The sequence below is a fragment of the Gossypium hirsutum genome, chromosome A09 (genome assembly GCF_007990345.1).
Source record: "Gossypium hirsutum isolate 1008001.06 chromosome A09, Gossypium_hirsutum_v2.1, whole genome shotgun sequence".
Taxonomy (NCBI): Eukaryota; Viridiplantae; Streptophyta; class Magnoliopsida; order Malvales; family Malvaceae; genus Gossypium; species Gossypium hirsutum.
Window position 1 is genome coordinate 59,877,954 of NC_053432.1, and position 72,089 is coordinate 59,950,042.

At 32.1% G+C, this 72,089-nt stretch overlaps 4 protein-coding genes, 1 long non-coding RNA gene and 1 other non-coding gene across 8 annotated transcripts; 4 read left to right on the forward strand and 2 right to left on the reverse strand.

Moving 5' to 3' along the window:
• The first annotated feature begins 13,225 nt into the window (after positions 1-13,225).
• On the forward strand, positions 13,226-16,179 carry LOC107888986 (putative receptor-like protein kinase At4g00960). Its single transcript, XM_016813267.2, has 7 exons — positions 13,226-14,069; positions 14,275-14,409; positions 14,540-14,670; positions 14,770-14,980; positions 15,135-15,372; positions 15,457-15,607; positions 15,700-16,179. Exons 1-7 carry the CDS (start codon positions 13,265-13,267, stop codon positions 16,030-16,032), a joined length of 2,004 nt encoding a protein of 667 aa, XP_016668756.2. The 5' UTR covers positions 13,226-13,264; the 3' UTR covers positions 16,033-16,179.
• A 1,742-nt stretch (positions 16,180-17,921) lies between these two features.
• On the forward strand, positions 17,922-21,323 carry LOC107888987 (uncharacterized). Of its 2 annotated transcripts, none has more exons than XM_016813268.2 (6): positions 17,922-18,385; positions 18,605-19,619; positions 19,696-19,886; positions 20,214-20,250; positions 20,379-20,437; positions 20,552-21,323. In XM_016813268.2, the coding sequence occupies exons 1-6, from the start codon at positions 18,285-18,287 to the stop codon at positions 21,018-21,020; spliced, it is 1,872 nt and encodes a 623-aa protein (XP_016668757.2). In that variant the 5' UTR covers positions 17,922-18,284; the 3' UTR covers positions 21,021-21,323. The 2 variants fall into 2 exon arrangements, with proteins under 2 accessions (XP_016668757.2, XP_040932196.1); XM_041076262.1 differs by having other exon boundaries at positions 17,927-18,385; positions 20,358-20,437.
• A 20,057-nt stretch (positions 21,324-41,380) lies between these two features.
• LOC107888988 (uncharacterized) lies at positions 41,381-42,384 on the forward strand. The gene is made up of 2 exons (XR_001681611.2): positions 41,381-41,717; positions 42,038-42,384. It is a non-coding gene; the product is annotated as an uncharacterized lncRNA (long non-coding RNA).
• A 7,654-nt stretch (positions 42,385-50,038) lies between these two features.
• On the forward strand, positions 50,039-53,389 carry LOC107890255 (transcription factor bHLH112). Of its 2 annotated transcripts, none has more exons than XM_016814732.2 (7): positions 50,039-50,388; positions 50,478-50,784; positions 51,156-51,266; positions 51,454-51,519; positions 51,637-51,702; positions 52,791-52,838; positions 52,952-53,389. In XM_016814732.2, the coding sequence occupies exons 1-7, from the start codon at positions 50,096-50,098 to the stop codon at positions 53,102-53,104; spliced, it is 1,044 nt and encodes a 347-aa protein (XP_016670221.1). In that variant the 5' UTR covers positions 50,039-50,095; the 3' UTR covers positions 53,105-53,389. The 2 variants fall into 2 exon arrangements, with proteins under 2 accessions (XP_016670221.1, XP_016670222.1); XM_016814733.2 differs by having other exon boundaries at positions 50,490-50,784.
• Positions 53,390-62,122: 8,733 nt separating this feature from the next.
• LOC121206921 (small nucleolar RNA R71) lies at positions 62,123-62,229 on the reverse strand. Its single transcript, XR_005902093.1, has one exon. It is a non-coding gene; the product is annotated as a small nucleolar RNA R71 (small nucleolar RNA).
• A 1,804-nt stretch (positions 62,230-64,033) lies between these two features.
• LOC107888989 (G-type lectin S-receptor-like serine/threonine-protein kinase B120) lies at positions 64,034-67,629 on the reverse strand. The gene is made up of 7 exons (XM_016813269.2): positions 66,117-67,629; positions 65,764-65,874; positions 65,445-65,689; positions 65,137-65,347; positions 64,800-65,037; positions 64,555-64,702; positions 64,034-64,456 (listed from the first exon to the last, which is right to left on the reverse strand). The coding sequence occupies exons 1-7, from the start codon at positions 67,432-67,434 to the stop codon at positions 64,148-64,150; spliced, it is 2,580 nt and encodes an 859-aa protein (XP_016668758.2). The 5' UTR covers positions 67,435-67,629; the 3' UTR covers positions 64,034-64,147.
• Between the last annotated feature and the right edge of the window lie 4,460 nt (positions 67,630-72,089).

The window sequence follows — 72,089 nt, forward strand, 5'->3', positions numbered from 1 at the left end:
AGGTAGCAAGAAAGCAGACTAAAGATTGAAGATCTTATCTCCCTAAGCAGTAGTGGAGTAGATCACAGATGGTAAATCTTATCTCCATGTATCAGCAATGGAGCAAATTTAAGCCACCCAGCCTTATCTCTCTGAGGTAGCAAGAGAACAGGTTGAAGATTGAGTCTTATCTTTCTGAGGTAGCAAGAAAGCAGACTGAAGATTGAAGATCTTATCTCCCTAAGCAGTAGTAGAGCAGATCGCAGATGGTGAATCTTATCTCCATGTATCGGGAATGGAGCAGATTTAAGCCACCCAGTCTTATCTCTTTGAGGTAGCAAGAGAGCAGGTTGAAGATTGAGTCTTATCTTTCTGAGGTAGCAAGGAAGCATGAAGATTAAAGATCTTATCTCCCTAAGCAGTAGCGGAGCAGATCGAAAATGGCGAATCTTATCTCCATGTATCAGCAATGGAGCAGATTTTAGCCACTAGTCTTATCTCTCTGAGGTAGCAAGAGAGCAGGTCGGCGATTGTAGTCTTATCTTCTTGAGGTAGCAAGGAAACAGACTGAAGATTGAAGATCTATCTCTCTAAGCAGTAGTGGAGCAGATCGAATATGGTGAATTTTATCTCCATGTATCAGCAATGAAGCAGATGTTAACACTAGCCTTATCTTTTTGAGGAAGCAAGAGAACAGATTGGTGATTGTAGTCTTATATTCCTGAGGTAGCAAGGAAGCAGACTAATGATTGTAGATTTTATCTCCTTGAGAAAACAGTGGAGTAGATCGAAGTTGACAATTTTTAGTGAAGTATATCCTTAAAGACAGTGAGACTGACTGAGATTACTTGAAGAAGAAGCGTGTCAAAGAGGACAAGATTCAGCAAAACCGGGCAAAATTGGCCCTTTTAAAGTCTTTGCTCTATTCTCGTTACACAACAATAAGCAAAGAGGGGCAGTTGTAATAAGCCCAATTCGCCCGACCCATTATAAACCAAAACTAATAAATATAAAAAACCAAAATAAAAAAAAACAATAAATGACCCAAAATTAGTCAAAGTCCAAGTTCTTTTACAAATAATAAAACCTAACCTAACTATTAAGCCCAAACCGCCTAGCCCGATTGTTAAAACTAACCCAATTAACAAATAAACAAATCCCAGCCCCCTTGAAACCCGACCCAGTTATTAAGACTAACCCAATTCAAACAACCCAAATCCCAGCCCAAAACCTAAACCTAATGGCCCAAACCCGAAATGACCCAAAAAGGCCCAACAACAGAAAACACCAGAAACCCCAGAGCCTTCTGGAATACACTAAAACAGCAGCAGATCGGGCTCCCACGAATGGTTCCCACGCACGGCCTCCATGGCCTCCACGGCCTCCCCCTCCGTACAGTAGTCCCACACTTCCATAAAACCTGCGAGAACAAAAATGATAATAGAAATGACAGCCAGAAAATAAGATTTTCATTTTTTTCCTTTTATTTATTTTGTAAATCCGGCTATAAAAGCCATTGATGTAATCTTTTAAACCTTACTCACACTAAATATCAGAAAAAGCACTTCGAAAGTAAATTTTTAAGGTGATTTTTTTGTTTCCTAGTCACTTTAGTTTTCTGTTGAATCATCTCATTTTCTTTTTCAATCATTCGCTGTTGTTTTTAAAAATAAAAAAGCAAGAGAAAGGCGGGGTCTTACCTTGTAAATTTTCCATTGTTTCCTCTTTGCTTCGTTGAAATCGAAGGCGAATAAGGAATCTCAAGGCTGTAAATCATTTTCAAAGAGGTGAATATGCTTGTTGTTGGCTGCAATGGAGTCAAGGCCAAGTGATTAGGGTTAGGTTGGCTGAAAGAAGGGGAAACTAGGGTTGGTGCGGCTGAATGGCCTGATTTTAGCTCTTATAAAGGACTGAATACGGTGCCGTTTTGAGCCTGTTCCAATGGCTCCAAAATAGTGTTGTATAGAGCCTACCCGACCCGATCCGATCCATTACCCCTAGGATAGGCGTGTTCTTGCGGAGAGGGAATAATTTCACAATCAGTCCTTCCTTTTCGTACGAGCATTCAATTGCGCCCTATTTATTTCACTTCGTTTTTAAATTTGGTTTTGTAATTTGCGCATATCTGCAATATGGTCTGCACCTCTACGCAACGTTTTAGGACCTGGATTATTTCCAGTTCTAGTCCCTGTGCATTTACACGCATTGCGCATTGGTCCTTATTTTAGTTTCGAAAGTTTATGTTATTTATAAATTTCCCCTTTCATTTTAATTTTATTTTAATTAAGTTTTTATTTCCTTTTGCATCATTTTTAAAAAAAAAGATCCATTTCACATTCATTTTTTTTAATTCTTGTTTAATTATTTTTTTACTTTGAGCTACTTCGATAATTGTATTTGGTTTTAAAGTCATCATTGTAAAATTTTATAGCATATCCTTTTAATATTTTGTATGATATTTTATATAAATGTTTGTATACATTATTATATATATATAATTCATGATAAAGTTAATTTTATTCTATATATACTATTAACCATATGTTATTTCATACATATAACTTCTTTTGAATCTATTCACATATTTTAATATATATATTTTTGTTATTTAAAGGAAAATTCACATATTTTATGTATTATTTTAATTGTTATTAGACATATACTTGGTACATATATTTGACCTATATACATTATTAAATCCATGATTATTTTATACAACATAGTTTTTTTTAAAAATTTATTTATATACATAATTATGTTTTTAAAATCTATTACATATATAACTTATGATAAAATTAACCTAATCTTATAATTCATATTTTTAATTCCATGTTATTTTTGCATATAAATTGCTTCTAAAATTTATTCACATGTACATATATTTAGTTTCATATTTTATACCCATGCTATTCTTTCATATTTTATGTATTATTTAAATTATCTTTATTGTATAGATATTGTCAATTTTAAATAAATGTTTTATTTCTAAATATTGGGTACATTATTTGATTCAAATATTTTTTTGCAATAGCTATTTTGAAGAAATTTTGTATATATATTCTTAGTTTTTTTTAAAAATTATTTCAAGTTCTAGCATATGTTATTTACTCATCAATCCATCATTTTTAGAAGTTGTTTTTGTATTATATTAGTTTTATGGTTTGGTACCACATGTGTTAATTATTTTTATATTATTTCATGTATATTCGTTACACCACATTCATTCGTTTTTATGTATTATTAAATCAATTGTTGCTCATCCATGCTTGTGAATTTGGGTTATATTTTGGATTAATTATATTTAATTATTTGTTTTGTTAGATAGTTAAATAAGGTCATATTATCTTCATTCACCAAGTATTGAATTTTATGCATGCATATATCCCATGATCATTATTTTTTTCTTTTGGTTTACAAATGTTGCCTGATAATTTCCAAATTTTTTTTAAAAAAATCAATTATTTTATTTTATTTCAAGTAAAACTAATACATTTTGAGCTAATTTACAATCATTTATTAAAAAAATTAAAGGTAATGTTCAATATTTGGGAATTCGAGAAATCGTGCCCTACTGTGCTGGGTTTCGATTTTTCGCTATTATAAATATTTGGACATCCTTATGTAATCTTTGATCTAAGAGCTTTTGGAAGTCAAAAATCAATCGTGTTTTCAAAAGTATAAAGGATCGTGTCCTATCGTGCTGGATGTGATGTTGTATACCTTTGAAACGAGAGGGTTTTGACGACCAACTTGAACCACTCAAATATTTTAAAAGGAACCATATTTCAAGATTTTTCAAAAAAAATCCTAGACATAAGGACAGCACTTAATCAACTTGGTACCAATTTTTGGGCGTACTGAGGGTGCTAACCTTCCCTCATACGTAACTGGCTCCCGAACCCATTTTTAAATTTACGTGGACCAAAGTTGATTTAAATGGAACAAAATGTTTTATTAGGTGATCCAATCACACCTAAACAAAAAGATTGGTGGCGACTCCACACGTTGTTTTAAAAGTTGATCCCCGTTTTTCCCTAAAATAAAAAAAATGGTTTCGACAATATATATATTCAATTCAACTAAGTACATACATTTAAATACTCAATTTGCATACTCAATGCATATTATCATATCGAATCCATGAAACGTATATAACATTTGTAACATTTCATTTTCATTCATGTAAACAGTATTATAATCATATAATCAGTAATTCGAATTTCAATTGGGTTATTCATTCAACTTATACACATTCATTTTAAACAATTACAAGTATTAATAGTTCGATTCTAGCTATACGAACTTACCTTGAGTTGCTCAGATGGAATTTTCGGTTATTCGTCCATTTTTTTTTCTTTTTCCCCGATCTAAGCTCAATCTCAGCTTATCTTGATCTAAATAATATATCAAACTTATCAAATTAAGTTTCCAAAAAATTCAATTTGACACATTACACATATTTTGTCAAAATTATACTTTTTCCCTAATGTTTCATATTTTTACAATTTAGTCCAAATCACATAAAAATACAAATTCATACAATTCAATACCAGCCCATGTTAGCCAAATTTTCTTTATATTCATATCATTCCATTTTTCTCATTAATTCACACATTTACCCATGGATTTTACAAATTCTCTATTAAATCCGTAATTAACATTTTTGTCAAAAATCACTTTATAAAGCTTGTTAATCTAGCTTCAAACTTTCATAATCTATCATTAAACATTTAAGCACTCAAGTATTCAACAATGGCAACATTCAAATATTTTAACAGTTTTGAAATAAGAGATACGGGCTAGCTAGATTAAGCTGCAATGATTTCAAAAACGTAGAAATTATTAAAAACCAAACAAAAACGGACTTACATGCTTAGACAATAGATGACCGAACCTTGAAGCTTATCAATGGCTTTATTTTATTTCTTCATTCCGTGGAAGAAACTAAAAAGGTGATAACCTTATGCATTGTACTATTATTTTGCTATATTATTACAAAAATTACTAATTTAACCTTAAGTAAAAACCATGAATATCATCCATTTAAAGTCCATAATTGTCCACTTACTAACCATATAAATCCCTCAACTAATTAATTCCATGGCTATTTAATACCATTAACATATAGAACTCTAGTTTTGTACCTTATGCGATTTAGTCCTTTTACCAAATTAAGCACTCAAACGGTAAAATTTCTTTACAAAATTTTCACACAAACATTCTATCATAGTGTAAACCTTAATAAAATAATAAAATAAAAATTTTGACTTCGAATTGTGGTGCCGAAACCACTTTTGATTAACCCTAAAAAAACGGGCTGTTATAGTGGTGCTACATATTATGTTTACTTTTAAAGTTATGCATTGAAATGGTAAGTGTCCAAATGGAAATATGCTTATGTTCATGAAAGGTGGTAAGAATCAAAGTTTGTATTTTCTAATAAAATGGTTTATCATGTGGGTGATGTTTATGCTTATGTCTTGTATTATGCAAATGAAACAGGTAAGAAAAGGTAACAAAACGGTAAGTTGAGAGTTGAGATGTAAAATGATGAAAAAGAGATTGATGAGTTGAATGATGTATTTATATGTGAGAAACTTACATATGTTATGGATGAATTTACATAGTTCATGAACAAATATGTACTAATTAGTGAATTGATGTTGTTAATTAGGTTTATACTAAGTAAATGAATGGAAAGTAAGTAAATGGAATGGTAAGAAAATAAATGAAGTAGTTCATAATATTATGAAAAGGTTGATGATTGAGTAATATGTTTTAGAAATCCTATTATGTTAGGAATGAAAAACATATGTGATATTGATGAACTTACTCATTGATGAGTTAATGGTTATAAAGTTTGATAAACTTTGTGGAATTGGTCTAGGTTTATAACTACCCCATAAAGTTCATTATTAAAATGGTATGTTATGTTTAAAGTTTATACGAGCTTACTAAGCATTCATTGCTTATATGGTTATCTTTCTCTTACGTTACAGATTATTGGAAGCTCGATCGAGTTGGAAGCTAGTCGAAGATCTATTACATTATCCATTGATTTTATCAGTAGATTTTGGTGCTTTGGTTGTGGTTATAATGACATGTATAGATGGACTTATGTCGAATATTTAGTTAATGATATTGGCATGTAATGTTGCTTTGAATTTGTGAAACCTATGTAATTTTGATCTTTGATGGTTAGTGTGTTTTTGGTACTTTAATGCTTAATGGTTGGTGTTTATAAGATCAAATTGATGCATGGTTTATGGCCAAAGTGATAAGTGTTGACATGGTTGCAAAGTGTTCATTTAAGGCATGTTTTGATACGGAATTTAGTCAAGTATGTTTGGTTGAACTATGATCATTTGGACATAAATTTGGTATGTATATATGTTGGTTGTTGGAACCATTTAGAAATGGCTAAATTGGTGACATTTAAATAGTTATGATGTATGAGAGATGTGGTTCAAATGGTAAGGTCATTTTGATATGTTTTTATATGGAAACAAGTTAATTGATAAATGGTTAAATATGCACATGTTTAGGTATGTTTAATGTATGTGTTTGAGGTGCCTTTATGGCATATTGGTTGAATGGAATTTGGTCAGTTAAAATTGGTCATTTTATGCATGTTTGAACATGTTTTAATACCTTGGTCATATGTGCAAATGGCTTGTAAGGGTGTGATTGAACTGGGTGAAAGAAATGGTTTGAATTAGCCTATTTCTTGTCCACGCGGCCTAAGACACAGGCGTGTGTCTCAGCCGTGTGTGACACACGGCCATGCGACATGGTTGTGTGTCCCCTATAGGTTTTTAAAGGTTGCATTTCGAGAGTTAAACAGCCTAGCACACAGGCATGCGTGACACAAGTCAGCACAGACACAAGCTGGAACACGGCTGTGTGTCCCTATTTCGAATGTCCACATGGCCTGAGACACGGGCGTGTGTCTCAACCGTGTGACCCATGCAGTTCAAATTTTCTAAAATTTTCCTAAACTTTCTAATTATTTCTGATTTAGTCCCAAATCATTTCTAAAGTGTTTCTAATGGCTCGAGGACTCAAATAAGGGACTATATGCATGTACTTGAATGATTTATGATATAGTTTATCTAATGTTTGGAAATGAATATTTAAAGTTACGATGGTACGGTAATGCTCTGTAACCTTATTCTGGCGACGGATACGGGTTAGGGGTATTATAATTTTTCAACCAAATAATATGAATTCGAATCGAAAATATTTTTAAAAAGAACTAAATTAAAATTTCAAAAATTAAAATTTTTTTGAATATCATGATCGTATGGCTTACTTCAAGCCATTCAAACTTAGAATTTACTTGATATTTCGGCAATATAAAAAACATGAATTTAAACAATAAATTTAATACTAAAACTTAGAAATTTGTTTCATAAAAATCGGTTATTGAAAACTTCAGTTTCGAAAACAAAACATAATAAATCGTCACAAATTACTTAGAATTTTTAGGTTAAACAATTTTGACTAGCCTACTTGGGGCCTCATATCTTTAACACATAAATCATACAACCAATATATCAAATGCCAAATGAAAGTATGCACTTTCATAATACGAAAAAAAAAATCTAAATTCAAAATAAATGAACAAATATAAATGGATTTCTAGTCACTCGAATCTATCAAAACTCATATGACAAAAGCTTCAAAAATTATTCCCCTAAATTACTCGATTGAAAAGAATGCCACACATACTATTTGAAGGATATTGAAGAGACCATTCATTTGATATCAACTATGTCGTCGGAATCTCACCGAAAAGTAAAATTTGAGAAACTTTTAAAACTAACCCAAATAAATAGATTAAAACACAGATTTAAAAAATTTTAATCAAAAACTCACCTTAGAATCCAAAAAACGATTTGCACTTGGCTTCTACCAAATAACCAAAACCATCTACTAAAAAAAATATGGTAAAGTGAAATTTGTTTTTTTTCCATAAAATAGTGATAAAGTTGAGCTTAATAACAAAATGGACATGTAACTAACTGGACATTTAAAACAATACCCATATAAAATTTGTGGGTATTGCACCTCTCTACTTCTACCCTATCGCTGCTTGATGCAATGGTGGAGTTAGAAAAATTGTTTTGAAGGTTGAGATTAAATTATATATTTTTGCGATAGTAAAAATATAATTTTATTATTTTAATAGTATATATTTTTATAATTTTTAAAAGACTCAATCAATTTTTATTATTTTTGGGACTAAAGTATAATTTTACCATTACTAATTTAAAATTTGATAAATTATAAATGACATAAATGAAAAAAATTCTATTTTAGGGGTCAGGGCCCCTGCCAGCCTCTCTTAGCTCTGCCACCGACTTGATGATGTTTACTTTGAGCATAACTGGAATGAAACCAGAAGCAATTACACAAAAAATACAATAAAATCAAACTCGATAGGCTTTGATCTATCCTAATTTAATAAAGGTATGTTCTAAATCGTGTTTTGGGTTGGATGAGTTGGATTCTCCATTAAGATTTTCGGAGTCGAGTAGAGGTTGGGTTTAAGTGAAATTTGCCCTACTTACTTGATATATTTACTAAAAAACCATTATATTAATTTTTTATAACTATTTTTACATTACAATTTTATAATAATTTACAACAAATATTTGTATATATTCCATTATAATTTCTTATTTTTATAAAATTTTATAATATATATTTAATTTAATTTTGTAGATTATAAAACATTATTTAAAATTTTATGGTAGGACGAAATCGGGTAAATCTTTTTGAAATCATATCAGAGTGAAAAATGAAAATATTATATAAATTTCGAGATAAAAAAGTTTAGGTATATAGAAATAAAAGTAAGGTTAGGGGCGAGGCAACCCCAATGGCATAATCCCTCTGTTCTCCACCCTTAAAGAATTCAAATACGACTTCTTCAATCAATCAGTTGGTGAAAGCCCCAAAAAGGTTAAGTCAACTCAATCGCAATTTGCAAGGGTGACATGAACCAAGGTGATCGCAGCACTTGCCTCAACTACACCGCAATCGAGCTCATGCTATTTTGTCCCTCGAACAAGACCTCCATCGCTTGGTCTCAATTTGCTCGCTGCAGTACATCATGTTTAATATACAAGTAGTAGCACAGAACCGGACCACAAACTAGTGTTAGAAACACTTTAAATCAAGCTTTGTGTTCTTTTTGGCAATATTTCTTTTACCGTTTCATTTTCTTATAGAATTGATTTTTTTTTGGTGAAAAATAACTTCGTTAGCTAAATACATAAGGATATTCTGAAAAAAAAAACCATTGACTTATCAGTTTCAAGAAAACTTAGAATCACCGTAAGAGGAAGATCAAAAGTTTATAACTTTTCTTTTTTAACCAAAACTAGTTTAGCTAGGCAATTTGCAATTTGATTTTGTTCTTTAGGAATGTAATGCAAGATCTACTGTTCTTATTGAGACAAAATATTCTAGATTCATCTAATCAAAGTCGTGTTCAAAGTGGTGGAGATACTTCATTTGATTGCTTTAACAACTTCCAAACAGTCAGATTAGATTATAATATTATCATCTCCCCGACGTTGACTTAGCTTAAGCCCCTCGAAAATGCTCCAAAGTTCAGCATTGAAAATCAAACACTTTCCAAAATAACGATTGTCTCCAACAATCCAATTTCCATTTTCATCACGAAGTACACCTCCAGAAATTGCATTTTCAAAATCCAATTGCATATCCGCTTTCCAATTACCCTCTCTTCAAAGAATAGGTTGTCACTATCAATCATATCCACATTAGAGAACGAAAAAAAATTGTATTGCTCAACTATACACATTAGAGACATTAATACACATATTTTCCTTTTTTTAGATTAGTTGGATTTCACAAGGTTGATTGAACGGCTTCATCATTGACTTTTCAATCTTACTTACTCATAAACAAGCTTATTAGCCAATTTATTAATATCTCACTTGCCTTTAAGAATAATAACAAAAATTTTATTACTTTTGTTTTAATTAGTAAATTTCAAATATTTATATAATAAGTAAGTTTATATTTCATATATTTTTTTTCTTTACTAATAAATAATTACCATTTAAGATACTAAGTCATTTATACTTAAAAGAAAAAAATTACCCACTAAGATTATGTTTTTTGGTAAAGTATAGAAATGGCATTGCCTGCATTCTATTTTTATCTCAAATTTTAATTTATTTTTTTCTATTTTGATTATTAAATCAATTTTTTTGGTTACCGAATGTTAGCAACAGTTAAAATTTTGACAGAAATGTTAACGTATTTTTTTTATTGGTCTAATAATAAATTTAACTCTTTAATGTTTATATCTTTTAGCAATTTGATTCTAAATATAAAAAAAATTAATAAATTTAACTCTTAATATTTACAAAATTTATCATTTTAATTCAAATTCTAAAAAAATCAATAAATTTAACTCTCAACATTTATAAAGTAAAAAATTTTGTAATTTTTTACAAAATTTACAGCCATGGAATATCACCTACGAGCATCAGTCAGCATCCTTATCTTTATGGGTTAGCACATAATCAGAACGGTTGAGAAGCTCCATCAAATTGCTGTCATTCATGAAGTTTATCATTCTTTGAGATCCGTAATTACCTTTAAAACAGTCATGCGTATATGTCAATTTTATTTGTTTCATATAAATAAATAAAAAAACAGCACCATGAAGATATATCATTATGATTTACATAAACAAATTATCTTCCTGCATTCTTCACAGTTTCTTTCAGCCTAAATCTGTGCTTGTCGTCAGTAATTGGAAAAGATAACAGTAACCAGGAGGTTTTTCTTTTTAAATTTTGTAAAAATTTACAACATTTTTAAAAATAAAAATTTGTCCTTTTGTAAATACTGAGGGCTATATTTATTAAATTTTTTAGAATTTGAAATTGAGGGCTAAATTTGTTAAATTTTTTTATATTTAGGACTAAATTCATAGTATGTATAAATATTGGAGGGATAAATTTATTATTAGAAAAATAGGAAAAAAAAATCCCACATCAGCATTTCCGTTAAATTTCAAATGGCTATTAACGTTCAGTGACAAAAAAATGATTTCAAATAGTTTATGAACCAAAATAGAAAAAATTAAAAGCTCAGTGAGCAAAATAGAATACGAGTTGTGGGGTGTGCCTCGCATTTATCGGATACATTGTGAGCATTTAAGTTGAGAATCGACAAACAACCGAAGAAGAGTAGAAATCTATGCGTCATTGGGACAAGGAGTTCCCGGACATCGAGACGACAGGAGATGCCGGGACGACACGACACCTTTGGCACCCAACGAACCAAGAACGACGTCGGGATGAGGAAGAGACACCATGTTTGGACGAAACGATAACAACAGGAGAAAATAGCTTCGGCTTTTTTACTTTCAATAGGACTTCTTCTCCCTGTCGAACTCTATTTCCTACAAAGTTATTTTAGTCATATTAGACTCACATCCCAAGCCTATTTAAAGAGCCTTTGAAACCCTATTTAGATACAATTAGATTCAGAGAATCAAATTTGCATTAAATATCTCTTGTGTGAGATTTGTTAAAGAGTTTATTTAGAGCACTCTTGTATTTTGGATATTTGGGTTTCTTTTGGGATTTTGTTCTTTGTATTCAAGTTTTCGTTGTACTCTATGTTTGCTGCTCAGTGAAAAGTTGAAGTCTCTTTTGCCCGTGATTTTTATCTCTCGGTGATGGTTTTTCAAGTAAAATATTTGTGTTCGATCTTCTCTATTTTTACTATCTTGTTGTTTATACGAATTGATCCCCAATACGGGCATTACTTTAGTAACCATTTTTGTACTTTACCTTTTTTTATCTCTAACAACAAATAACTATTATTAAAAATACTCAAATCATTTAAAATAAATTATTTTTTAAATTTTAATTTATTGTTCTTTCAAAATAAATTATTTGTAATAAATTAAAATAAACTTTAACATCTAGCAAATATGTACCTACTAAACTTATTCAATATATTTTTATTAAAAATTTTGTAATTCAAAAGATTTTAATATGATAACAAATATTTTCAATATAATAAAAACTTTCACTACTTAACAAAAAAAAATATCATCTGTGAAGTTGGCTACCATTTACAAGAGGAATTGTGTTTGTTTAGGCAAATAAACTCATTTGAAACCACTTATTTACCCAACGAACTCGATTCCACTAATAAAGATACAAGTGGAATTATCCTCAATGATTCAAAATTTGTGAATGACTTGAAGAGCCTTGGAATTTTTTATTTTCATAAGCCACTACTATATCACCCAGTCAACCAATCCATACATAATATAATTTAAGATTTATAATACAATTTTAGAATTTTTTTTATCATAGCCGTCCCTAGTAAATGTTTATGATGCTTATAATGTAATGTTTATAACCTAGACTTGTTTGAGGGCTTGGAAAGCCTTAGAGTAATTAAATTTGAGTTTAATTACTTTAATTTTCACTTCCCGTAAGAATTGAAAAATGTAATTGAAGTGCTTTAATTATATCTAATTTTGTGAGACCCGTCAATTACAAACATTACCCAAACATGTCACTCTTGAGATATTACAATCAAATATATTCATATTCAATTATTAACCTTTCCAAACACTACCTCACTGAAAACATTATCAATAATTTTCTTTCATTAAAAACAATAAAGATTAAAAAAAGTTCTACTAATTATACACTTTGGATGAATGGTAGTGGGCTAAGATATTTAAGTTATAAATGTGTTTATAGGCTGGGTCAGGTCGGGTTTAGGCGTTTGGTATAAACATACTTTTTTGTCCAAGATTCTTAGCTCAGCTTAATTCGAAATATCAACAAAAATTTTGTCCATGTCTACTGGTATTTATAAATAACTAACCTAAACTCATTTTAAACATATCCATATTATATATTTTAATTTTTTAAAAATATTTATATTATTTTTAATTTTTAATTTAAAATTTATATATATTTTTTGTATTAAAATTTATATATAGGTAATATAACATTTTTTAGTATTTATATTATATATTAGTATAAATAAAAAAAATTTATGTTACATAAAAATAACATAATTTAATATATTATAAAATTAGAAAAGGGGTATGATAAGAGCTTCAACTTTGAATGTTCAAGGTCTTCTGTATGGCCTTGTAATATTGACTTACTGATTGTTGGTTAGTGCCCGGCGTACGCGGCTGCGCCAAACTTATAAGTAAGAAGGGTGAGTCATGTTTTCGTAATTGATTGTTCCACTGGCAATGGGATCTTTAACAACAGTTCCCCTGTTTTCTTATTCACTTGTTCTTTCCTTCCTCCCTACTCTTATCCTTGCACAGCTTAATCCTGTTTACTTTGAGCACGATTGTAGTCAAGGCAGCGGCAATTACACCCCAAACAGCACTTACGAGGCCAACCTCAATAGCATCATCTCCCGATTCGCCACTCTTAGTTATTTCAATTACGGGTTTTTCAATCTATCTGCTGGAGAAAGCCCCAACAAGGTTTACTCAATCGCACTTTGCAGGGGTGATATGAACCAAGTCGATTGCAACACTTGCCTCAACTCTACCGCAACCGAACTCAAGCAGTTTTGTCCCCGGAACAAGGTCGCCACCGCTTGGTCCGAGCTCTGTTTGGTGCGGTACGCCAACCGAGACCTGTACGGGCAGCTGGAGAACGATCCTCGTTCTTGTAAAAACAACCCGATGAATGCATCGAACCCTGATCAGTTCAATCGAGCATTAAGTGAACTATTGAATAATCTAAGCAGCGAAGCTGCAGCCAGTGGCCCACTCCGCAAGTACGCAGCTGGCAATGCACCGACTGGTATCTTTCAAATGGTATATGCCACGGTACAGTGTACTCCAGATATGGACCAACAAAATTGCACTGCTTGTCTAAATTACGGCAGGAGCGAACTTGGAGGGTGCTGCTATGGAAGGATGGGATGTAGGATTCTTAGACCAAACTGTGTGTTGAGGTTTGAGTCTAACCCTTTTTATAATGAGACCGCAGTTCCTTTACCGTCACCTCCAACAACTTCTTCTCCGACGCCACCTCCAGGTAAAGAATCGATTTGTACTCTTTTCTTTTTCCTGAGCAAAGCAATTAAAGAAAAAAAGAAAAGAAAATAAAAGACCAACAAAATGAGCAGTGGTTTAATATGTGCTTACTTATTTCTGTTTGGAGGTTGCCTGTTAGGTTTATCTGCGTATATATTATATGTATGTTCGTAAGAATGATAACAATCTAAATTTGTGTTTTGCAGGAAATGGGAATAACACAACTCGAACTGTAATCATTGTTATTGCTTCAGTTGTTGGCCTTCTAATACTAATTATCATCTCCATCTGCATTTTTAAGAGACCCAAAAGAAACAAAGACATACCTATAAAAGTTGAAAGTAAGTAAATTCACTCACATCCATGACATGGATTCTCTAAAATATAATAAAACAAAGACCAAACAAACAACTAGTAAGTGTAGATCAGCTGCCGAAGAAATTGTACAATAATTATATTGCCTTTTTGCAGCTAAGGATGCGGATAATGAGATGTCTGCGGCCGATTCCTTGCAATTCGGCTTCGATTCTGTTTTGGTTGCAACCGATAACTTCTCTGATGCAAATAAGCTTGGTCAAGGAGGATTTGGAGCTGTTTACAAGGCAAAGAATAGTCTGCTATGTCAATGAATATACATGAACTGTATTTCTAAATCTATCAAAAGCTACTTATGGTTCATATGTATATTGTTATGTTTTCAGGGTCAGCTTCCAAATGGAGAAGAGATTGCTGTGAAAAGACTGTCTAAAGGATCTGGTCAAGGAGACTTAGAATTTAAGACCGAGGTGCAATTAGTTGCCAAGCTTCAACACCGCAATTTAGTTAGGCTCCTTGGTTTTTGCTTGCAAGGACAGGAAAGGCTTCTCATCTATGAGTTTGTGCCAAATGCAAGCCTTGATCATTTCATTTTTGGTAATGTTTCAGTTTAAATTTCATTTTCAGATTGCATTTCTATTACAACTTTGTATATTTTTCCTTTTAAATGTATATAGCCATCATCAAGGACATGCACCAAATTTAATCCTTGAATTTGTTCCACTAATCTGAAAGTTTTGTGATGACGTAGATCGGATCAGGCGTGCAGAACTAGATTGGGAAACACGGTTCAAAATCATACATGGCATTGTTCGTGGACTCCTTTACCTTCACGAAGACTCTAGGCTTCGAATTATTCACCGTGATCTCAAAGCAAGTAATATCTTGTTAGATGCAGAGATGGTTCCTAAAATTGCAGATTTTGGGATGGCAAGATTGTTTGGACAGGATGAAACACAAGGCAGCACTAGCAGAATAGTGGGAACTCAGTAAGTATCAAGACATCCTAGGAGCTTTTTAGATATTAAACATGTGTATATGAACTGTACTAATGAAGCTTCCCTTAATTGCAGTGGATATATGGCTCCCGAATATGTTTTCCATGGACAATTCTCAGTAAAATCAGATGTGTTCAGCTTCGGTGTATTACTTTTAGAAATTATAAGTGGCCAGAGAAACAATAGCTTCCGTTACGATGAGCAGTACGAATACATACTAGGTTTTGTAAGTATATGATTTCTAGTGACTGAAAGCCAATGTTAAAAGAGTTATATGTTTACATTGTTTAAATTGGACATTGGCTGATTCCTTGGTAGGCATGGAGAAGCTGGAGAGAAGGGACGGCATTGAATCTGGTTGATCCCATATTGGGTGATGGGTCGAGGAATGAGATAATGAGATGCATTCACATTGCATTGCTATGTGTTCAGGAAAATGTAGCAGCCAGACCAACCATGGCTTCGGTTGTTCTGATGCTGAATAGCTTCTCGACCACCCTTGCCGTGCCGGCACAACCAGCATTTGTCATGCAGAGCAACTTCAATTTTGATATGTCAACTTCATCGGCATCAGCTTCAAACCAATCCAACACAGAGTTGCCACCATTGTCCCGCAACGAGGTCTCAATTAGTGAGCTATCTCCTAGGTAGTGTTTGCAATTGGTGTATTTTAAGTTTATTCTCATTTTATTTTTTGTATAAAAGATTTTAACCTGAATTAATTGAGTGATGACACCCTACTCAATTATTAGAGTCAAAAACTGAGTTAAGAATGAAGTAAAACCAATTTTATTTTAATATTTTTTTTCAAAAAATAAATTTCTAGTTCTATTATAATCTTCCTAAACTCTTAAATCTCGAAAGAAAATAAGCATTTAAGATCCTTTGAAGTCACGCTAACAATTCGATTAAAATATAATTGATTTTTTATATATAAATTATTGATTGGTGTTTATGTTTTTTTAATCTCACATAATATTTTTATAAAAAAAGTTAAATACTTTAAAAAAGAATTATTTAAAAACTATTCTTTAAAGAAAAAACCATTTGTTTTACATAATTTTTTAAATTATCAACATTTAATATATCATATTTAAAAATTATCCTACTTAAAAGTAAACTAGAGGCTAGAGATTAACTCAAGTAATCATTTTTTTTTATTTTTTGACAAGTAAGAAATTATTTAAAACTTATTAACAAATAATATAAATTGACGATAATCATATTTTTAGGTTTTATTTTCATTTTGATATAGTCAAATAATATATTATTTATTAAAATAAGTTCATGTAAAAGTTAATTTTTTAGAATCCTCTTTTTTTATGGCAATCCTTACATTCATGGGTGTCAAATTTTTATTTGAAACCTATGCCTGCAAATTTTTCATGTCCCAATAGATTTTAAGTAATAATCATGCAATGGTGAAGCTATCTCAACATCCATAGCTGTCAAGTTTCATATAATATATAAGAGATATGAAATTAAATTTTTTTATTGGGAGTTAAACCTAATAAATTTGTAGTCTTTAGCTTGACATTTGCGAATATCAAATTTATGCTTATTATAAATTTAACCCTAATCAATGAATTATATAGAATTCGATACCTATAAGTGTTGAGTTTAATTATGTTTAAGTTTTCATCATTTACTATAAACTTAAACCTAATAAATGTATTGTAATAATCTCGACATTTACATATGTCAAATTTCTATATATTTAAGTCTTTATTATTTACCGTAAACTTAACTTTAATAAATATATTTTATGAAGTTCGGCACCCGTGAGTATTAAGTTTAGGTTAAAATAAAATTTTAACTCTTTAACTCAACCTAACCCTCATAAATTATTGTCAATGTAATGAAATGTTTTCGAGAAGATCGAATGAGAAAATATTGAAAGAGTTGAATTTTTAATAATTTTTTATCTTTTATTTTATAGAAGCAAAATATTTAGGTCAGGTTAATTGTGCTTAAAGTCAACATTCATATGTGTCAATTTTTTCATTAAAAATCATCCATGAATTTGATGTATACAAGAGACGAGTTCCTATCTATCACATCAATTCTTTTTTCATATCCACAAAGAACAATTTTTTTTTACAGAAAATCTTAAAAAGTAGTCAATATAAGCTCGACATTTACTAGTGTCAAGTTTAAACTAACATCTTTTCATTGTTATATTGTGGATGGACAATAGATTCTATATATACTATTCAATAAAAATAAAGAAACTCGACATTTAGGTAGTAATAAAAAACATTTTTTAAAAAAATAATTTTTTTTAAGAATTTGAAAAGTAAGTTTTGGATATATCTAAAATGGGAAATAATATTTAAGTAAAAAAATAAACCCCATCTTTTTTATATTTTAGAGAAAAAAAGAAGAAGGAAGAAGCTAGAAATGAAATCATATAGTGATGGTATGAAAAACGGCAGGTCCAAAGTTTAGAATTGGACCAAGTTGTAACAATGATATAATAGTCGGCCCCAAAATGATTACATTCAATATATATTGTTGAAGGCGGTAAAGCCCAACAAAAATATGTGTTGTGAACTCGCAATTGAATTGCTCAACCCCTGATTTGGTGCTAAAAGAAAGCTGAAGAAACAAAGATCAGAAAACCCAGAAACAGAGAGATTCAGAATCATTAACCATTTTTTGTTTTTATAGTAGAGCCAAAAAGAATAAAAAGAAAAAAAGAGGGCCTGAGATTGCAAGTAAGAGGCAACCCCCGCCCTCCACCATTTTAGAGCTTCTCCATTCTTCTTTTGCATCGGGGGTTCCTCTATTTTTATTTTTGAATTGTTTATTTTTTATTTTCTATTTGCTTAACGAATTCTTTGGTTAATATAACTGAGAGAGAAAGTAAGAGAATTTGAGATAAAGAAACGAAGAAGAAAAACATGTCGAAGAAGAAGGCTTTCAGTGGCAACACTATGACTTTAAAAGATTTTCATGGTGGTTCAATCCCAACTGATCTCCCTCTCCCTTCTGCCCCGGGCGTGTAAGTAACCTAGTTTTAATTTCCACTTATTTTAATTAATCTTTTTTATCTTTTTTTCGATCTTTTTTTTCCTTTACTATTTGATGTATGCTTTTCTGGGTATAATTCAAAATGCTGAATTTGGGTCGTTTTATATTAGATCTGACAGTCACTGGATCTGCAACTGAAACCCTAGTTGTTAATATTTCTCTTTATTCTTATTGAATTTGATGGGAACAGGATTGTTAGGCCTTCCGATCGTTCAGGTTATGATAGGGGAACATCGTGGGGAAACGCCATGGGCCGGCCAGATCACCGTGCTCGGCCTAATTCGTCTCCTGCAACTAGGCATTTTGATAATAAAACCCCATTTCTTACCAGTTCAGTGCATATTGGTCGAAATTTCGATGAGGATGAAAGAACGCCGTTAGATGGGGTTTCTGCCCCACGTAGAACCATTAGTGATGAGAGTTTTTGGGCTCCGGGGCATCTGGAGCTGAAGCCGGAGTCTGCTTATGCGGGTAGGGTTTCAGGCCGACACGGATCAGCTCCTGTATCTCCATTGTCAAGTGGCGTGGGGCATTCACACTCTGGTAGAGTGTCTGAAGCTGCTCGTGGTGGTTTGAGTTCTCAGACTTTGGGGTGGAACCACAGGCAGGTTGCTTCAGGACCATACCCTATCGCATGGACATCTAGGAAGGAGATGTCGTTTAGTGTTGCAGAGCCCGTACAATCTGCATGGTCTGAACAAAGTGCTGTCTCGAAGTTGGCTCATGCTAGTGCTCTTGAAAAGGTTTCTTCAGGTCGATGGCAGTCAAAGCAGTCCCTTCAATATCAGAAAGATATTGATGTTAGTAAACATTCAGAAGTAGAAAATGGTTTGCACTCCCAGGGTTATGATGATAAGATGTACAGCAGAATGAGCCTTGCAGGTGGAAGGGAGTATTCTGATGTGTCATTGGCAAGGCATGTGGAGAAGGGGTTGAATATTGAAGATGCAATTCATGGTGGGAGAAAGGAGTTACTGGACTATGAAAGGAACCGTAATCTTAATTATTTGGAAGTTAAAGAAAATAAATCAATGTTACATGGTGAAGCAGTTTGCTCAACTCATTCTGATGGCAAATTTGGTGGTTACGAATTGCAGTCATCACCATCAGCGCTGGCAGAAGCATCTGAGCGACCCAAGTTGAAGTTATTTCCTCAGAGCAAGCCATTAGATGGCCCCAAATCACCTGTTGTTGATCCTAAGCAGGTATTCTTCTGATGCCATACACTTGAAGTTTGGATTCATATGGTTCACCCCTAATTGTTATAAATGCTTGAAATAGGGGCACCAGCCAAGTGAATTAATGCTTACTCATACTGAAATCGGTAACCGTTCACATGAACATATGCATACTTCAAAACCTGGTTTAGCTGGTAGTGAGAGTCGGAATCAGACAGTGGATCGTCCTAAGCTCAATTTAAAGCCACGTTCACAGCCCATCGAACAATTGGAAGGGAACATTGAGAAGGAAAGGTAGTATGTTTCTAGACTCTGAGTTAATGTTACTCTGTATGTATGTATAGCGTTCTTGTGAAACAACTAAAGCAAAATGGAACAATGAATGCAATTTTAGAGTCCTTAAATTTGTTTATCACCTGTTTGCCAGAGTAGATCTTATCTGTCATTACTTAATTCGAATGTTAGACCTTATACTTCTTAGCTTAGTGAATGAGTGGTTGCATATAATGGATCAATATTTTGTTTACATGTCCTTAATGACTTCTACGGTAATGTTGGAATGAAATTGATCCTCACTTTAGGTTTAATGAATAACTACTTAGCTAAGTGTCATTGATGCAGAAATTCATTGTTTGGTGGTGCTCGCCCACGAGAACTGGTGAGTGAATCTCTCATGTCTTCTTATTGGAATGTTTAATCATTTTTATCCATTATTATAGCTTCACGCTTGGTATTTTTTGTGATTGTCATATTAATACCTGATAGGATTGCCGGTCTGCTTCTCAGGTTCTAAAGGAAAGAGGGATAGATGATAGAAATCATGAGCCAGTTCAACATGTTGATAGGTAGAGATTTCTTGTATTGAATGTGATTCTAGGACATTTTGCATTACTTTTTTTCGGGTTTGTTTGCCGGTTGGCCAAAACCTAATAATAGCATGTCATTATTGTTACGTGAAGGGTCAAACATAATGTTACGAGGACTGAAAAAGCTGCTGACCATGCATATGGTGAAAGAGTCGAGAATCCTCCTGTTGATCAGAGAGGTGGAAGAAAATCTGAGAGGAACCATCGTGTTGACAATGGAAGAGTTGACATGCAGAGGAGGAATTGGCGAAATGAAAATAGGCGGAATGGCCGGGAAACTGAAAGACCGCAGCAAGCACCGCCAGTGAAGGAGAGGCAGCCTTCACCTGAGACTTGGCGTAAGCCTGTGGAGAATACTAATCCAGTATCTGCTCAGGTGGCTGGTGTACGTTATGGAAAAGTAACATCAGCTCTGGAGCTTGCCCAAGCCTTTTCGAAATCATTCTCCGATCAGAAAAAAGATGACCAATATGGTGGGCAAAGGGGTACACCGGGCCGGACCCAGATGCCATTCTCTCGGTTGATGGGTCCAACTCCAAGGCCTCAGATAAATGGCTACTAATTTTGAGAGCAGATGGTGTTACTGGTAAATGGTTTTATGCAGTCATTGATTATAACGAGTCATGAGTGCAGGCAACTGGTTTTGTTTTTTGTTTTCTTTATTTTATTGCCTTTTTTTTAAAAAAGAAAAAGAAAAAGAAAATTTTCAGGAGAACAATGGGCATACAAAAATCAATAGTTATGTCTTGTTTCTTTATGAATTTTAAATTTTTTTAACCAGTTTTTATTCGAACATTCAGTTGCCTAAAAAAAGCTGAATAATGTTATTATTTCTTCAATAGTATTTCCGAATATTTTTCTTCAATTTCCCTTTTAAGTAACAATAAAATGAGTTTATTTAGATCGAAATTCAATAAAATAAGTTGACTTAGCTAACTTACATTTTAACTTAATTTAATACTAATTTAAAACACCATCAACTAAAAATTATTTGAGGTGAATCGAAGTTCATCTTTACAAGTGATGTGGTTATAATTTTCCGTTAGCTTATTCATAATTTGGACAATATATCATACTCCCCAACAACAAAAAAACTCAAATCATCTTTAAAATTATTGTATGTATTTTTTAACTATCTAATAAGAATATAATGTTTTTATGATAACGAAAAATACATGGACTTTTTTTCTAAATCAAATCGATATATTTTGTTAAACTTTTAATGTATGATTAACCTGAAGCAATTTTTTAATATAAGCAGTTGAGAACTCATGGTAGATTTAATAAAATTACAGTTATTTTACAAAATTAATATAACTAATCTAATTGACTCTTTTTAATACCATTACAAACTTCTAGATTTTGGGAGGACTTAGGACTCCAACCATTAGTGCATCATTGTTTAAACTTTTTTTACTTCCAGAACATTGCCAAACATAATCAAGAACACAAATATGAGAAGAAAAAAACAGATAACAAATTTACAGATCTACACTAATTATATTGACCAATAACATCTAAAAGAACAAGAAAATAGAACATGTTTTCGACCACCAAACATTAGAAACAAGAACAATTTGAAACCCCCCCCCCCCCACAAAGAATTATATCCAAATTTACCTTGTTGAGGAGGATCTTCAAAGAGAGAAATAGACAATTGCTTATTAGCAACACAGATTAACCCAGAAGGAGGATCATTCAGTATGATACCTCTAATAGGCAACCACAAAAACAACTCTTCTTGAGACAGCCCTTCAACTCCCACAAGCCCACCATAACTAATGTTAGCTATCACCGTACCATCAAATGCACTCTCCCATCAAACTTGGCCATGCATGGGCTTTCCAGGTGCACTTCCAAGTGACCATTAGGGTCGAGTTTATAAGATTTGACATTGTTTGGGAAAAGAAAAACAGGCAAGCCTTATGGAGATGTTGCATTGAGGATGAGTGTATGAAACGGAGGAGAAGAAAGAGAGTAATTAATGAAGATAGGTGGGTCAGTGTCTTTAGAGATGGAGACATTGTTAGTAGGATCTTGTTGAAACAGATATGGGAACTTGGGATGCTGAGTTTTCAAGGGTTTTAAAACTTTTTGTTGATCGTGGTTTTTGAGGGGAAGTACAGTACTAGGTCAATTTATTATGGGATTTCGAAGTGGGGGCAGGAAGGAATGCCTATTTCTAGGCTGGAAAATTTTCTTTGGTTAAAATATTTTTTAAGTCCCTGTACGTTTCATATATTTGAATTTTAGCCTCTCTATTTATAGATTTAAAAATGTAAGTCCAATTGTTAACACACTGTAGAAATTTTTTTTTTTTTTGGAGGGAGGAAGCGTCTCAAACAAGTGAACGAGATGAACCGAAAGAAGGCGGAAAGGAAAATTAGATCAAATCCGATAGCACTAAGTGTAGCAGTAAATGATGATTAGTAAGGTAGGGAAAAAGGAAGTGTGGCTAACGATAAAGGTTAATCAAAGAAACAAGTTATGAGAATTTTAGAGAGAGCACTATTAAGAGTCCAAAATACCAAAAATGCCCAAAAGTCCCCTCACTAGTTGTGAATCACTCCTAAGTATAATGTCTCAGGAATGAGAGTTACAAAGCTAAACAATTAGTACGAGTAATGAAATGAATTTTCAACTACAATGAAATTAATGATTAAGCGGAGATGATGAAGGGTTTTGTTGGTGATAGAGATGGTGAATAGTGAAGAAGAGCTTACTATGTTTCTAAAAGAAGTAAGAAGCACTTAATGTTATAAGAAAATGTCAATAGAACTGTAACACCTCCTACCCGTATCCGTTGCCGGAATAGGGTACGAGGTATTACCAGAGTTTACTGAACATTTTCAAATAATTTCGAATCATTTATTATTCATATTTTGAAAATAATCATAACGTCCCTCTATTAGGCTCTCGAAGCCCAAAACATACATTAAACATTCAATTCACATTCATGTCACATAAATATACAATTCAAACATTCAATAATTCAATTCAAGTTGCGCGAACTTATTTCGTTGCTTATTCGTGTTTATAATTTCACTAATCCAAAAACTTTTCTTTTCCACCTTCATCTCATATTTGAGCCCCCGAATCTTTATAAATAAATTTGATCATCATTTTTATTTATTTCATATTCTGATACGTTCAATTAATGCTCTAGGAAAAATTACCATTTTACCCCTAAACTTTTGATTAATGACGATTTCATCCTTAGGCTCAGAAATATAAAGTTATTGTAATTTAATTCTTGTTTCAAGCCTAATTATTCTTATATATATTGATAACATCCCATGAATTCTATAAAATAACAAAATTTTCCATAATTTCAACACTTTTCAATTTAATCCCTAAAACATGTTTTCACCCGATCTTGATCTAAATTAATAATTTCATTCAATTTTGTAATTTAAATAATAATATAATCCATTTCATGCAATTTGGTCACTTCTGACATTTTTATAAAATTACCCATAAAGTTTTACTTTTATTCAATTTAGTCCCTGAGCCTAAAATATGCAAATTAGCCATGCTAGCTGAATATTCATATATATTTTCCTCCTCCTCCTCTCCATTCCACATCCTTGATTTATATATCATGCTCATAAGTAACATTACCTATAATTTCACTATTGACTTATATGTATATTCAAAGCTATTCATCCGTGTCATAGTCACTAAATTATTTTTATCTTAAGATACAGAACTCCAAATTAAGATCTACTTATTTTTCCTGAAACTAGACTCACACATCTTCTTACCATAAAATTTTCAGAATTTTTGGTTTAACCAATAAGTACAGTTTATTCTTTAAAGTTACCGCTGTTCCGCTGTCTGACAGTTCCGACCCTTCTTCACTAAGAATTAATTATCTCGTCGTACGAGATTTGGATGATGCTCCTGATTATTTCTCTTGAAAATATTTTAAACATATAAATTTAAGCCTTTAATTATTTTTCTCCAATTTTTTTATGATTTTCCAAAGTCAAAATAGGGGAACCCAAAATCATTCTGACCTTGTCTCACTAAATTTATTATATCTCACAATTCAAAATTCCATTGCTTACACTGTTTCTTCTATAAGAAACAAGACTCAATAAGCTTTAATTCTATATTTTTTCATTCCTAATTTGATTTCCACAATTTATGGTGATTTTTTAAAGTTAGCCTACTGCTGCTGTCTAAAACTATTTTAGTGTAAGATGTTTATTTACCACATTTATAACACCCTTATTTTCTTTCTCTACACTATTTCTCATTACTTTCTCTTATTTTCTCTTCACTAACATATCAAGAACATAAGACCACATATAAGAAAACTCTACATTAACATCAATTCCATTCTTTTTTAATAATATCAATCTTAAAAATATATTGAAATCTTGATGTTCTTACCTTGTTCCATTGATTTCAATCTTTAACTTGATTTTCTCTCTCCTCCAGCTTCTATTTCTTGAATCTAACTTAAAATTCTAGCTCCCCATAGTCTCTTTGTGATCTTTCTCTCTTGATGGCTATAGAAATTCTTTTGATTTCTAGGTGAAAATGGTAGATTTTTGGTGAAAGAACCAAATTGTAAAGAAAGCAAAGCTTTTTTTCTTTCTCTCTTCTTCTCACGTTGGTTTGCATGTTCCTTCCTTTTCTACTTAATAAATAATAATAAAATAATAAAATATCTTATTAAAATATTAATAAAATAATATTTATCTAATTAATAATTATAAAATATCATCAACATATCATTACTTTCTAGATTTCTCTCTCTTCCAATTGACCATGTTGCCCTTTGTGATCTTTTAAAATTCTATCATTGAATCATCACATAATTTAGTAAAATTACGATTTAGTCCCTCATAATTCTTTTCCTATTCAATTTAGTCCTAATTCATCCATTTTCCTTAGTTTCTAGATCATTCCACCCTTAAAATATTTGCACTATTAGTCCTTCAAATTTTTCATATTTATACTTTAACCTCTCAAATTTTGAGTATTTACTCTTGTGAAACAAAACTTTTCTCACTTTTACAATTTAGTCCTTTCTTAAATTAATATATCATAATATACTTTCCAATGTTACATAACTCAGAATTTCCCCTTTTTGTCACTTTATTTCCTTATTTTAATATATCAAGGATAATATCTTACTGTAAAAATTTTCGGGATATTACAATAACTTTTTTAACTATCTCCACATTTGGTCCACCAAGCCAAACTCTCCGAAACATTCCAAAAGTGAAGATAATCCAAGAACTATGCCATATTTCGAGATTACTTTCACTTTTTCTACTTCGGTAAAGTAACGACACATGAAACATCTTCTGCAGAACATCTCTTGAAATACAAGAGGAGGGTTATTCTAGAAAAAGAATTGTTTTGACTTATGCCGAAATTGAATTGTTCTCAACGTTAAAGTTATTTCAAACAAGAGTTGTTTTGTAGTGATGCTTTTCTTAAAAGTACTTATCCTGAATATTAACTTTACTTAAAAACACAATTGTTTTAAATAGAAGTTGTTCTAAACAAATATAGTTATTCTTGGAATGTAATTATTTTAAATAAAAGTTGTTCTCAACAGGAATTTTTCTTAAATGATAGCTACATTTTATGACAACTATTGTAAACTGAAACCTTGTTCTGAACATAGCTAATTCGAACATGGTTATTCTGTTGTTCTGAACAATAATTATTCTAAACAATTGTTGTTTTTCAAAAGAGATATCAAGTGAAACGATGATGTTGCTTGTTCCATGTTTGGTAGCACAATTTTTTGAAATATAATATTTTTTATCTCAAGCTAGAAATTATTAATAGAAAAAGTTTTCAAGCATGAAGGGTGAAGTAAAAAAAAAGAAGAAAAAATATATATTCATAAAAAAATATAGGTTATGTTTGTTTCACTGAAAATAATTTTTGGAAAATGATTTCTAAAAAACGAATTTCCTAAAATCATTTTCTAAAAATTGTATAATGCTTAGAATTACCCATAGTCACTCTCCAACTCAAAAATAGAAGGATAATGCACTTCAGTATACTCGAACCTACGTCCTCCTGCATTGACAATAATACTCATGTCAATCGAACTAAGACTCAATCAACTAAGTATGATTTAAACAAATACTTATTTATAAAATTAAAATATGGTTAAAATATGCTTATAGTCCTTGCACTTTTCAAAAATTAGGAATTTAGTCCCTATACTTGTATTTCTAAGAATTTAGTCCCTCTACTTTTTACATTTCAAAATTCAAGTGTAAATGTTAATACTGTTAAATTTTTTTGTTAAACTAAGGTTGATTACATATTTTTTAAATTATATGACTACCAAGTTAGTAGTTTTTTTTATTATTTCAAAATGTCACAACAACAAATTCAACTCAAATAAAATAATAGTATTAACATTTGGATCTGAATTTTAAAATATGAAAAGTAGAGGTACTAAATTCCTAGAAATACAAGTACAAAAATTAAATTTCTAATTTTTGAAAAGTACAGGGGTTATAGGCACATTTTGACCTTAAAATATTTACATTTTATACTATAAAACATTTAATATTATTTATAAATTGTAATATATATTTATTATTAATATATTAATATATTTTTTAATAATATATTAAGAATGTAACACCCCGAATTTTGGGGCTAGAAGTTTTGGGTTCTATGGTTAAGGTCAGAGGCAGGGGTGTGCTATTGTGTATAGTTTCACACATAAGCGAAAGAATTGGCCTGCTGGTTTGGTGGTTTGGTTGTGTGTGGGTAATCTCAGGGTTCTGGGTTTGAGTCCTTGGGTGTGCATTTTGGGAGAACCTTTTTATTGTGTTTTGTTTTTAGTTAATAATAATGATTTAGTGTTATTTATTTATTTTCTTTTTCTTTTTCTTCTTTTTGTTCCTTTTTCTTTTGGTTTTTTCCCATGTTTGCCCTTTTCTTTTTCGATTGGCTTTTCTTTTTCTTGCTTTTTGGTGGGGAACGATTTTCGTGGCACACACTTCGAAGATTATTGCTTTCCGTTGTAGTAACAGATGTGGGTTCTGAAACTTTCCTATGATTTTCTTTTGTAACATTAATTTTGTTAGAATGTGGCAATCTTGGTGGCTTTTGGAAATTGATTGTTTAAGTACAGTAGTACTGTCAAATGGCATGGAAATTCACTTTAGTTAGTGCGGTTCTGAGTTCCATCGGTTGTGGGTAAACGTAGAAACTGGAAAACTCATTTTTCATGCTGTTTAAGGGTGGTTTCGTGGCCACTAGGGTTTCTACACGGGCGTGTGCTTTTGGGAATTAGAGTTTTCGAGCCAATTTTGGTGCCACACAGCCTGGCCACACGACCGTGTGGTTGACTTGGGGATTTTATCGATTCTCACATGGTCGTGTCCCTCGGGCACATAAACGTGTGAGTTTGGGGAATTATGGTTTAAGTGATTGGGTGCTACAAGGCCTGGCCACATAGTCGTGTGGCTAATTTGAGGATTTAGAGATTCTACACGGGCGTGTGTTTTGGACACACGGTCGTGTTTGGTGGGCACATGAGCATGTGAGACCCTCATACGGTCGTGTTAGCCCTGTACTTGAATTTAGTGCAAATGGACACAGAGTTACACGGCCTGTTCCCATGGCCATGTCCCAAGTCCACACGGGCGTGTGCTTTAGTCACAATGATGTGTGCCTCTCTTCACACAGGTGTGTGCCATAGTCACATGGCCGTATGCCCCTTTTTACACGGGCTTATGACCTCTCACAAGGCCTAGGCATGTTCGCACGGCCAGAGTACACGGACGTGTGGTCCTAAGACATTTATATTGGTTCTGTATGCGATTTTGATCTGAAAATGTGTTTGTATGCCTTTACCCTTGGCTAAGCTTAAACAAGGGCAGTTAAGACTTCGTTCTAGGCTACAACTTAAGTGTTATTTGTGATTGATGTGTGTAATGTCTGACTCTGAACCCGATTAACAAGGGTGTGTTTGTGTGCATATATGTTCTGTATAAATGCCTGACATTGTGTCACTGTTTTGTAAGATTGAATGCATACATGCACTTGCATAAACTGTTTTAGGTTGGGTTGTGAAGAAAAGAGAGACTGATTCTGATCTGATCTGACAGTTCTACTACGATTTATACGTACAACGATTTATCGCACTATACCCTACATGCGTTAGTTTTGCTATGCACTATTATTTGATCTGGCAGTTTAACTGCAACATATCTGTATAGCAAATTATCGCATTACACTATACTGTACGTACGTCAACTCTACTGCATACCATTATCTAATCTGGCAGTTTAAACTGCAACTCGCCTGTACAACGGTGTAACATCCCGAATTAGGGTCTAGTCAGAATAGTGATTTTAAGATCACAAATCTAAAGTAAAAATAATTATTTTATAATTATTTGATGATCCATGATATGAATGCATGTTTGTGTGAAATTTTCATGAAGAAATTTTATGCCTAAAGTGTCCAATTTGAAGTTAGAGACTAAATTGAATAAGTTACAAAACTTGAGTTCTAGAAGATTTAAGCATGAAATTGCTATAGATTATTAATTAGAGGTCCTTAAATAGTAATTTGACCAAGTTCTAAAATTTTGGACAAAAATAGACATGAATAGGAAAAATTTGAAAGAAAAGCCTTAAGGGCATTTTGGTCATTTGGTTAATAAAAGAATAAAAAGGGAAAAATCAAGAAAAATTTACTCATCTTCTCCATGCCATAGCCGAAATTTCCATGCTCACCATAGCTAGGGTTTCTTCAACTTTCAAGCTCAATAGTAGTGCATCTTAGCCCCATTTTTAATGTTCTTTACATTTTTAAAGTTGTCATCAACCGATCTAGCTACTTCTACCATTATTTTGAGCTAAGGTTCATGTTAAAAAACTTACCCATATGTTACATGCATGTATTTTGATGTTTAATGGAGGAATATGAAAGTTTGATGTGTGTTTAACATCTTTTACTAAGTAATTTTTTATGGAAATGCATGAAACGAACCTATTTGTAAAAGTGGTAAAATGGGTAGTAAATATATGAAATAAAGAAAAATGTGGGCTGTTTGGAGTAGGAATATGAATCGGTTAGGCTTGGATAATAAAGAAAATGAATGCATTTCATTTTACGAACCTAAGGACTAATTTGTAAATAAGTGAAAATTAGGGGTAAAAAGGTCATTTTACCAAACTATGTGTTATGGGTTGATTCGAACAATGTGTGTATTAAATAAGTTAAATTTGACATTATAGATCAAGAAAAACGTGATTCGGGTCTTGATCAAGGGAAAACAAGGTTTACAAAGAATAGACTTATTTTCATCATTTTGTATCGAGGTAAGTTCATATAAAAATAATATGATGTTATGTTATATTTTTGATGCTTTAATATTATGTGAATTCAAATTCTTTAATGCTATTACGAGTTATGCATTGATTGCTCCATGAGCAAGTGATTTGGTATTTGGACATTGAGATCGACATTACGAACAAGCTTGACAGAGATGTAATATTGAAAAATCCTGTTTGAACCTTAGGAATAGTTTCGGATACAAGTGACATGTCACTAGGAACTATATGATTTATGAGTTTATGAGATATGTGATATATGTTTATGTGGTTCCGGGTGCTGGTTTTGTACATTCTACCTGTGGCTGGGTATTCCGGCATGTGTTGCTGATACCTGACAGCTTGTGTGAGCAGCCCGTGTAGCTACATCCTGAACGAAAACTTGTGTGAGCAGACTCATGAGTAGCTCGATAATGAGCTTTTATGTGTTATGAGATATAAGGTAGCTTTAGCTACGTATGTGACACTTATGTATGAGCTTTCTGTGTATCCAATAGTATTCCGAGTGTTCAACGGGTAAATTATTGAGTAACTTGACAAAAGACCCAAGGGGTAAGTCAATGAGAAGAAAGAGTAAGAGATTATGTTATGAGTTGATACAGGTATGTATACTAAACTTATGAGTAATCCTTGATATGTGATGAACTTATGACTAGGTTGTTTATGTGATGAGTAAGTTTAAGTGATTTGATGAAATACAAATTATGTTTGTTATGTTATATGTATGTAAATACTTGTTTAGATAGTGTATTATTTGCATATGGACTTACTAAGCTTTAATGCTTACCCTCTTCCTTTCCATCTTTTATAGTGTCGCCAAGCTAGCTCGGGGATTGAAGGACGTCGGAGACTAGATCACACTATCAATTGGATATTTGGGTATAGTTAGTCTCAACATTTTGAATATGGCATGTATAGGGGACTTGGTCATTTTGTTATGTGTCATATTGATTAGCCAAATGAGTTGGCTCATGATGATATTATGATTTATTTTGTATAAGGCAATGAGATGTGGCTTATATTTGTTTCTTGGGTTGTAACCCTAATTATTTATGCATGTATACAATGTGTTTATGCTTTGTGAGGTGGTTGCTTATTGGTAATGGATGTGATAAATGGCACATATACTTAATGAATGAATTAGGAGTAATAGGTATGACCATAGCTATGGTATAATTGGGTAATTTGAAGGTAGGTTATTAAGGTTGAATAAACATGAAATTGATGTGGAATGCCATATGAAAGCATGGTGGTTTGAGCATGTGATATGTTGACATTATAAAGTCAAGGATTTAATCATGATTGTGAGTATTTGAGTGACTAAATATGCTATGTTGCATGCCATAAAAAATGTATAAGTGAGTGAGCATTTAAAGGTGGAAAATGGCTTGGAAATTAGCCTAGAATTTGTCCACATGGGTAGACACATGGGCATGTGTCTAGGCTATGTGTGACACACGGTCTACTCCTATAGGCGTGTAGTCCGGCCATGTGTCCCCTGCACCCTAATTAGACAAAACAGAACGCTCAGTAGTAAACATACAGGCAGAGACACGGCCGTGTGTCTCAACCGTGTGAAGGACATGACCTCAAGACATGGGCGCCTGCCCAGGCCGTGTGAAGTCTACACTTAATTTTTAGAATTTAATTCGCCACATGGGCTAAGCACACGAACGTATGACTTGGCCGTGTCTCCCTAATTGTGTTGATGATGTCATAAACAAAGAGTTACACGAGCATGTCCCAAGCCACAGGGGCGTGTGAGACCACACGGCCTACCCATATGGGCGTGTAACCCTGTTTAATGAAAATTTTCTAAGTTCTCCCAAGGTTTTTCTAAAGTTTCTCGATTTAGTCCCGATCTACACCCGATGTATGTTTTGGGCTTCATAGGCCCATATAAGGGACAATATGTATATGTATGAATGAATTTAATTTGAACGAAATTTTATGACCCGGTTTTTTATGTTAAGTTTTTCCAACCAAGAGAAAAGAAAAAATCGAACAAGAGAAAAAAGTCAAAATGTCAAAAAATTGTAATGAAAAGCGTCCATTGTCTAATGGATAGGGCAGAGGTTTTCTATTTGTGATTAAATTCGATAATGCCTTATATCTTATCCCGGCGTCGGACAAGGGTAAGGGGTGTTACAAGTGGTCTACCTCATGGCACAGTATAGCACATATGCTAGCCCTGCTGCGTATTATTATCTGAGTGGCTTAGTCCACATATGTGGTGTGTAGGGTTGGATGGGCCTTTCGAGATCCTAATTGGTGTGTTTGGTTGGATGAGCTTTAACAGTTCTTTTGGGGTGTGATCGGGGGACGGAGAGGTGTGTTGACTGGATGGGTGGGTATTTATTTGACTGCATTTCATTTGCATCTGTCCGTGGGTTCTGTCAGTAAGATTTGTTAATTGTATTATGTCGTTTAAACGGCTTCTGTGCTGGGTTTTTATGTGAATTTGGTGTGCTCTGGTTGATAAGTTCTATTAGAACGTTAGTTCCAAGTGTGCTTTCTGACATTGTGTGTAACTGAAAATCCATAGTGCTACTGATTTGAATTCTGTATTTCTGTTGAAGTCTTGTTTTGGACTCACACTGAGCTCAAGTAGCTCACCCCCTCTTACTGTTTCCTTTTTAGGTACCTTTTTCTGAATTCTGACGCTGGACTCGGTGTGCGAAGGTCTGGAATAATCTCGGTGGAAATAAATGACTAATGATTTATATTTTTAGTTTATATTTGGTTAAATGATTTTTGAAATGTAAGATTTTTCAAAGCTGTGGTAGAAGTTCCGTTTTGATTCTTATTCGTTTATTTAATCTTGGTTATACGTTTTACTTAACTGTAATTCTACCTACTGATTTTAATGATTAAAACGTTACGATTCGACGTGACAACTTGTTTGTAAAAAATTTATCTACGATCACTCTGGTGATCAATGTAGCATCCGAAATTTGGTTTAAACTGCTAGGCCGGGTTTAGGGTGTTACAAAGAATATTATTTAAAATTTAAAGTTGAAATAATTTATTAAAATAATAAATTATATCAAGGATGTTAATAATTTATGTTATTAAATATGTATATTTAATAATATTGAATATTATATTAATTTATTTTAATATTTTAACATTTTTTAAATTAAAATTTTAAAAATATTATTAATATAATAATATTAGACTTGATTCAAACTAATTTTTATATAAAAATTAAAATTTTTATTCAAACTAATTTTTAATTTTTAAAATTAAAGTTTAGGTTCCATTGAACTATAAATTATTTTCTATTGATCAAGTCATTTCCTATGAAATAAACATAGAAAAATGTAGAAACTATTTTCTACAAGTTATTTTCTGTGAAACAAGCATACTCATAATGTTTATTTTTGTATCTGAACTTGAAAAAATATCTAAAAGATTGATCAAGTGGCACAGTAATATTATACCGCATAATTGTCAAATTCAATTACTAAAATAGAGTAAAAAAATAAATACCAAAATGAACCTAATTACTAAATTTAAGGAACAAAAATTATATTAACCCTTGAATTAATCATAAATACATATTACTTTAATAATTTGTTGTAAAGTGTAAACATTACTAAATAAGAATCACTTTCCTTCTCTTTTATGACATTTGTTGCAATGTAAATGTATTGTCTACTACTTTTCTTTAACCTGACCCCATTCTCCTCACTTTTCCTACTTCGCTACAGCCCATTGTTATCTCGTATACTACAAAAATGGTTATTAAACTTTAGTTAGATTTCTTTTTTGGCTATTGAACTGCGAAAAGTTACATTTTGATCATTAATGTTATCGAATTATAATATTTTACTCACCTGTTTATTAACAACTGTTATAGCCTTAACGGAAGAGTGACATGACACGTTAACTCAAAAGTTAATCTCTAACTTATCCCCTAAATTATAGCTAAAATATTTAGTTTAGTCCTTTCACAACCTTTGAACTATAAAAATTATCAAAAAAAGAAATGAAACTATAAAGTTATTTATCAAAAAAAGTCCTTTCGCAATAGAAGAATGACATGGCATGTTAAATCATGAATGTTTTTTTTAGAATTTTATGAAATTTTCAATTTTTTTACATAATTTGTAAGGCCCAATTTTAGCCCGAGCCCAAATTAGATTTTAAACCAAAAATAAATAAATAATTTAATAATAAAAGTCCAACTTAACAATCCATTATAGCCCAATACCCAAGCCCAAAAATAAAAACAACCCAACTAAACCCAAGGCCCAAAGGACCCAAAACCTAACATGCCTAGCAAACCCTAGCAACTGCTGCGTAACTCGTGCCTTCGTGCACCCATGTGTTGCCCTCGTACGACCTCTGCACCTCCACGCCTCTATACCTGCAAAAAAAATGGAAAGCAACAACAGAAAGTGTAGCGAAAAAATAGGAACAAATATCTTTTTTTCTTTCTGTTTTCTTCTTTCGGCTATAAAAGCCCCAAACACAAATGTATTTCGGCTTTTTTTTATGCATACACACAGATTGAAATACAAAAAATAGCAATCGAATCAGAGAAAAAGAATTCTTAAAAGGTGGGTTTTTATTTTGTTTTATTTCGTTTTTCTATATTGTTTGTTTTATTTTTTAAAAGAAAATAAAAAAAATCTAAAAGAAGAGATCGAAAACCACCATACCTTTTTGATGTTTGCACCGTCGTGGGCGGTGGAGCTTTGCCGATTCCGATAAAAATCAGTGATTAATGGACTCGGGAAGTCGAAAGCTCGAGGAAGTTGGGCTTTTCGATTTTTCGGCCACCATGGACAGCGGCTACCACGGCGGAGGCGTGGCAGTCCGGTGACAAGAGCAAGGTCGGGCCGACGGCCGGAAATTGGGGAAGGGGAGAGCTTTTTGAAAAGGGATTTAAGGTTTTTTTTTTAAATTGAGGGGTAAAATGAATTTTTTATTATAGAATTTTGACTTTTATAATACCCCCATACGACATCGTTTTGGGGCAAGCATCAGACGCCCAAAACGGCGCCGTTTCGCCTTGATTCGACCCATACCCGACCCATTTAGCGAAGGATCCGCGTGTTTTCTTAAGCAATGGTCTTATTGCGCATTTGGTCCTTCTGCCTTTTTATTATTTTGCAATTAAGATTCTTTAGTTTTTAATTTAGGCCCTATAATTTATTTTAGCTTTCAATTAGGTCCGCCTTGAAGCTGCACGTTTTGGAGGGGGGATTATTTCCTATTTTGGTCCCTCCTTGTTATTTGTGCATTCAATCTAGTCCTTTTCTTTTGTTTTATTTCAGATTTACCCCAAAATTTTATTTTAAGATTCGATTTAGTCCCTTTTTTGTTATTTTTTACTATTTTATTATTAAATTAACTAATTTAACATATTATTGATATTATTATTATGTTTCCATTTATATTTATTTTGTTATTTTAATACTATTATTGTTTATCTAATTTTTATTTATCTATTTACATTTCTGTTTATTATATTTCTATTCCTATTTATATATTAATATTATTTTCATTATTATTATTATTATTTTTTTCACTCTTGCTATTATCATTTTATTTATTTATTTTTATTCCTTTTATATATATATATTGGCTGTTATTACTATCACTATTATTATTTATTTCTACATGTTTTATTTCAAATTGTGGCTTTAATTTCATTTATATCCTACTTTAATTACTTTATTTTCAATATTTTTACACACCATTCTCCTCATATTTATTTATATACCTATTTATTTGTTTCTTCGTCTTATTTAGATTTTTTAATATTTTCCTTTTAGTGTGCTATTTTATTGTTATTGTTATCATTATTTTTATTATTGTTATTTATTTTCTTTATTTCATTCACCTTTGATTGTTATTATTATCATTAAGTTATATCATACATTGCCATCACGAATAACAAATTGTATACTAGTATGTCGGTATTATTTTCATTCATGGGTGTCGAAACCCTTTTTATTTTGAAAGCAATGGGGATCGACTTTTGAAAAAATGTGGAGTCGCCACCAATCTCTTCATTTAGGTGTGATTGGACCACCTACTAAAATGCTTTATTCATGAAAAATCAAAAAAGTGGATTCGGGAGTCGGTTACGCATGAGGAAGGGTTAGCACCCTCATTACGCCCAAAAATTGGTACCAAGTTGATTTGATGTTGTCCTTATATCAAAAGTTTTAAAAGAAAAGATTTTCTGAAGTATGATTTGTTTTTAAAAAAATGTTTGAATAGCTCAAATTAGCGGTCAAAAATCTCTCGTTTCAAAGATATGCGGTTTCATACCCAGTATGATTAGATACGATCCCTTATACCTTTAAGACGTGATTGATTTTCGAATTTTGAAAAATTCATACATTAAAATTATAAAAGGGTATCCAAATATTTGCCCCTTGCTCATAATGTCCATTGACCCTTCGTAAAGTAGGATCTGTTCTTTCATCTTATTCTACCGTCCTTAACAAATCAAGAAATAAGTCACAATCTCTGTCATCTTCAAAGTCCTGAGATCCGCTTAAACACCTATCTCACCCCAAAAGGGAGTCAGTTACAGCGTTGCTAATGTCATTGATATCTGAGGACCTATAGTAGGTACAAAGGCAAATTTCAAGGATAGTTATTTGTATGGTATGACCGTGAATGAAGGATGAAAGCATATTTAAAAAAAAAAATAGTCCAAAGAACAAAAGAATATATAAAGAATGAAAGAATATTTATTCAAAAAGAATGCATTTTATTGAAATAAAAATTTTTAGACACAAGCCTATTTGACAAAAGGATTCTTATTGCCCCTAGGCTTAAGGCAACAAGCGCGTTTTGAATATTACTCTAAATCAGCTCTAAAAATACAAGGATTTCTTCCACAGTCCTATTGCTTAAAACACCCCCAAGTACATAAGGGTTTGGAAACTTTTATTTCTTGGACCTCTCTTTGGATATGTCATTCAGATTCTCTTTGATGATTAGTGGTTCTAACCCTTGGCTGGCCTATGTTGACCAATTTGGAAGGCATGCTCATGGTGTTCACTTCATTTGCCTTGTTTCCCAAGGTTGACCTTTTGGCACTTTCTCCCATATATATTTTCTCATTTCTTATCGCATCTTCAATCATCTCACCGGACATTACTATATCTGAAAAGCTCAGAGCAGCGCTTCCCAACATATGATTAATGAATGGGGCTTCCACAGTATTGACGAAAAGCATCGCAGTCTCTTTCTCCAAAAGAGGCGGTTGGACTTGTGTTGCTACCTCTCTCCATCTTTGGGCATATTACTTAAAGCTCTCATTTTGCTTCTTTTCCATACTTTGCAGGGTAATTCTGTCGGGTGCCATGTCTGTTACATGGCTATACTGCTTCATAAAAGCTTGTGCTAAGTCTTTCCATGAATTGATTTTAGCACGACTCAACTGATTGTACCATTTAGCTGCTGACCCGATCAAACTATCTTGGAAGCAATGGATTAACAATTGATCGTTATTAACATATCCTGTCATTCTTTGACAGAACATTGTGATGTGAGCTTCAGGACAACTAGTTCCATTGTACTTTTCAAACTCTGGAGTTTTAAATTTTGGCGGGAGTACTAGATCAGGAACCAAACTCAGATTCTTAGCGTCAACCCCACAGCAGAAGTCAACATTCTCCATTGCTTTCAATTTTTCCTCCAACCACCTATACTGATCCTCAAGTTGTCTTGGCAATTCCCTCTCTACTTTTACCATTTCATCTAAATCAGGAACTTCAAGATTGGTTGGATTGCCCCCCGGACTGGAACCTGAACCTATTGGGTAATCCACCAATGTAGAGGCACCAGCTTGATATTGCTAAGTTTTAATAATAGGTACACCTTACAGATATGTCTGAACACTTTTCGGGGTGAAACTCGGAGGGTAGAGAGGCTCCTCATTGTCCTTCCCAGTATTGATCATGGAACTTTTCATTTCTTCAAGCCCCTTTGTCAACAATTGAGACAACTGATTTATTATATTCCTTTGAGACTCTAGCACCTGGTCTCTCATCTCCTGCCGAATCTTCACCAGTTGCTCTTGCATCTGCATTTGTAACTGGTCTTGCATCTCTCTTTGAAGTTGTTCAAGTCTTTCCAATCTTTGGTCAATATCCTTTGTCTTAGGACGGGTACCGTAACAATGCTTGGTTGGTAAATTTTTATTGGTTTCTAGATTAACTGAAATGATTTCAACTAATTAGGGACCCTTTTATGAAAATTTTAATGCAAATGATGAAATGATGCAATGCAATGCAAATGCATGGGATGAATGCAAAAGAAAGAGAAGTGTTGATTTTGAATTTAATTCCATTAGAACAACTTTTCTAGAAAACAAATTCCTTTACATAAAACGGATTACATATATGACCTTGCTTTCATATTTCAGGTGAAGACACTGATCCCTTTTCTTCATGAAATCCAATTCTCGCAAGCCTCCAATAAATGCCTCCACTAGCTCTTCTTTGCTTGATCTAAGCCACGACTCATTATCCTCACGACGTTGATTAGCTCTGTTAAGAAAATTGAGATGCAACGGCTCCCAAACAATCTTTATCAGCTTGAATCTTCAGGTAAAGGCTTGTTTTTCTCCATGAACTGTCAGCCTTCTTTCGTCAATTCAGACAACCATATTATAATCCACTTTATCAGGAAATTCATTTTCTTATGACAAACTGTTCTATTTAGAAATCAAATATGAATCAACACCCCCTTTCTATGATGATGTAATGCAATGCAATTATAAACAAGACAAAAACAAAACACGTTAGTACAAGTGAGATAAATATCGAATAAAGTACCTATTCAGGTGACCACTAAACTTGGGCAAGGTTCTACTTAAGGTGGATTCTCAAGGTTCACTATATGTAGCTCGGTTCTAGAGAAAGGGTACCTGAACCAGCAGATTCCTCAATTCTCACCCATTATAGGCTCATATGAATCGAGTTCGATTCAGGGGAATACATTTCCCTATGACCATGCGGAAATGAAATTCTCACGAAATCATAGGTATGGATATATCCCGAAAGCAATCCACTAGCCCATACGGAGGTGAAAACCTCACGAAAGCATAGTTTCTTACTCCCACTTAACAGGTATAACCACATCGGTCATGCAATGTAATACCATATTATTCTACAAGACTCGAACCACAATAATCATGCAAACAAATGCAATTAAAAGAATCATGATTTTCAAAACAAATTTTCAATTCTTTGACAAAAGGACAACAAATAATCAATTTTATGGCCTGACTCTCTTTGTTCAATCCCCAGTGGAGTCGTCAAGCTGTCGAAACCCTTTTTATTTTGAAAGCAATGGGGATCGACTTTTGAAAAAATGTGGAGTCGCCACCAATCTCTTGATTTAGGTGTGATTGGACCACTTACTAAAATGCTTTATTCATGAAAAATCAAAAAAGTGGGTTCGGGAGTTGGTTACGCATGAGGAAGGGTTAGCACCCTCATTATGCCCAAAAATTGGTACCAAATTGATTTGATGCTGTCCTTATATCAAAAGTTTTAAAAGAAAAGATTTTCTGAAGTATGATTTTTTTTTAAAAAAATTTGAATAGCTCAAATTAGAGGTAAAAAATCTCTCGTTTCAAAGATATGCGGTTTCATACCCAGTACGATTGGATACGATCCCTTATACCTTTAAGATGCGATTGATTTTCGACTTTTGAAAAATTCATACATTAAAATTATAAAAAGTTATCCAAATATTTGGTTCACCGGAAGTCATACCCAGTACGATTGAGCACGATTTTTCAAATTCCCCAAATATTAGATATTGCCTTATTTCAGAATCTTTGAATAACAGAAAATTGGAAATTTGCTAAAAAACACGTTTATTTGTTTTAAAATAAATGAAATATTTAATGCATTGCAACAAAATGTATATACATATAAAAAAAGGGGTTAATGAATATGAAATAATATACACAAAGTTCAACCTCGCTTAATACATCTAACAATTATGTACAGTTATTCCAAATATAATGTTACCCAACAAATTTTTAAGCATGGATAATGAATAATTAATATAAAAATAATACACGCGATAATCAACAAACCTCAAAATACAATGATGCATAAAATTATGTATGAAACAAAATGATGAATTAATGATCATATAATATATATACAAGTTGACAAATTTGCATAAAAACTTAGGATACATGTTTATTGAAATAGTTATTATAAAATATAAAGTTTAAATTGAATTATATATGAAATATTTAAAACACAAATTCATTCAAAAATTGATAATTCACATGATAACTTAAATAATGTATTAAATATGAAGGAATGACAATACATGATATAAAATAATATACAAAATAAATTTATGAGATATGTATATACAAGTAAAATTGGGTATAATTATTTTAAAAAAAATGAAATTAATAAGGTATGAAAGAAACGGAGTTAATATATAAGTTATATAGGTAACAAAATATATATAAAAAAATATAATACCTAAAGATAATATGAGAGTGTATACAATAAATAAATTATATGATTTAAAATAGGGTTCTTAAAAGAAATATATTATACACATAAATAATTTTAAAAGAGGATACATACATAGAAAAATATTTACATAAAGTTATATGAAAATAATAACATATACCATAGTAAAAATAATTTAATATGGATTATATACATGTGAAGGCATTTTTAATTGAATATTAAAATTATATGGAATAAAAAAAATATGAATTATAAAATTAAGTTAAAACTAGCATAAATTATATATATAATCAATAAAAAAACTGCAATTATATACAAATTCGCTAAAAATTATATGTATAAAAATAATATCGCTTTAATAATGTATGCAAGTTAAATATAAGTGCTAAACATATGCTTGATGATAACTTAAAGAATGCATAAACTATGTAGGATTTTTTTAAATAATAAAGATATATAATAAAATATGTGAATTGATCTAAAAGAAATTATATATAAAATACTAGTATTTAGCAATGTACATAAATAATATATATATACCAATATTTTGTTTGAATTTGAATATTGTATAAAAACATGTGATTTTAAATAACAAATACATATAGAATCATAAATATGTGAATAAATTTAAAAAAAAGTTAAATGTATATAATATTTTAATATTAATAATATTCATAGAGCCAGTTTTATTATAAGGTATATATAGAATAATGCCCAAAACGTTACACAAAATCGTATGCAACACGTGGAAATACAATTACCTAAATTACGATAAATAAATCAATCAATAATATAAATGATCCAATTAATACAAACATTCCCAAATAATATACATGTTAAGCCAAAAACAAAATGAATCTAAACAAATTATTTAATTGAAATCAAAGTAGCATAAAAAAATAATTTACAAAATAAATAAACTACTAATAATAAAATAGGACTCGTATATAACACGCATGAATTCACAGGGACCACAATTGAAATTATCCCTGATCCTGAAGCATTACGTTGAGACGTGGGTTAAAATGCAAAGCCATACAAATTTTAGGAAAAAAATTAAAATGAAAATAAAACAAATCAGGCGCAGAGGGGAGCGAATCATAACACGATGCAAAGGGGAAGGGCCTGCTACCTAAATAAACCATTTTAGGTGCAAAAGCTTCCCTCCCCTCCCCCTCCCCTTTTTGACACGGTATCATTTCATTAGCAGGTCATTTAAGACCTTCCATTTCCTAAATCTATTTTCTAAACACAGCCCCCATTTCACCAAACTTCTTAGCCCTAAAAATCAATTTGTTTGGGCATATTCCAGCAGCCACCGAGTACACCACTTCATTAGGTGATCGATGGCATTCCAGTGACGATCGATGATGCCTTTGGACCCTTCCAACTTCGATTTTCAGCGAAGAGGGCAGAGATCCATGGCTGATTTGCAAGGTAAGACTTGCCTCTTTATTCTCTTTGTTTCAGAAAACCAAATGATGAAAAAATACTTGCAGGAAAATTGATAGAAATAACAGAAAAATTAAAAGAATAAAGAAGATCACCTTTTCAGAAATTTATTTTGAAATTTTCTAGATTCGATATATGTATATTGTATGTGTATGCGTAGAGTATGCGTACAGTGTGAGTGTGTAAAATACAGGGATGAAATCAATGGCTTCTTATAGCCTGATTTTTTGGAATAAAAAATAAAAATAAAAATTACATCATTAGCTGTATTCTGTTAGTAACTCTTCTGGTACATTCTTGTGCAGATTTGGCCGTACAGAGGAGGCGTGTGAAGGAGGCTGCGCGAGGAGCCACTCGTGGGAGTCCTAATTTCTGGCCTATTCTGGCACGTTCCAGAAGCTCCTAGTGCTGCTGAGATAATTTTGGATGTATTGGGCCTCGGGTTTTAGGGCTTATTGGGTCATGGGTTATTAAAAATGAGTTTTAAAATTATTGGAGTTTATGTAATTGGGTTAAGGGTTTTTTTTGGGGGTATTTGTTTAATTGGATTAAAAATGTATTTGGGATGTTTTGATTTAGTTTATTTTGTATTTATTGTTTTTTTTGATTTTTTGGTATAAGCCCGGACAAAAATTGGGCCTTACAATGGGTATAATGTTTTATTTGCATATCATTTTTCTATTTCAAAAATACTGTACTAATTTTTACCCAAACACTCAAAAAAATTTTTTTTTTTAAAAAAGGCAACGTTTCGTATTTTAGGAATTCGAGAAATTGTACCTTAACTTACGGGGTTTTGATTTTCTCGTTGAACCTAAAAATACCAAATATCCTTATAAGTTTTGAATTATACGAATTTTAAAAATAAAGTCAATATTCCGCATTTAGAAGCTTGAGAAGGTCGTATCTTAACTTATGGGGTTTCAATTTTTCTAGTTGGATCTAAATAATCGAATATCTTTTTTAAAAAAAAATTTTCAAAGTATAATTCCTTTTAAAATAAAAAATAAAAGCAAACTTATTTTTGAGGGTTTAAATGTCGTGTCTTAACTTACAAGATGTGACATTTTACTATCTCGAGACAAAAGGGCCTTTAGTGCTCGTTTTAATTTATTCAAGCATTTCTTTTTAATCAATATTAATAAAAAATGGATCGTATTTTAAACTTTTTCTGAGTTTTCAACTTTCGACGTTAAGAAATTAATTAATCAATTAGGTACCAATTTTGGGTGTTACGATCGTGCTAAACCTTTCTTGTACGTAATCAACTCCCGGACCTATTTTCTCGAATTTCGTAGACTAAAATTGTTGTTTTAATAAATCAAAACATTTTATTAAAATGATCAATTGCGAGATGACCCGATCACACCTCATAAAAAAGGATTGGTGGCGACTCCCGTTTTCGCTTTCCTTAAAAAGTCGACCGTTTTCAAAAATAAAAAAAAAGTTTCGACATAATTATAGTCTTAAATATATTTTATAATTTCAAAAACATAAAATAACAAAATTTATGAAAATTGAAAAGATTTTTTTGATATTTTAATGTTTTTATAATTTTTGAAATTTAACCCAACTCAACTGAGCTTATTTTTAAGGATTTTATGATTTTATTAAGTTTTACATAATTATATATTTTTTAAAAATATATTTTTTATAGTTTCAAAAATAATAAATAATTTTCTGAAATTTAAAATAATTTTTTTTATATTTTTTAAATATTTGATATTTTTTTTTCAAAATTATAGTTAAAAGAATTGAATATTTTAACTATAATTCAGGGGTTAAAATACATATGAACTCTTAAGTCAATTTGCCACGTCACTCTTCTGTTGAGGTTGTAATGACTGTTAATAACTTTGTTGTCCCTAATTTTTATTGTGGTTGACACAATTATGGTAGAAATGTTGATTTTCACAATCACTTTTGTTCCTGCTCTATTTATTGTAAACTTAACAATTATTTCAGGTGAATAGTAAATAAAAATATTACATAATATGAAGGAAATAACTGTGAAAAATGAAATAAATACATGATTATGACATAAAATTCTTACTGCTAACAGTAAAAATCCACATGAACAAATTATTCCTGTGTTGTATTAGGTAATTAATTCAATCACTATTATCAAATTGGAAATCAAATATAAGTTAATGGCCGCAAAGATAAGGCAAGGCCCATATTTTCTTTCAAAAGATTTTTTCGTAGACCCTCTTCCAAGGCCCAGCTTTGTACTCCTTAAAAACTTGCCCAAATTTCATAATTTTTTTAAAAATAATTGATTAAAGTTTATATCAACTAAATATTAAATTACAAATATTTTAATTATAAATATTTTATCATTTCATCTGTGATTTTAGTTGACCAAATATTGAGAATTTTTAAAAGGGAAATTAATAAGTATAAAGTATGAAGGAATTAACCAACTTCTATTTGCTAAAGGGAATAAGATATAGCTATTTGCAATTCATTCTTTAATCTCTCCTGAATCTTAAAGTCTGGGATTGATTCATATATGCAACAAGAAAATAAAAGCAAAAATAAAAATAAAAAAAATCAAACACAAATATTTACATAGAAAAAGTCTTTCAAAGAATAGGTCAAAAAACCACGGGCAAAAGAGACTTCACTAAATAAGCAAAAACTGAAAGAGTGCGAAATGAAGATAATCTCAACAAATAACCATAAATCCTTGAAAAAACAAAGCACTTTGGCTAAAACCCAAAATTCCCTAAAAACTCACAAAACTTTATCAATCTCAAAGATGATAGATGATTAGGTTACAACATCACATTTTATAGGCTAAATTTGTATATTAAATATGACTAAAATAACTTAGATTAATCAGAGTTTAATTAGGAGGAGAAAATCTGGTTGAATTGTGGAACACGTCGCAACGTCACGTGCTCCTCGTCGGGATGCTATTCTTCGCGTCGTCTGGACATGGCCAATCTTCTCGTTAAGATGTCATGATCGTCTCGTCACGACATCGGTTCTTTCTCATTGCAACATCAGCTCGTAAATACAAGTCACACTCCACGTCATAGAATTTTAATCAACTTTTGTTTCATTTAAATCATGATTATGGGATTCTAATCTTCGTCCATAATCTTTAATCTCACATAGTATCAGAAAATATATTATATTCTTCTTTACCATCATGTAAATTTTTTGTCATCGTATTATGCAAACAAATCCTTAATATGGCATAGATTTAATGATTTTCAAAATAATATAATTTTTATAGTTACATATAAGTACTTGATGTAGGAATTGAACTCGGTAATTTAATTTGACGAAAAATAATACTATAGTAAATTGATTTCTCTTTCTTGACCTTTTCCTTTAATTATACAAACTCTAAGTAATGAAGGCTATAACTTTTGTATATTTTATCTGTGTCTAAACTTAATAAATAAAAGAATAATCAATTTAGAATGATCAATTTTTAATACGATATATCTATCAAGTAATTGAATGAACAAATATAATTTAACTTCTTAAAGCAAAACATTTAACTCTTATTTTAGATTTAATTGGATCCACATTGGACTAAAAATATTATGTTTCATTTTCATATATGATAAGTTGCTTAACCATCTCAACGTCTCTAATGGATTAATTAGCTTCATACCTTCACATACATAGACAAAACCAACCAGAATTGAGTGATTAAAATGTCAATTTTTGGTCAGAACCATCGTTTTGGTTTAAGATTGAGAGTGTACTGATTATGAAATTCAATACAGAAATGATTTTGACATTGGGATTTTGAAGTTAAAAGGAATGGAGTCATCTTTCAGTTGTATTTTATGGCAATCGTAGCCGTATGTACATAATGAATTTTATCATGATAAATTATAATAAATTAGTATGGTTTTTATCTATGCTTTGGGCTGGGTTAGTTATCTATTTCTTAACTAAATTATAGTTAAAATATTTAAAGGTTACAACTTGTTCAAAGTTTTTATACTCTTCCTATATTTGACATTTAATTTTCATACTTTTATTTTTAGGAATTTAGTCTCTCTATTTTTTGAATTTAAAATTTTAGGTCCATTTGTTATCACAGTTAAAAATCTTTTGTGTTTGTGTAGCATTTTGAAAAATAAAATAAAATAAACTTGCCATCCATTTAACAAAAAATAACATTGTAGTAGACCTGAATTTAAAAAAGAATTTTTATGGTGCTAACAATTTTTAAAAATTCATATAATCATTTTAGTTACAATAAAGGATTTAGACTAACTAATAACATTTTAATAATTAATGAATCTAGTTAAAAAAATATCGAATTATATCAAAATTAAAATATCAAATCAAATTAAAATTTAACGTAATAGGATAGGAATTGAATTTATCCATAATGTTTTCATGCCAGAAAAAAAAAGGGGGGGGGGTGGGGAAATGAAGAGGAGGCCCTCCTTTGTATCGATATCAATAGTAAACATCAATGAAAAACTATCATTAATAACTTATTTCAACCGTTATTTAAGTCCTAAATGGACAATGAGACAAAGAAGAGTGCGGACAAAAACAAAATGAAACAAGGGTGGGGAAACTTTTGTCTAGCAATTATGAAAAGAAGAATAAGAAGAAAAGTAGGTCCAAATTCTACATTTTTCTCCACTTTACCATCATGGGGACCTAAAAACAAACATTGCCTTGTATAAGTCCTCAAACCTCATTGGTCCATTACTTTTCCAAGTCCTTTGATCAATTAGATTCAAATTGACCCATCTTCCATTTCTTTTTCTCCCAAGCGTAATGATGTCAACCTCTGGCATTTTTCTTACCACTTTCATTAGCTTAAAGACAATCAAAAAAGAGATTTGCTCATTTCAAAATAATAATAATTAAAAAAATCAATAAATTCAAGATTTTGTAATCTGATTGAGGGGTCAAATTTTTTCAGGAGAAAACTTTAAAGTGTTGTCCGTCGGGTCAGCAATTGATCCCTTAATAATTAAAATATTGCCCCTTAATAGGGGTTTTCGAACCACCAACCTCTCCTTTGAGTCTTGCAAGTCCACCAACCTCAAGTTGGTAGCTCAAGTCTTCGCACGCCCAGGTGCACTATGTAATTGTTCTAATATCTTATGTCATAGTTGTTTGAATTAGACTAGATAGATCAGAAATTGATTAGAATATCGGTTCAAATAAAGGCATTGGATTGGTTGACTTGGGAGTCGATATGAACCAGTTGAACTGGGCAAAAAATCGATTAATAAAACAGTTGAACCAATTTTTTTATTTAGATTTTTTTTAATTTTTAATAATTTATTTAATCGAAACTAGTTGGACTGACGAACTAGTGCCTTGGTTGGTTCAACCATTGGCCCAGTTTTGAAAACATTGCCCTATACTGACACCTCTTCCTTTAGTCTTGCAATTCCACCAACCAACATGCTCCTGACTTTGTGAACTAGGCCCATGGAGCATGTTCTCACGACATACTAACTATCGACAGAGTACAAGAGACAAAACCCCATTGAGAGACTATGCCTTCGATTACTAAGAGGCTTCTCTTAGAAAAATTGATCTCGCAACAAATATGTATATCAAATCGTGAATTAATAATATATTAGAGTAATACCTAAAATTAAACAGCCTAATATCACTAACTCCTGATGGAGAGACATCTCGCCGATTTGATGAGGATATGTCGACGAAACGACTCAAGACCCGATCGCCAGATTATACATGATAACTAACCTTGATAGCATAAAATATAAGTCGAAAAGGAGAAGAATTGAAATCATAAGAACACCATGCAAAATTTAATGAACATAAAAAATCTAAAAATGTGAAAAAAAAGGAAGAAAGAAGAGAAAGTACTTTCAGGTGAAATGATAAAAGACAATAAAAATAAAATATTAAAGTACTTCTCCTAATTGTAGAACAAACAAAGTGAAAACATTGATGGAAATCATGTTTGAGCATAAGCTGACAAGGAATTATCGTTATTTCAATCAATGTCCTAAATAAATCTTGTAAGGATATTAAAAGGTGGGGGATCTGTGGACCAAATGACTGAAGAAAGATTCAAATTACATGGGTCAATCATCCATGTCAACCTCACCAAATCGCAGTCATAATGGCCAAGAGGGATATGCACTTAAATTGAATGGAAGGGTTTACATATTAAAATTGTAGAATTGCTTAAATCTTTTAGTTTCATCTTTAATCATTTTCTCATTGAGCATGCCATACGAACATATGCACCACACGTTTTGAAAGATATCATGCTTGTCATCCTTAGGCAAAAAAAAACCAAAAGGATAATCAAAGAGAAAGGATTGTATGAAACAGAGATATTATCTCTTTCTAATAGTTTTATGCTACATTAGTATTCTTATCCTGAATTTCAGGATTTTAATTTGGATTTGATTTTTTTAGGATGAAAATGCTGAAATTCAGGATGAAAATGCTAATGTGGCATAAAACTATTGGAAAAAAGATACAGATAACGTTGCGTCACTATTTCATACAATCCTTTCTCGATAATCAAAATCATTATAATTGTATTTCCTTTCCTAAATTGTTATAATTGTATTTCCTTTCCTTAATTGATGAATATGGTTAAAGTGCTAATTCTATGTGATCTATAGAGGTATTTAAATATAAGGTTGGATCACACTAAAAGGAAAAATTTAATTCTCACTAGAAAATATGTTGGGCACTATGGATCAAATTTACCAAGAGATGATGAATTAATACTTAAAAATAGAATAAACTATAAAAATAGTCACTTTTGTTTCCCTCAAATTACATTTTAGTCACTTATGTTTGAAATGTTATATTTTAGTCACTTATGGTATCTTTAGTTACGAATTGGTCACTCTGTCGTTTCCGTTACCTTCCTAATGGCAATCCTACACGTGACAGTCTAAATAGTTTTTAAATGTCAACTTAGATATCCAACTAGGACAAGAATAGGTTTTTAATTAAACAAATTTAATTAATTAAAAAAATTAAATTAATTACACCTTGAAATGGAAAGAAAAATCGTTCGTCTTCTTTTTCTTTTAGTTTTCTTTTCTATTTTGACTCAAAAAACTATTTTCATCCCAGTTGAACATCCAAGTTGACATTTAAAACCCACTGGGGCTGCTACATAGGATTGCCGTTAGGGAGGTAATAGAGCTTAACGGCAGAGTAACTACTTTGTAACAAAACGATAATGTAAGTGACCAAAATGTAACATTTCAAACATAAGTGACTAAAATGTAATTTGAGGCAAACAAAAATGACTATTTTTATAGTTTACCCTAAAAAATATTGCTAAGATGAGTGAAAGGATAGGAAATTCATGCAATTGATTTGTAGAGTTTTGACCTTACTTGTTTATCATCTACCTTAGCTCTATTTATCAAGAATTTTTCAATTCATTAATGTTTGAATTATTATATAGTTGCATCACGCTTAAATCCGCACACAAGATCCTTCCATCTCACTCACTTTCTTACTCTCAATTATCTTCTCAATTATCGAATGATAAGTACTACCAAATCAACAATTCAACATTGCATATAGTATCTATATCGACAATTATTACTTTAGTGACACTCAAACTGCAATATAGACCTTTAAACCTATTCCGACAGTCATGTATTTCGACGATAAAAGGGTATACCAATGTTACATCTGCCAACATTAATTTTTCATCCGAATAGCCCTTTTAACCGTCTATGTAGGGGTTTTAGACTTGTACCGATGGATATTTTGATTTTAACGATAGTTTTTTAGTCGTCACTAAATAGTAGTTTGTTTGTCATGGAGCTGCAAAAGAGATTGTGAGAAAGCAGTTTTCTTGAATGGAGTCCGATCGAATTGTAGGTGTTTGAGATCAAAGAAAGAGAAGCTAAAAGTTTTAGGCTAATTTTTGGGGTATTCCTGAAGTTTTTTGGAAAATCTAAGCCCATATCTGTGTTCAAAACATTAAGATGATAAGTGGATTGATGCCACTTTTTGGGTCGGAGGTTGCGCCGGTAGTGGCTACGTGAGCGAAAGGAATTTTTTTTAGGCTTTATTTTTTAGATGAAGAAAAGAAAAGAAAAAAAGTTAAATTTTAAGTAAAGAGAAAAAAGAAAAAAGAGAGAGAGAAAGAATGGCTTAGAGACCCTTCTGACCTGGAAAATGAAAAGATAATTAGGTGGAAATTAATCAATAATGTGGAATGCACAGTTAGTATTTCATTAGGGAGAAAATGAAAAAGTAATTAATTTGTGTAATTTAACTAACAGTGACTATTTTAGACGCTTCTTTCAAATATATAAATAACATTAACCCTCAAGGAGAAAGAGCTCTCAGGCACGACAAGAAAAAAAATACAAAAAATAAAAAATAAAAAATCAAGTTTTACTATGGCAGAAGAATTGCATGCCGGAATTTGTGAAGGGACATGGTGGAAGTCGTCGAAAACCATGCTTTCAGGGTTTCCTTCGTCGTCTCCTACTGAGATCGCAGACCTGGGAATTAGCTTCGGATGGGCTACGAATATGGCGGACGATATCGAGGCAAGGTCTTCTAATAACAAGGAAAAGCATCAGCAAGCTGCAGATTCTCATAATAATGGCAGCAGTGTTTTCATTGATTCTTCCTTAAAAATGATGGATTTTGGTCTTTCATCAACACCCGATTGTAACCAATCTTTTCAGTAAGTTTGATGTATTATAATGACAAACTAATTGCCATATGATTATGAACAATCCATTATCAAATGCTTGGTTGATAATTCATTTCAAGGTTGAGTTGCAGGCAAGAACCTGTAGCCATGGATTCAGCACTGCTACAAGGTTTATTATTTGAACCTGATGCTCAAGCTCAACAACACTCACTTAATTTCAACAACCGGTCCATCAACCATATGCCTGCCGGTGCCACTTATGGGGCAAACGCTAATGGAATATTATCACCTCCATGGCCAAAACTAGCTCCTTTCGTAAGGCCATCATTGCCGAAGCAGCTTCCCTGTAGCTTACCCTTACCGCAATCACAAGTTCTTTTACAAACATTTGAAAATAAACTCAACTGCCCCCGCCCCACGATAGAGGTAACTAAAGTTTGAGCTCTAATTATGTTTTTAGTCCCTAACTATTCTCAAGTCTGATGTTTAATCCTTCTACTTGAACATTATTTTGGTCTCTATTTTTTTATAATATTATTAGCAGACTCCAATCAATAACAAAGTTAGTTACTGTAGTTAAATTAAATTAAATTTGGGTCTGCTAATAATATTATAATAGTAGCTGATCAAATAAAATTTCAAATCCTTTCATAGTACAAGGACTAGAACTAGAATTAGACCTAAGATCTGATAAGATGCAGGAAATTAGTACTTCATGTTCTTGCCTTGGATCCAGGGCTAGGGTTTGTTGACCATATTTTGATATATTTATTCTATGTTATGGATTCGTATTATAGACTAATACCAAACAAGTACGAAACTTAGCGTCAGTGATGAAGAAAGGAAGTGGTGAATCTCCATTAAAGAGGCCAAGAATTGAAACGCCATTGCCATTACCAACTTTTAAGGTACCATCTTCAAGCTTTTCTTTCCCTCCAAGCTGATGATAGTTTATTTAAAGAATATTATAATCTTAAACACACTTCAACTCACGACTTTCGTGCTGCTACAAGAGTAACAATGTCAATTCAACTAATATTTAATCGGTAATTTATTTACAGAATTAGATGATAAATTAGTAGCAATTTTTATCAGGTCCGGAAAGAGAAGCTAGGGGACCGAATCACTGCACTCCAGCAATTGGTTTCACCTTTTGGAAAGGTGAAATTTTGTATTTTTCTTTTGAAATTTCAAAGAACACATAATCGAAAGCTTTACTTTATTTATTTATTTTTTATGTTGGCATTTGGTTTAATGTGCGCCTTTCCTTTTTCCCAGACTGATACAGCATCTGTTCTCCATGAAACTATTGAATACATCAAGTTCCTCCATGATCAAGTCAATGTATGTTCCTTTATCTTCGTTTTATTATCCCCTTGCAAGATAGAATAAAAAACTATTATCTCAATTTTAAATTCGCTTAAAACTTAAAAAGCCTTTTAGTTTATTTATCAAAATATCAGTATATTTTTTTTGTAGGCATAATTTTTTTAGCCCTTAACATTAATATTTTTTGTTAAATTAGTTTTTATTCTTTTTGTTAGTTAAATTTGACCATCAAGCTTTTTAAAAAAAAAAGTCAAATTCGATCATCAATCTTTTAAAAATAATTGAATTGATTTTTTAACAGATAAATTGACTAAAATGTAAAAAATTTAAGCATGGTAACCCACATAACAGTTCACGTGTAATTCAAGTTTTTTAAAAATTTTTGAACTTTTTTTTATAAATTTTAAATTATTTATTAATGTGACATAGAAGACAAATAGTGCCATGTTAATATAAGGTACATATGGACTGTTACTGGAGTTATCACGCCAACATCGTTAAAAATTTAATGTTTTAATCAATATTTATATTAAAGAAATACAATTTGACTCTTTTTGAAATGTTAATGGTCAAATTTAGTTTAAAAAAAAAGAATAAGGGTCAGATTGATAAAAAATATAAATGTTAAAGACTAAATTTATCATTATGCCTATGTTTATGTCCATTTATCTATTAGCTTTAAAGTTAAATGCTAGTTCAAACTCAACATAAAACATTTTTAAAACACCTTGATCAAATTTTAAATACATATGCATCTCATATGATAAAAAAAGAAGAAGAAATAATCTTCTTAAATTTTATTAACATTATCTCTTTTATAAACAAATTATACCCATATAATAGGATCACATATTTATAATTTGATATTCATGTTTTAAATATACTACAAGTTAGATTTGAGCTAACAACTTAACATCTAAATTTAATTTAGCTAAGGAAAGAACATGACTGATAGAAATAGAATATCCAGATTCAATTAGTACATTTTAAAATTTAGAAATTAATTCAGAATTTGAAGAAAGTTGATAAGATAAAAGGTAATATATCCGAATAAATCTCCATACGAATTGAAAAAAGTTATGTTAATTTTTATGTAATTTCAGGTTTTAAGTACTCCATATGTGAAACAAGCAGCTACTTCCATGCAACAGGTACGTACATAAAAAAAATGACTTCGATCAATGCTGATAACTGGTAAACTTTTTCAGTGTGCGAAATAATTACTATGAATTGCTGATTTTTTTTTTCTTCTTTGTTGTTGCAGGGTATTGATCATAGGTTGAAAGACACAGAAGGGTCAAAACAAGACCTACGAAGCCGAGGGTTATGTTTGGTGCCAATCTCCACCACATTCACAGTTGCTAATGAGACCACTGCTGATTTTTGGACGCCAGCATTTGTTGGAACTTTGAGGTAGGAAAAAGAAAAGACGATTAGAAAAGCTAAAAGGGGTCTTACAATAAATACTGTAGTAATAGAATAAGAACAGCAAAATATAATGGAAAACTCAGAAAAAAAAAACCTAAAGAAAACAGAAAAAAGAGGAAAAAAAAATGCTGGAGTACTCCAGGGTCAGCATAACAAGCAGAATTGATGTAGGTCTAGCAAAATTATGATTGGTTAATGTTTCTATTTGCATTGAACTATCAAATGAAATGTAAAGAGAGGAAATTAATACACAAAAGGATTATTATTTATTGCATTGGAGTTTTCTTACTGTTTGTATGAACTGGATTGGATTAGTAAGATTAACAATCAGTGAAGATATTAGTTAAATCGACAATTGAATCAGATTTTATAATTTTTTAAAATTATTTAATAATTTATTCACTTTAAACCAGACGAACCGATTGAACTAAAAAATATTGGTTTAATTGATATGATCACGATCTGATTTTAAAACATTAACTTTGAACAAGCTCTTTTTTTTTTTTGTCAAAATATGCCATAATATTTGAATAAAATTTAATACTTAGTGTTTGCATTTAAAAAGAAATTAAAAATTAACCTTTTACTTTCTTGATTTGAAATTTATAGTCAAATTATTAACATGTTAATAATTTTCATTAAAAATTGTGATCAATATACTTATACAATTATGCCAACATCAAAAGCAGATCGTTATGGACACAATAAACAAACAGATAAAAGAATTTCATATAAATCAATGAACTAGATTTTTAAATACTAATTTAAATGTAAAAGTTAACTCTCAAATTTCATTAAAAATATAGATAAAAGATTTTGACTTTTTGTTTTGTAATTAACTTTTAATGTGGTAGTGGAAGTTAGGGCGCGGCCCACTGTTGTCTCTTTTAGGGTTTCTCCATTATTTCGATTGAAAAAAGAAAGAAAAGTGTCTTAGATTCTTGGTGCTGGAGGTGGGGGCCTAGTCTACTGCCCACAATGCGGTAGTATATATCCATACATTTTTATTATTGAAGTTCAAAAAAAAAAAATTTAAGTCAAACCCCTTTTTTCTCATTTCAAAACAGACTTCTATTTCACAAACTTGGGGGTTTATGTCTATTTTTAAGAATAAATGTTTGAATTTTCTCACCAATTTCTCACCAATACCACAAAAACATGCTTTGAGAAAATACCTTTTTATTTTCTATGTTAACTCTTCTAATTTTATGGTTAAGCGTTTAGAGTTTTCTATCTTTAAGTCTAAATTTGATTCCTATATTAAGTATGTTGTTTTTTTTTTCTAAATTTTTTTTCTTATTGTTTTAAGTTTTTTTTGGTTAATTTTTAATTAAAATTTTTAATTTTTTAAGTTTTTTATTTTTAAATTATAATTTTTTATTTATATAAATAAAATAATAAATATGTAATTATATAATAAAAATATATTTGATATATTTTATTATGTTAAAAATACTTTTAAATTAATAACTCCTTTTTTCATATAAAAAAATATATAGTTATATAATGAAAAAATATATACTTATATTTATTATTATTATGTTCAAATATTTTATTTTTTAAGAGTATCAACTAATTTTTTTGTTTATTTTTATTTTATATAATTTTTATATGTCAAATATTTATTTTTTCCACCTATATTATGTGTATGGCGTAAATTCTGATATTATAAAATCAAATATTTATTTTAAATATCATTATTATTTTTATATGTAAAATATTTCAAATATCATCATTTTATATGTGAAATATTTCAATTAATTATTTAAAATATCATTATATTTTCACCTACATTATGGGTATGGTAAATCCAAATATTATAAAAATAATTATTTCAAATATCTTTATTTTTATATGTAAAATATTTGAAATAATTATTTGAAATACATATACAAAAATATATAATAATAAAATTTACCATGCCCATGATATGGATTGAAAAATAAATATTTCACATATAAAAATTATATTTACTAAACATAATTACATTTGAAATAATTAATTGATTTTGTAATATTAGAAATTATCATACCCACAATGTAGGTGAAAAAATAATGATATTTGAACTATAAAAATAATAATGATACTTGAAATAATTATTTAATTTTATAATATTAGAAATCAGCATACCCACACTTTAGGTGGAGAAAATAAATATTTGACATATAAAAATCATATAAAAAGAAAAATATATAAAAAAAAGTTGATATTTTAAAACTAAAATATATTTAAAATAATGATAAATACTGATAAATGCCAAAAGTAACATGTTTTAGCCTCATTCTTAATGTATTTTTGAATGATTATTCGATTAAAAATGGTGAATTTTATGCTCCTAATCCTTTAAATTCAAGTTTCTAGAGAATTTGAGAGCAAAAGGAGTAAAAAAGAGCAAAAATAGGAGTAAGTTTCAAGAGCCACACGGGTTGCCAAATGGCTATGTGCCAGACCATGTAGAAATCATGAATTGCACTTTAAACATGCTGAAAGACATAATTTTTAGGTTTTTCAGACATTCTAAGACCTATATATACCAAATATAAGAAGAGGAGGGGGAGTCGTCATAGAATACTTTAGATAACAATTCGAAAAACACCATTGAAGCCGACTCAAAGCAGATTTCTATCAAGATTGAAGATCTCCTTTTGATTTCTTTTAAGTTTATTATGAACTTCTTTATTTCTGGTATATTGTCTTTGAGATGTTTTTATTTGCGATTATGAATTAATTTTCTAAATACCTAGGGGAGATGAACCCTATGATGAATTCTGTCTTTTGATTTCTGTTTTACGCAATAAATACTTGAATCTTATTCTCAATTATATGTGCTTAATTCTTGGTTTAATATTTTTGGACTATTAATCCATGTTTGATGTGCTTAAATCAGAGGAGAAAAAGTCCATGTTTAAGAGTAGATCTAGCATAATTGAGTGAAGTTGCATGCAATCCTAGAAATAGGATGACATAAATCTACCGGATTAGAGTCAAATCTAATAGAGGGATCCATAGATCGAGTTAATGCGATAATAGATGTTTTAATTAGAAAGAAATTTCAATTAATCAACCTAGAGTCAGTTGCTCTTACTCTCGAAAGAGATATTAGGATAATTTAAAGATTTCTACGAATCAAGATACTAAGTGAAGAAATTGTTTAATTCAGATTGACAATGACATATGAAATCTAGGTGGATTCTTTTCTAAGTATTGTTTCACTTCTTGATTGTTAATCGTTTGTTTTTCTGATTCGTTTTTTGTCATGTTCTTTACTTAATTAATTTAGTTAGTTTTTATTTTAATCGATCTCTCCAATTTTTCAGTTAAATAATAGAAAAATAGTAATTGCTAGTACTTTTAGTCCTCGTGGGAATGATATCTTTGCTCACCATAGCTATACTATTAATTGATAGTTGCACTTACCTTAGTCAGATTTTTAGTTAATTTACGATTGCATCAAGTTTTTGGCGTCGTTGTTGGGGACTAAAATATTAGGAAAACTTTATTTCTATTAATTTAGTCATTTTTATTTTTATTTTTATTTTAATATTTCTATTTCTATTTTTATTTAATTTTTATATTCTAATTTTTTTCGTTTGTTTGCTTCTGGCGGGTTCTTTTGGTTTATGACTAGAGGAAACTCATTGGATCCATTACTTTTTAACAATGAGGTTGAAAAGACTGCTCGTAGAAATCGTAAAGAGGTTAGAGAAGTAAGAAAAAGTCAACAGAATATAGTAGACGATCAAGAGGAAAAGAATATTACTGTAGAGATGGGTGATAATCAAAAAAATTATCTACCTTCTACAGCTACTGCTCCTCAGATTATGTATGATTATGCTAAGTCTACTCTGATTGGGACTGAATCGAGTATTGTGAGACCTACCATTGCTACAAAAAATTTTGAACTAAAGCTGAACACAATTCAAATGGTACAACAGTATGTTCAGTTTGATTGTAACGCCCCAAAACCAGCTCAGAAGTTTTGGCCAAATTTCGGAGGTCACATTAATTACCGAAGTGATCGTAGAAAATTTTAGTTTAACAAACTGAAAAAACATTGCAGGATTTAAGTTACATAAAATTCTCAATTATAAAATCCTGATATTTCAAAAGAAAATACAGTCCTAATGACACTTACGTGCGTAAAACACAAAATTCCATACCATAATTTTCCAAAACAGTACTTACAATTCAAGGTTTTTAATTATAAACTCAGAAATTATTTAAATACTATTAAATTTTTTTCTTAACCGTGACTATCCGAAACATCTGCATACCAAGTCCAGCATCAGAATTCAGAAATGTACCTGCAAGGGGAAAAGTAAAGGGTGAGCTGCACGAGCTCAGTGTGAGTTCAAAACGTATCTAACAACAAAATTACAGATCAGAAACCAAATAATAGTTCGATAATAAAAAGTACTTACAGAGATACGAAAAGACATAAAGCAAACTCGGAATCAATGTCCCAAACAAATGTAAAAGTCAAAGCACACCAAATCACACATAGAATATTCATTAGATAAACCCGTCAACGGGTCGATACAATAATACTTATTATCACAATCCAAAATGTCATTACGCTAACACCTTAATGCGCGCAGAATCAGTCATAAATGTTATGACAAACAGATAGATTACAGACAAGTAACTTACACCCAGATGCATATGAATGAAGTTAAGTATTAAAAACCCACCCATCCAGCCAAAACACATCTCTGTCCCCCGATCACACCCCAAAAGAGTTGTTTAATCTCATCCAACCAAACACACCACACAGGACCTCAAAAGGTTCATCTAACCCTACACACCATGTATGTGGACTAAGCTACTCAGACAATAATACGTAGCAAGGCTAGTTTATATGCAGTACAGTGCATTGCGATAAACCGCTGTACGGACATGTTGTAGTTTAAACTACTAGATCAGATAATAGTACGCAGCAAAGCTAACGTATATGTGGCACAGTGCGATAAACCGCTGTATCGATAAGTTGCAGTTAAACTGCCAGATCGGTTCAGAATCAGTCTTCCTTCTCTTCACAACCGCCCCAAAAAATACTTTATACAAGTGTATGTATGCTTAAAACCTCACAGAAACAATAAACATATTGACAGACAGTCAGAAAGAAACAAGCGTACACACACCCAGCTAACTGAGTTCAGAATCAGATATCTCACACAACAGTTGTAACGCCCCAGTCAGATATCTCACACAACAATTGTAACGCCCTAAATTTCTTATTTTTGTTTTTGTGAATTTATGACACAAATATCTATCTGCTTCAGTGCTTAAATGTTCTAAGTGTGTGCGGGAGGTCCCAAGTTCAAGCCTTATATTGGGTAAATTTTGGTATTTTTCTAAATAAAGCCTTGACCTTGATCAATAGGCTTTTATTTGATTGTTTGTAAAAACATATCAAAATGGGCTTGCTGGTTTGGTAGTTAAGTGGAGTGTTAATATGCTGGAGGTTTGTGTTCGAATCTCTGTTTGAGCGTAGGTGACCTTTTTACTCTAAATTTCATCTAGGAGTTGTGTCGTGGTGGGACTCTGAGTGATGAGTTAGTGTGGGTTAGTAGGGAGAGATTTGGGGAGATGATAGGGGGTTATAAAAAAAAATCTGTTCATTCTTCCTCTCCTCAACAAAAATAAGTTTTGATTTTCTCTCCTTCTCCAAAGCCTCTGTCGTCCCCCTCGCCACTTTTTCTTCTTTTTCTAAATTCGGTCCTTCCTTTCTTGTTTTGCAATGTAGTTGGTGCTCACGTGGGTTTGGTAAGTCTCGGTATGTGTAATAAGTACAATTATTTTAATTTTGGATTAGTGAGTTTTAGGATTCGTTTGTTATGGTAAAGGTTAAAGAGCTAGAGTGTTTCAGTCGGCGTTGAAGTGGTGTGGAAATGCTGTTACTCGATTTAAGGTAGGGTTTTTGAGGGTATTGTGTTTAACATCTCAATTTAGTTTCATTTAAGTTTCGTTTTAACACTGATTTTGGGCGTTGGAATATCAATTTTTAGGTTCTAGAGTGCTCAGTGATCATTTTAGCATCAATCGAAACCAGGTGTGTACCCGATTACGCAGAAAATAGGGTTTCAACAAAAATAAAAAACCCTATTATCGAAGCCACATGGGCGTGTGGTTGCTCGTATGGTAGGCCGTGTGACATAACACGAACGTGTGACCGACGAAGCCAGGCCGTGCGTACAAGACACGCCATGTGATGGTTAGGTAGGCCGTGTGTGACACACGGGCTAGACTGATTTGGGTTGTGCGGGCCCATATGTCTAAACCACACGGGCGTGTAGGCCCACACAAGCAAGCCAAATGGGTGTTTAGGCCCATTTGTCTGAAATGATTCTTAGGGTTGCACGGTTTGCCCAAGTCGACTGTGAACCTACTGTAGGGTCGGTAAGCGTTACCTAGACCCCTAAATGTATAACCTGAATGTATGTGATGCATGATAAACTATGCATGATTATTGATATATGTATGTATATGTATGACTGATGGTTGCATAAAAGCATGACATATTGTATGTTTACATTGCATTGGGTTGGGGATGATGATATTTGGAGGAGATGTACTGAAAGACTTTAAGCCTAATTTCTGGTAGCTCAGCTACAAATTACTGTTTTTGTGCCGCATTCAGCACTATCTGGAGTGTAGGGATGGGCAGGTTGATTTAATCCTTACATAGAGTGTAGGGTTAGACAGATATGGTATGTAGAGGCTGGTTGGGTGGGACTTTACTACTGAATATTTATGATTGTTACTGATACTATGATGGGCTAAGGCTCTACTGCATACCTAATACTGTACTGAAATGGGCTAAGGCCCAAACTGATACTGGTACTGAAAAAGGGCATAGGCCCAAGACTGTTTTACTGTGCACTGTGATTTACTATTGTTTGTTTTCTGTGGGATTATACACTGAGTTTACGTAAATTTACCCCTCTCTGTTTAATATGCATAGGTAATCCACAGGCTTGACGGATCGGTGCAGCGAAGGACTTGACGGTGGCCATACATAATTAAAACTGTTTTAATTTCAGTTTTGATAATTATTTCTTAATTATTTTCTAGGTTATTTTTTATGTAAATTGGACTTTTTATACTTTACTTTTATTTCGAATTTTAGACCGTTTTCGTGGATTTGATAACTGCACAAACTCGACGAACAAATGGTTTTCACTAAAACAAAAGGTTTTTTTTAAATGGATGGATTTATCTAATTAACCTGGTTTTTCATAAATTAAATGATTTCTAAAGCTTCCGCAACGAATTGAGTTTTAAAATAATTGAGTAAATAAGTAAGCGGTTTGGAGTCCACAAAAGTAATGAAATGGAAAAGGATGCATAGTAGAAACTTAGTTTTCAAACACCCTATCATGTGACATCGCCAGATTTAGCCATAACATCTAGGCCAGATTTGGGGTGTTACAACAGTCACAAATAACACATAAGTTGAAGCCTAGATCAGAGTCTTAACTACCCTCACTAAAGCCTAGTCAAGGGTCAGAACACACAAACACATTTTCAGATGAAAAACATTCATTGAATTAAAATTGGTGGCTTAGGACCACACTGCTATGTGCTCTAGTCGTGTGGAAAAGCCTAAGCTATGTGGGGGTCAACATGCCCGTAAGGGAAGAGGCACATGGCCGTATGGCTGAGGCACACACCTGTGTGAGCCAGGAATATGATCGTATGGATAGTTCGTGTAACTCTCTGTCCATTTGTGCTAAAATAGAGTACAGGGCAAACACGACCGTGTGAGGGTCTCACACGCTCGTGTGCCCACTAGACACGACCGTGTGTCTAAAATATACGTCCATGTGGGATCTATAAATTCCAAAATTAGCCACACAGCCATGTGACACCAAATCACTAAAACCTTAATTCTCAAACACACACGCCCGTATGCCTAGAGGACATGGCCGTGTAAAAATCGACTAATTTCTCCAAATCAGCCACACAGCCGTGTGGCACCTAAATTAGCCAGGAAACCCTAAATCCCAATTACACACGGCTGTGTGAATCGCCTGTGTGGGGGTACATGCCCATGTGGCCGCTCGTGTGGTCACGAAATCACACCGAAATTGACTGAAAGTCTTATTTTTTTATCACTAAAATGGCCCCTAATCAAAGTATTTTAGAACCCATCCATAACCCACCCACTTTCGGATAATTGCAAACAACACAAACTTCAATTGCTCAATTAACTGGACATACCCAAAGAAATCGACAAGTTTTCACAGCAAACTCGTACCAAAATACACTAAATTGAATTAAAAAACATAAAAGAAAATGAGAAAGTTTCGAATCCCACACCTGATTCGCAATCAAGATGCTTAGAAACCAATCGACACATGTTGACGACTTCGATATGAACACGAAGCTTTTCGAAACCAAAAACAAAACCGTTCTCTTCTTTTTCTTTTCAAAAGAAGAAAGAAAAGAGAGAAAAAAACGATGGAGAAAGTGCCAAAAGAAAAGAAAATAAAAAATAAAAATAAAACAAACATTAAGAAAAATAAATAATTATTTTGTTATTTTTTTTACTTCAAAAAATCTAATAGTTGAATAATAAAAATACCTTTCCAAAACACACACACGAGGAATTGAACCCATAACCCAAAGGAACACTAACACTTAACTAACTATCAGACTAGTAGACCAATTCTGACACTAAAATGCGGATACTATCCCAAATACACGACCTACTCACTGACCCTTTCTAAGAATCTCAAACTTCTAACCCTTAAAATCAAGGTGTTACATTGATGGTTTGCAAGATGAAGATTCAAATACTCATTTGGCTAACTTTCAAGAGATTTGTGACACGTTTAAGATCAATGGCGTTTCTGATGAAGTCATACGCTTACGGTTGTTCCCATTCTCTTTGAGGAGCAAGGCTAAATAGTGGTTGCATTCACTTTCACGACGTTCTATCACAACTTGGGATCAAATGATTGAAAATTTTCTGTTGAAGTACTTCCTACTGGCCAAAACAACTAAGTTGAGAAACAACATATCTTCTTTTGTTCAATTTGAAATGGAGACATTTTATGATGCATAGGAGAGATTTAAAGATCTTTTGAGAATGTGTCATTATCGTGGGTTACCTTTGTGGTTACAAGTTCAAACCTTCTACAATAATTTGAATCCCTCAACTAAACAATTAATTGATACAGTAGCTGGTGGAACACTGAATAATAAAACACCCAAGGAAACTCAAGAGTTTATGAAAGAAATAGCACTAAATAACTATCAGTGGCAAGTCATGAGAACAAAATCAATAAAAGTAGTCAGTGTTTCTAATATAGATGCAGTTGCTATGTTGACAAGCTAAATGGAAGCACTAAAAAAATTTTGATGATTTGAATTTTTCTAAGTAGGTAAATCCGGTGATGCAATGAGATGCGAATGGAGCGGATTCAGAATATTCATCCTTCAAGTCTAACATGGAGCATGATCAAGTTGACTTTTTGGATAATGATTTTAGACCTCAAAATAACCCCTATAGCAATACTTATAATACAGGTTGGAGGAACTATCCAAATTTATCTTGGAGTGGTCAAGGAAATCAAAGGTTATAACCCTCTCCGAGTTTTCAACAACCTTATTAGTAAGAGAAGAAACCAAATCTTGAGTAGATGTTAGCTAAATTTATTTTGGTGTTAGAAACTCAATTTCAAAACACTGAGTCGACACTGAAAAATCAACAAGCATCGATTCATAGGTTTGAAAATCAAATTGGACACCTGGCCAAACTTATTTCGGAAAGACCACAAGGTAGCTTACCTAGCAACACTGAAACTAACCCAAAGGAGCAAATACACGCAATCACTGTTCGAAATATGGAAGAGTTAGTCAAGCCTGAAAAGAAGTCGAAGCTAGAAGTTGTTGTGAAAAGTGATGAGGTTGAAGAAGGTAAGAAAGAACATAAGCCAGTAATTAAATAATACAAACCACAAATCCCTTATCTAGCAGCATTGAAAAGAGACCACACAAAAGAACAATAAGATAAATTTATTGAACTCTTAAAATAATTGTATATTAACTTACCGTTTGTTGAAGCTCTTTCGCAAACAATCTTAGGACACATAGTTAAATTTGTCCCCTACTATAATAGGGTCATGCAAACAACTCACGTAGAAGATCTTTTCTCGTTCTCCCTTGATTGAATCTCTAATCTCTCTTCACAAGATCACAATTTCCTCCCAACCTTCATACTCTTTCCCTTCATTCTATCTTCATCTTCTTCCCTTGTTTACCCCATAGGTTAACATTCTATTTCCAATTTGTTTGGTATCTAGATAACAAAGCCAATTTTTTTCTTTTAAGTGATGGAAATTGTAAATTTAAAAATTTTATGCTTGTATCACATTATAATTTCATATTTTTATAGATATTTAAGTAAACTTTTACTTTTGGGATAGCACATAATGGGAAATTATTATGGGGATTGAATTTTGGAGCTTGAATTATTAGATATCATTTTTTAAAAATGAATTAAATTTCAAAATTTTTATGTGTTTTTCATGATGTTATGTAATCATGTGTATCAAGTAATTGACAATTCCTAAAGTTAATGCTTAATTGCTGTTAAAACATAACTCATAATTATCTATTTACTAAATCATTATGTACTGAATGCACTATTGAATAGCATTAGTTTTCTTTAGCCGTATAATGTGGAATTTTCAGAAACTTTTATCCTACATAAATAGCTAACCCATAGTCTAATAACTTTAGAAATTTTAAAGGGTTTAAAGGAAAAGTCTCCCATTTAGAGGGGCTTGAGCCTCTCTGCTTGCCCCTGAAAAAGAAAACAAAAGTAGAGAGCCATTTGAAGTTTTTTTATATGTATTTAAAGGATCATTATAAACTGATATCTTTATCTATGTTTAGATATGCATCGAACACTAGTGTCAAACAATGATATCACAATTTTTAATTGATCAATAGTGTAACAAAAGAATTACGTATTTATCAACATAGGAAAATAATGGAATAGGGGAAGTAAACAAGTACAAAGCTATCTTCCAACTACCATTGTTACAGTAAGATTGTTTGAAGATACAATTTCATGACCATCTGAAATAAAATCTGCATCTATGGAACTCCTCATGGAAGCATAAGAGGGTTGCCTTGGCATCGGGAGTGTCGGTGTTTCGCTCTCAAGCAGTAACATCACGGCTGCCATTGTTGGCCTATGCATTGCAGAATCTTGCACGCACAACATGCCTATGTGAATGCATTTCAACATTTCATTAGGGGAGCATGAATCCCGAATGGAAGGATCGACGAGGTCCATTGCTTTATCTTCATTCCAAAGATCCCATGCCTGAAAACCAGTTCAACAGCTGATATCAGAAAAAACAAGTTTACTAATACATGTTTGAAACATACCTTTGGCTGCAAAATGATGCATTTTATACTTACATATGTTATAAGACTTGTGTGCTCCATTGATCGGAAACTAGTATTTCTCCGGCCGCAAATGATTTCTAACAACAATACCCCAAAGCTATAAACATCTGACTTCACCGAAAATAAGCCTTCCATGGCATATTCAGGCGACATATATCCACTGCAATATAAGAAAAGGATTGCATGTGTCAAGCTACTGAAACTTGTTTGAAAGTTGAGCTTTTTGTTAAAATATCTATCAAACATGTTGAGCTTACTATGTGCCAACCACTCGAACTGTATTTGCTTCGTGTTGATTACCCCCGAAGATTCTAGCCATCCCGAAGTCGGAAATCTTTGGATTCATTTCTCCATCCAACAAAATGTTGCTGGCCTTTAAGTCTCTATGAATTATTCGAAGTCTCGAATCTCGATGGAGGTAAAGGAGTCCTCTAGCAATGCCTTCGATGATGCTGAGGCGGGTTCTCCAATCTAGCTTTTCTTTCCTGGCCTCATCTGCCATAAAATTTATCAGGAAACTTCAGCTGTAAGTACAAAGAAATGGCTGCAAAAACTAATAATAAATCCAGGCTTTGCCCTTCTTGCGGGACTTACTGAAAAGAAAGTAGTCCAAACTTTTATTAGGCATATACTCATAAATCAGCATCTTTTCATCCCCTTGAATGGAGCAACCTAAGAGCCTAACAAGATTCCTATGCTGCAGTTTGGCAATGAGGATAATCTCATTCTTAAACTCCTCTAAGCCTTGGCATGACTTGGCTGAAAGCCTCTTTACAGCTATTTCTTGACCTCCAGGAAGCTCTCCCTGTTGACAAGGATAAACAAATATTACCACCTTTAGTTCAATGACATTACACATATTACATACATAACAATTTGATGAAGTTACTAAAGAAAATCACCTTATATACAGCACCAAAACCCCCCTGCCCAAGCCTGTTTCCTTCAGAAAAGTTGTTTGTTGCAGCTGCCAAGCTACCAAGGTTAAAAATTGGTAATTCCGGCCTATTAACTTGATTCCCGTCAATAAGGATGCCGGATGATACTGAAAGATCTGCTGATAATTCTTTGCTCTTCGACTTGGACTGTACAAGAACTGCTATATCGTTGTCCTTGCAACATGGCATTGACGAAACTGCAGGCAAACCTGAAAAAAAGAGCTGAAAAATCAATACCAAGTAGTAGACTATATGGCTTTCGAGAAGGAGAAAAAGTGATTACCTTTTGGTTTCTTCTTGTAGATCCATAGTAGCCAAAGAGCTACCATTAAGCTGCATGCCCCCACCAGAGAAATTATAATTATAACAAGTTTAGATATCTTCCTCCTGCCATCTATGATTGAAATGAAAAGAAAAAAAAAACGGTGTTAATAGATCACACAAGTATTGTTTCAAGATTCAATTTTGGCTCGGATTTATGCAGCCAAATGCAACAGAACTTTAATGTTCAAACCTTAAAATGAAAGAATGAACTCAACCATTCATAGCCTGCTAACATATGAAATTTAGTAGATGCCTTGCAAGGCAGGAAAATTTAGCTTCTAATTACTAATAACATAAAGGAAGTTAGCTTACCTAATTCAGAATGATGGAGACGATAAAAGAACTCTAAACTTCCACTTTGATCCAAATGTGAAATATCAACCAAATCTTCTGTCCACATCATGCATCCAATACCGGAAACAAATGCATATGCGTTACACGAACAATTTCCCAAGCAGCTTCTTCCGCAAGCATCTAAGTTGCTTGCAGACAGGAACAAGTTCGATAAATCGGGTAACTTGATGCACTTCAATCCCTTAAATCCATCTGGTTCACCGGTACCATTGGTCCTCTGGCACTGCAACTCGATCTTCCGTTCACATCCACCTGACCAGTTCCCTCTACTCCATTGATCCGGAAACTTTGGTCTAAACCCTTTTAAACAATTGCAACTTAAAGAATTGGAGTTGTCACAGGTTGCATATTTCCCACAAAGATTGTAAAGTTCACATCTATTAGTAGGGTCAGGATGTAATTGTAGATCTTCCCATTTTTTCTCGTCCTCATTCCATCTCAACTGATGCTCCCTTCCATCCCACCCTACTCGAAATCTCAACAAATCAGAAGGGTTTGAAGGATTATATGTGAAATACTGTGTCCTATTTTCATCAGGCTGAGAAAGCTTGAATCCATATAAGAAACTAGCAATGTTACTCATATTGGAAACACCTGTGAAAATCACTGAATTCCATTGACCACTTCTCCACCTTCTTTTTATATGATCCCATATTATGATCTGTGGTCCTCCATGAGGATCAACACCCACAGTATAGTTCCCTGGTGATGGATCATTAGCTGATTTCCATGCTGTGAAAGCACGGTACTCACCTATTGCTGAATTCACCGGTACTCTCATTCCAGGCAGAAATGTATCAGTTGGATGACTGAAGCTTTGCCAATGGACTCCATGGGTATCACCAATGCTTTCATTGCTTGATAACACAAAATTCCCTGAATTCTGGAGAATTGCAGCCGTGTTGTTCGATGAAAACCTTGAAACATTAGATGACCAAACTAAACTGTTATTACCATCGAACACAACCAAGTTACCATCAACACCAATCCTCAAAGCTCCATCATTGCCAGATATTGGATTGTTTCGATTTGCAACCCAAACAACTGCTTTCACATCAACCTTGTACCATATCCCAAGAAATCTAAGTGTGGAGTTTTCAGGACTGAAGAATCCCAGTTCGAAAATCTCAGCTTCAGATATCAACGTGTCACCATCCCTTACCGTTTGGCCTTGTCTGATTATATCAACCCCATCACAAATCCGAACAAGAGAACATAGAAGAAAAATGGATGAAACAAGTAAAACAAAAACTGGGTTGTTGATATTAGTTTCCATATCACAGTCTATGAGGAGAAATGCAGAGGTTAGGAATATTTGTGGGGGTATTCATAAACAAGGTTCAAAACGGTGGCCTTGTTTGTCTGCGGATTAAGAAGACAATTTAGACTCTAAAACCTGCAGAAAGTACTTTTTACATATACTTTGGGTTTTTATGTTTTTGACCATTGAAACATAAAAAAGAAGCGGCGGTGACGGCTGGCGGGATGCGGAAGAACAAAATGGACGGCCTTTTGGAGTTTGGACCCATCCATCGTTTTAACTAAAACTAGGGGAGGCGATTAGCAATTCTAAAATTCTTGTTTATTATTTTAATTAAATTAAAATATTCAAATCTAAATATTATTTAAGTTTGAAAAAGTTATATATCTTTAAATATTCAAATTCACAATATTTATAATTTTGATTATTAAATATTTTTAATTATTATTTAAATAATAACAATTTTGCAAATCAAATGAGCAACTGTCCATAATATGAAATAAACATCTAATGTAAAAATCCAAAGCAACCACGTGAGAAATATGAATGGGCATTAGTTATTAAATATGAAGGTAATAAAGTTGACCAAAGGTTATTGTCACATGCCGTCATCAACTACTTATGGGGGCCATTTTTCTGCCCTGGATTTGGACTACTTGCAATGGCATGAACCATCTGGTCAACCTCGGTCATTGGGTCTTCCTTCAGAAATTACTATAAATATTAACATTAAATAGTTATTTTTTATATTAATTAAAAAAAAGTAAAAAATAAAATAAGGTTTTACTAATTCAGTAGATTTAAGTATGATTTGTCAATTGAGTTATAATTTAATTGGTATTGACATTATTATTAATGTAGAAAGATGTGACTTTGAGTGCGCTGAATCATATTATCCTCTTTATGAGTTGGGGAGAGACTATAGATAATTCTAAGCACTGTGTCAAAAAAGAGCGAATATGATCAGAATCTATAATGAGATTGCTAAAAAAATAAGTATGGTTTCATATAGTTCTAATTGAGATGTGCATTATTCTCACTTTTAGTTGCTTGAAGTTTTGGTCATAAGGTTGGATGGAATGAATGTTAGGAAAATTGTGGAGGGTTAAATTTGAAATTTAACCCTTTTATTTTTATTTTAAAGAATTTTTTCTTTTTACATTTTTGAATTGAAAATGTAAAACTAATTGATGAAATTAAATTCAAATTTAATTTAATGTCATTTTTTTTTGTTATATGACTATTAGGGGAGTATTTGTTTCATTTCAAAATGTCATACTAACAGATTTAATAGTAAGATTTTAACAATGTTAATTATTTGACTTAAATTTTGTAATTTGAATAATAAAAAGGACTGAATTCCTAAAAAGAATGTTATTTTTGTTTACTAAATGGAATGGTTTCATGTGAGGCCCCCCTGCAGCGCATATTTTCCACAAGAAGGAGGTTTTACCCCTCATGCTGTTGGAGTCGGACAAGGACCCTCTGAGGTTTGATCGCTACCAAGGCATTCCCCCATACCTGAAACCAATGACCATTCTAGTATGGAACTGTAGAGGGGCCAAGCACCATGACTTTGTCCCCATTGTACATATCATGTGAATTACTGAAACTAAAGCCCGTGCTAGCGAGGTTCTGAGGATTGTGGACAAGCTTCCTTTTGATGCTTGGATTGACACTACGGCTATTCACTGTAAAGGAAGGTATTTGGCTTTTATGGCTCTCTTCGACTACCACTATTACACGTCTTTGCGACACTGAACAAGAAATCCACATTTATGATATTATGAAGGGAATTAATTATAATAGAATTAAATTAAAAAAAATATAGTTTTTAGACACTAATAAAATAATTTTACATAATTAAATTTTAAAAATAATAAAGTATTATTATACACTTATCTATATTTAATATACTTTTCAACTTAATTAGACTTTAATTAAATTACTTAAAATAATTAATTTTTTAAATTATAAACAAATATCTTTTCTTCTTTTACAAATTTTAATCATTTTGTTTTTTCCATAAGTTAATATATTTTATTTTGTGCAACCAAATTTTTTTTAAAAAAATTAGTAATTTTTGTACCATTTTTTCCATGTCATTTGCATATAATTTTTGTAATTATTTTAGCATGAACCTCAAACCTTGAACTCGAATTATGAACCTTAAACCTTGAGCCTTGAACCTTAAACCTTGAGCCTTGAAATTTAAGGTTTGGATTCGAAATTTAAAATTTAGGGTTTAAGGTTTAAGTTTTGAGTTTGGGGTTTGCGATTATGGGTTTATGGTTTTGATTTAAGGTTTGTGGTTATAGGTTTAAGGTTTTGATTTAGGATTCAATGGTTCGGGGTTATGAGTTACGAGTTCAAGGTTCGTTAGAGTGTAAGGATTTGGTTGTTTGTTGGAATGAACAGAGCCTTGGTTTTGGTTTTAGTATTGATTTAAGTGACTAATTCGGTGGTTTATTGGTCAATTTTAGGTGCTGAGTGGCTCGTGAGTGTTTTCGCATTGAAATCGTACCAGGTGTGTTCCCAAAACGCAGAAAATTGAGCTTCGGCGAAAGCCAAAAAAATCACATTGTCGAGACCACATGGGTGTGTGCCTGGCCGTGTGCGAGACACAGCCGTGTGGCCGTGCGCAAGACACGACTGTGTGGCGGTGTAGGTGTGGCCGTGTGAGCCACACGGGCTAGACAAAGTTGGGCATGTAGGTTTTTGGCTAGGCCGTGTGGGCCACACGGGCGTATGGGCTAGACGGGCGTGTGGGTCCATAATTCTAGAATTTTTCCTAGGGTCGCACGGGTCGCTCCGATCAACTGTGGGCCTACTGTAGGGTCGGTAAGGGCTAACCAAACCCTAAGTTATGTGATCTGATAATCTGATATTCTGCTCTGAGTATGACACTATTATGCATGTCTGATTATTCTGTTAAATACATACATGATATCTGTATATGAGCATGTAAGCATGATATTTCCGTATATATGTTTGGGATGAGATTTGTATATGTGGAGGAAGTGTTCTGTATGACGACTATCGCTTATATTCTAGCAGCTTGGCTGCATAATATCTAATATGTGTCGTAATGACACAATATGGTGTGTAAGGATGGGTGGATGTTTTTAAACCCACATGGTGTGATAGGATGGTCGGAGTTGGTGTGTAGAGGATGGGGATAGGATTCTGAATATCTGTTTTGCATATCTGGTTTTGTTATCTGTATCCATAAAGGACTTAAGTCCGAAATCTTAATTTGAATCTGATTGTGTATGCGATATCTGTATGAATGGTATGTCTAATTCTGTTGGATTACACACTGAATTTACGAAAACTCATATTTGTTTGTCTGTTCTGTTCAGGTAATCCACGGTCTTAGGCGGATTGGTGTGACGGAGCCTCACGGTGACCACGAATTCATAACCGTTTAAGATTTTGAATTTCATTTAATTTAAGATTTATTTCTGGGAGTTTTGTAATAATTGGACTCACCGGATTGTTTGGTTTAATTTTGGGTTTTGGGATTTTCGATTTAACTCTTTATTTGAGACAAGTAGCTAAAAACATGATTTTTCACTAAAACAAAGGTTTTCTGAAAATACGAACGGGATTTTCAAATATGACATTTTTATGACTTCCGCTGTAATTTATGTTTTGACAATTAAACTAATTTAACAACACTTTCGATAATGGTTATAAACGAATAAGAGTTACAAAACTTGAATGATTTAACAAAACGAAGCAGGTTTTTAAAACCCTTCTTTGTGACATCTCTGGATACGGCCATAATGTCTAGGCCGGGTTTGGGGTGTTACACCTAAGATTTAGGGTTTCGATTCAAGATTTAAGATTTAGGGTTTAATATTTAAGTTTAGATTTTAAGGTCTGTGGTTATGGGTTTAGGGTTTTTATTTAGAGTTTGGGGTTTGTAGTTATGGGTTTAGGGTTTTGATTTGGGGTTTAGGGTTATAAGTTTAAGGTTTTAGTTTAGGATTCAAGGGTTCAGGGTTATGAGTTATGAGTTTAAGGTTTAAGATTCAAGGGTTCAAGGGTTATGGGTTCGAGATTTTAAATTTAAGGTTCAGGATTTTAAGTTTGGGGTTCAGGGTAAAAAATTATCAAAATTTTGTGTTAATGGCATGGAAAAATTGTTGAAATGGTATTTAATAATTAGAAAGGACCCATGAATAATGTGATGGGAATGATCCATAAAATGATTTTTCTATGGGTGAGTGTATAATAATAATTTTATTTCTTTAAGATGATGTGACAATTTTATTGACACTAAAACTTTAATTTTTAAGATCATTCTAATATAAGTTATTCACATATTTTAATTGATTTAATATCTATATATTAAATAAATACACATGAAAAAATAAATTGAATTCTTTTAAAATTTTGTACTTTCTAAATAATTTTATACTATTTTTTATTTGTATAGATGGTAGTTAAAATTCTTATCAAATGTCCATTTGATACGAATTTAAACAATGAATCTCATTTCCTACCCCTTGTATTAAAAAAATATTACATTATATATTATAAATATAAACTTACCTACTTCCTTAAAATAAACATATAAACAAATAATTAAATAAAATTATTAAAATTTCACAAATATTATATTTTTTTTCTCCAAATTTTAGCTTTTAACCTTAGAGACATTT

Coding starts and splice junctions, on each gene's coding strand:
- LOC107888987 (XM_041076262.1), top strand. CDS start 18,285: ATGTCGAAGAAGAAGGCTTTCAGTGGCAACACTATGACTTTAAAAGAT. Junction 19,887..20,213: donor GGGAACATTGAGAAGGAAAG/GTAGTATGTTTC, acceptor TCATTGATGCAG/AAATTCATTGTTTGGTGGTG. Junction 20,438..20,551: donor CCAGTTCAACATGTTGATAG/GTAGAGATTTCT, acceptor TGTTACGTGAAG/GGTCAAACATAATGTTACGA.
- LOC107888989 (XM_016813269.2), bottom strand. CDS start 67,434: ATGGAAACTAATATCAACAACCCAGTTTTTGTTTTACTTGTTTCATCC. Junction 65,875..66,116: donor TCTCCATCATTCTGAATTAG/GTAAGCTAACTT, acceptor TTTCAATCATAG/ATGGCAGGAGGAAGATATCT. Junction 65,690..65,763: donor CTACAAGAAGAAACCAAAAG/GTAATCACTTTT, acceptor TCTTTTTTTCAG/GTTTGCCTGCAGTTTCGTCA.
- LOC107890255 (XM_016814732.2), top strand. CDS start 50,096: ATGGCAGAAGAATTGCATGCCGGAATTTGTGAAGGGACATGGTGGAAG. Junction 50,389..50,477: donor GATTGTAACCAATCTTTTCA/GTAAGTTTGATG, acceptor ATTCATTTCAAG/GTTGAGTTGCAGGCAAGAAC. Junction 51,267..51,453: donor TGCCATTACCAACTTTTAAG/GTACCATCTTCA, acceptor AATTTTTATCAG/GTCCGGAAAGAGAAGCTAGG.
- LOC107888986 (XM_016813267.2), top strand. CDS start 13,265: ATGGGATCTTTAACAACAGTTCCCCTGTTTTCTTATTCACTTGTTCTT. Junction 14,070..14,274: donor TTCTCCGACGCCACCTCCAG/GTAAAGAATCGA, acceptor TGTGTTTTGCAG/GAAATGGGAATAACACAACT. Junction 15,608..15,699: donor ACGAATACATACTAGGTTTT/GTAAGTATATGA, acceptor ATTCCTTGGTAG/GCATGGAGAAGCTGGAGAGA.